General features: G+C 40.8%; 2 protein-coding genes across 2 annotated transcripts; both read left to right on the forward strand.

Annotated features, from left to right (window-relative positions):
- Window positions 1-18286: 18286 nt before the first annotated feature.
- On the forward strand, window positions 18287-23910 carry LOC118855987 (olfactory receptor 56-like; the record flags this gene model as incomplete). Its single annotated transcript, XM_036766037.1, has 2 exons — window positions 18287-19217; window positions 23891-23910. Coding segments are annotated over exons 1-2 (951 nt in total), but the record flags the coding sequence as incomplete, so codon positions are not given.
- A 15686-nt stretch (window positions 23911-39596) lies between these two features.
- Window positions 39597-48107, forward strand: LOC118857951 (olfactory receptor 56-like). The gene is given in 3 exon segments (XM_036768408.1): window positions 39597-39692; window positions 39694-40528; window positions 48046-48107. Coding segments are annotated over 3 exon segments (993 nt in total).
- The last annotated feature ends 12841 nt before the right edge of the window (window positions 48108-60948 follow it).

Here is a 60948-nt window from a genome sequence, read left to right on the forward strand (position 1 = left end):
CACTGACTTTTCCCTTATTCTAATATTCTAGAATTTATTAAAGTTGGCTTATTCCTTAACTTATACATTATTAGTGAAGATGGTATATAAACTCTGTGAAGGACTGGGATAATATGTTTCCCCATCATGAGAGAAGTGGTGAATTTTTCCTTCTACACAATTTCAGAAACTTTAATTGGAACTCTAAAGGTAGGAAGGATCCAAGTATTCAATAAGACTGAATTTAAAATGATTCTTCTGTAATTTCTTACTTTAATCTGAAGTCGTCTATTTTTTGATACAGGAATTTGGTTGGTTCTTTTTTTTTGTAGGTGGAAGGGGGTTGTAGAATTCCAGGCTGTACAAAATGTGGCACCTGCCCCTACTGTGACTTTAGAAATCTTTTAAAAGATAATTTCAAAATGTGAATCATCAGAATATGCCAGTTTCACCTCCCATCTACCAGATGATGAAATTAAAGCTCAAGGAAATTAGAGTTGTCCACAATCTCACAGCTAATAAGTAGAAGAGCTAATGCTCAAACCCAGATCTTCTGACCCATGTTTAGTGTTCATTACATGAAACCACACAGTCTCTCTGATACTTAATCTAGGTCTACATGATTTCTATTGTTGTCCTGATGGTAACTTACAAAATGATTGAACTATGGCCTCATGCCATCTTGGTTTTAAGGACTTAAATAGTTGGACAGCAATTTCCTTCATTAGGATTCTTGGACCCTATTCAATCATGGTTATTGTTAAGAACTTGACCTTAATGATCATCAAAATAAACAGTTTGAAAAGAAGTCAGTCCAAAGGATTCATATAGTCACAGTCTATTGATCCTAGATTTTTCAACTTTTCGTTTTTATTTTTTTTTTCATTTAATCACTTATTTCCTTTCCCTCTCATCTTTCCACAAATTGAAGATTGTGGAAAACTTTGCAACAAATATGCATAGAAACACCTAATAAATTCCCACATTGCCCATGTCTCCCAAAATATGTCTCATTCTTTGCCCTGAATCTTTCACTTCTTTGTCAGGAGGTGGGTAACATGTATCATCATTTGTCTTCTGATATTGTGGCTTTTTATTGTACTGATCAAGGTTCTCAAGACATTCAAAGTTATTTGTAATCACAAAATTGTTCTCCTTGTTCTGCTCATTTCACTTTGAGCCAGTCTTCCCAGGTTTCTGCTTAGTGTCCTAGACTATTAGTTCCCTCATTTTCATCTTATAATGGAGTATTCATGTTTTGTTACTCCTTTCTTTTGTCCGATGCAATAAGAATTGGAGCTCAAATTCAACGTCTGCCAACTGTGTGACTTTGGGCAACTCACTGAACCTCTCTGGGACTCTTTTCTGTAAAATGTAGAGATTGGTCTAGATGGTCTCTGAGGATCCTTTTACCTCTAAATCTGTGTTCCTTCACTTCTTGCTTTGGCTTTCCAGATTTCATCTCTATGTATATTATAAAAACTCATGCTGTAACTTTAGTACCCTTTAATGATTAATTAACCTAGTTTTTGCTATTTGGTTAAGGGAAAAAATACATAGTTTTTTGGACTATGTGGTTATATTCTCTGCTTCATGAAATTTTTTTAAAACTTTGTGTAGCCCTAGAGTGTATGTTACCCTACTGGGAAGAACCATGAAAAGAGCAACTTATGGAGGATGATGGCTAGATGGATAGGGTCCTAGGATCACAGCTTTAGAAATATAAGGTACCTTGGAAGTCACTGAGTGAAATCTCTTCATTTTTCTGATTAGAAAACTAAGGCTCAGAGAAGTTAAGTGATGTACCCAGGGTCATATAGTTAGTAAGTGAATGAGGTAAGATTTGAACTCATGTTTTCCTATATTCAGTTCCAGCACTTTATCTACTCTGCCACCTAGCTGCTAGGATAGATGGATAAGGAGATGGTTAGGAAAATCACAGAACCCCAGAATTCAACTATTTCTTTTCTTGGGCATCTTCTCATATACCTGAGCTGACCTTTTCTCTGCCATCATGGTGGTCTTCATAGTAGCTCTGTCTTGACAAGCCTTTCTCTTCCTGGTCCACAGTAATGCCCAGCTCCATACACAATGTACTCTTTCCTCAGATATCCTTCTGTCATGGTCTTCACTCAATCTGCACCATTGTGCCTACAATGGCTGAAAATTTACTACGTTACTCTCTAAGATGTATTTCTCACACTGGATAACAGTTTATGGCCCACATCAATGGAAAAGCCAAATTCATGTGTGTCTTAGATTGTAACTTCCTAGGGGCAGTCATTGGAAGATCATTTGTCAAGGGTCTTGTAAAAGGATTCATATGTTCAAGAAACAACTGTATGATTCCATGTCTGGCTATTCTGATGTAGACAGAGGGGCCAAATAACTTTTTACTTTTGTAGTAGAAGGAGAGTAGGGGAGTGGAGTAGCTCACAGTGAAGCAGAATAGATATTTCTAGTCTCTTCTCCCTGCTCCTTTTCCCAAGGCAGACTTTCACTCCTGCCAGGAAGTGAAGTAGAAGGACCTATGGAACCTGCCTGAACTCCTTTGAAATGCTCTCTGAGTGAACCCCAAAATTTAGTAGACTGGGGGTATTCTTCTGTTTATGACTGATAAGGACTAGATGCCTTGAACTGGACACTATCTTATTAATGGCATTTCTCTTATCTCGTTGTTTTATGGATGCTATCCTGTTATGACACTCTCTTCTTGTTATGACATCCCCTTGTTTATAGCTGACAGCAACCAGACATCCTTGGGGCACTCTCTTGTTCTATGAGAACTATAATTTTGGCTGACACAGGCATTCTGAGTCAGAAGGGAGGAGGGAGCACTTCCTTATATAATTTCCTTCAACTAACCTTTCTTTGAGCTTATTTCATTGAGCTTCCATACATTTATGATTCTGCTAGCTTATAGAGAATAGACAGCACATATATAACCTAATTTATTTGTCTCTTTTTAGACCAAACTCTGAAGGTTGACAGGCCTTCTCCTCTAAGAGGGGTTGTGGGACTAAGAAGTATATCTATATGCTCCCTTAAATATTGTTCATCCAGGTCATATGATTGGTTTCCATCTAACTTTTGGTTGCTTTGTCATTTTGGGAGGAAGGAGGGCCCCAAGCTCAATATACAAGTCTTGACCCCTTTACCAGCTAATACCTTTTCCACTATGAACATATATAGAGAATAGAGAAGAAACCCATTTATCCAAATTGTAGCTAAACAGAAATACATAGAAGAACATATGGCAGGCAGTACAGAGTGAAAGAGCTGTCCCACAGAGAGAGAGATAACTCAACTTAACCAGGAGAGTCCTTGATCTCACCTAAAGGGAAACTCCTTAAAATCTAGAGTAGCAAACTTAGAATAGGAACAGAACATGGTAGAGACTGCCAGCTCCTCTCATGTCTTCAAAGACTATTTTCCTTCAGTAGCATGAAGTGGTATTGGCCTCTTCCATCTTGTTTCTCCAAGCTGGAAGCCAGGAACACATGAATGATGAGTCCCCCAAGACACTGGTGAAGGCTGGAGTTCTCTCACTTCTTGCCAACTCATTTATCTCCACTATTAAGGAATGTCCCATATTGAAGGGCTTTGGGACAAGGGTTGCACTTGTTTATCTCATTCTGCCAACCGAACTATAGACAAAGATCTTGTCATGTGTCTCTTTGTATTTCATTCATTCATTCAACTATTTGTCTAGTTCATACTTTGTGCAAGGAAATGTAAGATACAAAGTGGAAAAAAAGAATCATCCTCATTCTGAGGATAGAGGTATTAGGAATGTCTTGAGCTGTTGAAAACTCAGGTATCTTGTGAAGTTAATTGACTGACTAGCCTTGGGCAGGTTTCTTATACTGGTAGAGATTTTTTACTGGCAAACCCTACTTCCACCTTCTCCTAGCCCTCCTTCTTAGTGATGTCCCAAGCAATGTTACCAGATCCCAATAGTCCAACTTTCAGAATATCCCAATCCACCCAGTGCATTGCTATTTCCTTCTCTGATGATATCTAAATGGGGCTGGTGACAGTAACAGGATAATCTCTTGGAGAGGGTCCTGGCAGTACAGTGGCAGAATCTCTAAATACCTATCAGAGATACAAACAACTTAAGGATAATACACTATGAACTCTGAATAGAAATTAAGGGGAATCCCCTCCCCAGTGATTACTCAAAAAGAGAAGAGTCAAACTAAAATGGATTGAGCTGCTTCAGGAGGTTCCCCTTCCTTAGGAGTCTTCAAGTGAGAGTGGATGGCCATTTTGGGAGGTATTTAGGTTGTATTGTCCTGGTCATATACGAGTTGAGCCTGAAACCCTCTGTAGTCTGGTCCTGTTGGAATGACACTTCAGAGCACCTGGAATAGCTTCTTTCCATGTTGAAAACCTGGGAGGACCACTTCTAGCGAAATCATGAGGATGTTCAAGGAGGAGCCTTGGAGTGACTTTGGACCATGTAGAGATATTCTGTAATGATTTCAATAAACTAACTATATGTTGAAAAAGAAGCTTTTGGATTATCTGCAAAGACCTTCAAGAAGGCCTGGCAGCTTCAGTGACCTCCTCTTTTATTTCATTCCTTTTTGGCTTCATTTATTGACTAGTTAGCTCATGGGGTCTAGTGAAAGACCAAAGACCTCAATAGGGGCCTCAGTAGCCTTCCCATCCCACTAAACAAAGAAACCCGGGGAAACTCAAACCCCTGATTCAAAGTAAAGTCTGCAAGAAAGGCCGAATACTTTATTTGATGACTACTCAGCTAGCAGGGCCTTTAAGAGACTGTATCCACTTTGGGTGCTTTGAAAGGTGAGGAGAGAGAGCCAGAGGGATCTGGGAGTCAGAGTTCAGGCCAAGTTTTACAATCCACATCGCCCAGAGGAGCAGTGAGGTGCCTTTGGGAGTGACCTACAGGCCCCTAGCCCAGCTCTGGGGCCAAATATACAGAACTTATAATCACTAACCCTGTAGAACCACATCAAATTGATTGATACCTGTTGGAATACAGTAGGAGTCCTCGGTGAATCAACTTCCTCATTTTCAAGGACACGGTTTTTTATTGTTTTCAAATCTCATGGTCAAATGCCTCCAAAAGTTAACCTATTATTACTACCTCAGAAGGGTTGGCCTCTTCCTGGCTTCTCTCCTATGTCCTCCAAACATCTTGGGATGTTGTTGGCTCAGCTTCTCTCATCCTTTCATCCTTATGTTCAGGGTTCTCAGGAAATGCCACCTTGTGTCTAACTGTGATGAAACTCCAGGGGCACCACCAAATGGAAGGCTTCTAGCAACATTTCTGTTGCCACTGGCCAAAGAATGAAAGGGGCTCTACTTTTTATGAAATGTCTTTGCAAACAAACCCTGCCTTCCTGGGTAAGAAATTTATCCCTGTTGGCAAAGAATTGGAAATTGAGGGGATGTCTATTAGTTGGGGAATGGTTGAACAAGTTGTGGTATATGAATGTAATGGAATACAATAGAGCTATAAGAAATGATGAGCAGGGGACTTCATAAAAACCTGGAAAGACTTATATGAACTGGATGAAACTTATATGATGCTGGGTGAAATGAGCAGAACCAGGAGAACATTGTACACGATAACAGCCATATTGTGTGATGACTGACTTTGATAGACTTAACTCTTCTCAGAAATGCAAGGATCTAAGACAACTCCAAAAGACTCATTCATGATGGAAAATGCTACCCACATCCAGAGAAAGAACTTTGGAGTCTGAATGCAGATGGAAGCAGACTATGTGTTCTCCTTTTCTTTTGTTGTTTTGTTTTGTTTCTTCTTTCTCATGATTCCTCCCATTAGTTCTAGTTCTTCTTTACATCACGACTAATGTGAAAATATGTTTAATATGAATGTAGAAGTAGAACCTACATGAGACTGCACACTATCTTGGGGAGGGGGGAGGAGAAAATTCAGAACTCAAAATCTCATGGAAATGAATGTTGAAAACTAAAAATAAATAAATTATATGGACATATATACATGCACACACACACATATGTGTATATATAAGAAATTTATCCCTGCAGTGGAAACTCCATTAAACTTCTGGATCATTAACTATCCATAGGTTGGACCTTTTATGCCCCAGGAGTCAAGGAAGCCAAACCACTGATCAAAAGTTATCTCAAGGATGGCCTCTCTGACACCTTAAAGGGAAATTAGCCCAACTTAAATAAAACAGGCACTGCTCCCAACACATCTTATCATCTCCATCTTATGGGAGGTAGTAGGTAAAAATAGAGCCATGTTCTGCCATCCAGGGGCCATAGGGGACCATGTAGATGACCCAGAGGTCAGGTGTCACAAGGAGACCCGTTCTTATTTACCTGTTCAATTTGCTCCAGTCCCTAGACTCTCATTCCCTTGTGAGTGAAGGAATTTCTTAGATTCAGGCAAGGATGTGGGATGGCAGGTGGAGAGATAACTATGTGCTTTTCCTCCACCCCATTTCCAGGTATCTAGGTATTCTCATGGGGTTTAAAGATTGGGGGACTATCCATTGCAATTATATTTTCACCTCCTTCAGCAGGCAGAATGATGCAATAGAAAGAATTATGTATGTAGAGTCACGGAACCTTAGATGAAATCCTACCTCTGCTACTCACTCCTTGTGTGTTTACTAGGCCTCTGCTTCCTCATCTCTAAAACGAGGGAGGATGGGATGGAAGTCTCTTTGTTGTTGTTCAGTCAGTTCGGTCGTGCCTGACTCTTTGTGGCCCCATTTGGAGTAGTTTGCCTTTTTCTTCTCCAGCTCATTTTAAAGACAAGGATCTGAGACAAACAGGGCTAAGTGACTGGTCCAGGGTCACACAGCTAGTAAATGTCTTAGGCCTTCAGGCCCCACACACTATCCACTGTGCCACTACTGGCCCATCTCTTGTCTTATGACAATGAATGCAGGGGACTGATTACGTATGTTATTTTATGCATTATTTTTATTATATGTCTAAGATATCTTTGTATCAAAAATGCTACAAATTTAAATCCTATTTGAATAAAATACAACTAGGGAATTTTTATGAGAAGTTAGGGGGACATTAAAAATAAAAAAGGGAGACAGTTACAAAAAGTTTGGAAACCATTACTCACAAATTCATTCAGTACTGAGCACTTTGGCAGGCATTGTTACTTACAGTATTAACTAGCTGATAGACACTTTCCATTATTTGTCCTTCCCCTGTGCCTTAGAGGCTGGTGTGAGGTCAACTTTTCCCCAAGTCCTTTGCAAAGAAACACTCATTCCCCAGGCACCTGTCCCTCAGGGAAGGGGTTGTTTGTTGGCACTGGGATGAACTGAGAACTTCTGAAAAAGTTCCTCTCCATGTGAAGATTAATTACTAGAAGCTGGGGATGATGGTGGTGACTTGGAATGGGAGGGGGTGGTCCCCCAGGATGTTCAGGCAGAGGTAAGTTTGAAAACAGTGGGATGAGGCGGGGCTGAGAATTTAAATTCTCCACCTATTCTGAGTTCTCTGCTCTGTCAAGGGAGGTTATCTTTCTTACAGGTGAGGCCAATTTTTTTTGTCTGATGTTTAGTCTGAGCTTCCTTCTTGACCCTAGTCCATTCTCCATAAACTTCCCCTGCTCACAGGAATTGATTGGTTCTTCTCTCTGCTCCCTCAAGCCCTGTTCTTTCTTCTTCTGTGATTTCTTGCTAGAACTTGAAAGGGAAGATTTACTTCTCCCCTTCCTCACCCTTTACATTCATAAAGTCAATTTTCTTCTCTGTTCAAACATCTCCAGTTGATTTCCTTAATTCCATCTAACCCCTGGATGAAGGTCCTTAAAAGGTTGTGTTCCTTCCTCTGCCCCTAGATGGGAGCATGTTTTAACCATCTCAAAAATTAGCATAAAACAAGAAACCCCAGAATCTCTGCTGGGTTTGTAGACCAGGGGAGAAATTGGTACTTCACAGGCCACTGTGAACAACATCCTCACCTACTGGGAAGTTACTTTATCAGTTTAATCTCAGTACCTTTTGCTTCAGTTTCAGACCCATTTCCTTTAAGGAAGTGGAAAAACATTAGTCCATCTCCCTTTGTAAGAGCCTGTCACAGAGCTTTTTATGGACTAGTTTAGATCCCTTTGGACACTGGGATGAGAGGAGAGCAAATGGGGGAGGGGAGAGGTGTGAAACAGGAAAGATATTGAGAATCACCAAATCATCACTCTTAGGTTCAAAGTCCAAGCCAATTTCACCAGCCTGGGTGTCTGTGGGTAAGTAAGTGTCCTCCCTCACTTTCTTCACTTTGCTGATGGATGTTCTTCATGTATATCTTCAATGTCCACTCAGGGTTAATTCTTCCCTTTTCTCTTCCCTGTAGAGAGATCTTCCCAGAAAGTGTTTTGTTCTTTAGAGAAAGTTGAAGGGCTAGTCTGACTCCCAGTGTGGAATGGTGTGATGTTGTAGGAGCCGCTGTTAAGTCTCTATTGTGCCCCTTCCACTTCTCCCCTGCCTCATGGACACATGTGCCAAATTCTTAGCAACTTGGATCTATTGGGGGCACCCACTGATTTCCCTCCAACAGACCATTCCTTCTTCCAGCCTCCAGGGAAGATAGTTAAGGCATCTATAGATAAACGCTCCAACTTTTCTGCCTCTTTTCTCATCAAGATCCATTGACTTGCATCTCAGAAAGCAAATTCTTTCAGACTTTTACCTTCATTCGCTCCTGCTTCAGTGTATTGACTTAATCCCTAGCTGCCCATGGTCAACCAGGCTTGTAGGAAAAATAAATTGCATAAAGCACCTCTTGATATGGACACATTTAAGGAGGCCCAAAAGTTCACCTTCTACAAAATATTTCCTCTCATCTCTCTGCCTATTTCCAATCTCATTTTTGAAATATTCCCTAATAAATGTTTTATCAAGGAGAGCCCTGAATTTCAACTGAATTAAGGTACTTGGGAGTTTTTTTTTCCATATGACAATTATGTATACTCAGGCAAAACAAATTCCACCTTGTCCAAATCCAAAAAATATGTCCCAATTTGCACTCTGAATTCATCCCCTTTCTCTACCAGATTTCATAATAAGTCCTCTGGAATAGGGGTTGATCAGAGTTTTTAAGTCATTCACAGTTTGTTTTTACAATTTTGTTATTGCATAATTGTTTTCCTGGTTCTGTTCACTTCATTCTGCATTAGTTCATAAAAGTCTTTCCAAAATTCTCTGAAACCTTAGTCCTTCATCATGTCTTCCAGAACAATAATATTCCATCACATCATATACCATGACTTGTTCAGCTGTTTCTTTGTTGGGGACCACTCTCAGTTTCCAATTCTTTGGCACCACAAAAGGAGCTATTCTAAGTATTTTCGTACATATAGGTCCTTCTTTCATCTCTTCGGGTTTCAGACCTAGTGTAGTGGTGTCATGGGGTCAAAAGACATACAGAGTTTGATAATTTGGGGGTGGATCGTTCCTAATTGTTTTCCGGAATGGCCAGACACCTACAGTACATTTATAAGGCACCAAGAGTACACTAATAAGCTTTAAAATATTCACTGGACACAATAGCATTATCCAGGATAAGTACAACTGATTAACCAATCAACAATAATTTAATTGAATGCTATGTTAATTTATTTCTTTGCCCTCTCTTTTAATCCCATTGACATAATCCTTATTCAGAACCTTATTGTTTTTCACCTAGATTACTGACTAGGTGATAAACTTCTAAATGGTCTCTCTGTCTGCCATTCTACTATAAAAAGGCTGGTTATTTTAAAGTATTGCTTTGATTGTCATGCCTCTGTTCAAAGTCCTTTAATGGCTCCCATTGCTTGCCAAATAAAGCCCTAAATGTTTAGCCTGGCATTCAAGGTCTTGCATGATCTGACTTTAAACTACTTTTCCAAACATATTCTGTACTCTTCCTCAACACAAATCTTAACACTAGCCAATCTGCAATATTCACTTTCCCCCAAATTGTCCCATGCTTTCCTACCTCCAAGCCTCAGCTTCCACTATTTTCTCTGCCTTGAATGCCCTCCCTCTCCAATTGTCACCTAGCAAAATCCTCTCCAGCATTTAAGGGTAGGTTCCAATGCTACCTCAGTCATGAAGTCTGCCCTGATTACTCCAGCAGGAAGTGGTTTCTGCCTGTTACATATCTCTAGTAATGAATTTGAAGCATTTGTATGTGGCAAATGTGTCATGTAATGCATGTATGTGTTTATACCTTATCTGTTTCAATTGGTCATGAACTACTTGAAGGTAGGTTCTGTGTCCTGAATTGCTCTTTAGTCATACAGTGCCTAGCTCAGTTCTTTGACTTAGAACACAGTGAGTGATTGTATAAATGTTAGCTCCCTGACCTTATGGCACAAGCTAGAAAAGCAAAAATAAGAAAGAAATGAAAAGTTAAATTTGTTATTATGAAAATATAATTAATTTTCCAGCATTTCTTTTCTTCCTTTGGTGGAGGTAGGGGGGTGTCCAGACCTGTAATTTCAATGATGTAGGGAAATTCTGGTGAAGGGATTCTGTTTAGCAGCGCAAATCAGTAGCTGTCTTGCAACTTGGTCATTTTAGATAATTGTCTGGAACACTGAGGCTGACTTGCCCAGAGTCGCATAGTCAATAAGTCAAGTCAGTAAGACCTGAACCCAGGACTTCCTCACCCTAAGACTAGCTCTCTATTGTGCTAGGCTGCCTCTCTACAAGGTAAATAGTAGTTCAATATCACAGAAAAACTGTGCATGCTTAATTGCCAAGTCAATGATAGAGGCAGAAGAATAGCAGAATTTCAGAGTTGGAAGGTTCGTCTGGTTGCACTTATACCTGAACAAAAATCCCTTTTATAACTGCTGACAAATGGTCATCCGGCCTCATTTTGAAGACTTCCAGTTATAGGGATTACATGTTATGTCCTGAGACAGCCTATTCCACTTTTTTACATCTCTGATTGTTGGGGAATGTTTACGTATATTGACCTGAAATCAGATTGTCTTCATTGTTCTGCTTTTCCATATGGCAGCCATTGAAGACAGCTTTCTTGGCTGTTCCAAGAAAGTTCTTTCATTCATTCATTCTACAAGCATTTGCACCTACAATGTGCCAGGTACTATGTTACATCCCGGAAAGAGAAAAACAAAAGCATGATAATTTCTACACTGATGGAGTTTGCATCATGTCAAGGGAAGACTATGTGTACATAGATAAATAAATACTAAAGCTAAAGTAATTTATGGCGGAGGTGGGTAGATGATATTCACAACTAGGATGTTCAGGTTAAGTCTCATGTGGCACTCTAGTTGACACTTGATGGAAGCTAGAGGTTCTATAAGATGGAGATGGGGAAGGAGAGCATTTCAGGAGGAGACAGAATGTTGGGAAGAGGGAATAGTAAGTAGATTATTTGGGCTGCATTGTAGAGGACAGGAAGGAAAGGAAAGTGCAGTAAGATTACCAAGGTGGGCTGGAACCAAACTGTGAAAGGCTGTCATAACGAACAGTGCAATTTATCTTTTATCCTCGAGGCAACCAGCTCTAGAAAGCTAGAGGAGCTTTTTTGGGGCAGTAGGGGGAGGATGGGGAGAGTAGCATGGTCAATGCTTTAGCAATATCAATTTGGCAGCTATGTGGAGGATTGATCAAAGAGAGGAGACAATGGAGGCTGGGAGGCCAATCAGGAGGCTATTGCAGTGGTCCAGGTGAGAAGTGATGAGGTATCAGGCTGGTGATCATGTGAGTGAAGAGAAGGGGAGGGAAGATGTGAGAGAAGTTGTGGAGGTGGAATTGACTAGACTTGGCAACTGATTGGATAAAGGAAAGTTAGAATGAAGAGTTGAGGACGATTCTGAGGTTGTAAACCCGGGTGACTGAAAGAATTGTGGTTCCCCCAGCAAAAACAGGGAAGTTAGAAAGAGCCTTGGTTTATTGTAGAAAGATGACCGGTTCTGTTTTGGACATGTTGAGCCCAAGATAAGGAATTTATCTGGAAATGTCCAAAAGGCAATTTTGGAGATGTGGGACTGGAGCTCAGGAGAGAAACTGGGGCTGGATATATAGATTTTGGAATCATTTGCACAAAAATGGTTAGACCCATAAGAGCAGATGAGCTTCCAAAAAAAATAATTTGCCAGAGAGAAGAAAACCCAGGGCAGAGCTTTAGGGGAAGTAATTTCAATTATGATCCAGCCAAAGGAGCATCCAGACAGGTAAGAAGAGAGCCAGCAAGAAGCAATGTCACAGAACCCAAGGATAAGGGGGTGGTCAACAGTGTTAAATTCTAAAAGCCTTGGGGAGAAGGGAAAAGGCCACTGATGTGGCAATTAAAAGATCAATGGGAAAGTTGAAGAGAGCAGCTCCAGCTGAGTGATGAGGTCAGAAGCCAGAGTCAAGGGGCATGGGAAGTGAAGGCAAGGCATGCAGGCTATTTTTTCCCCTAGGAATTTGGGTGTTAAGAAATGTAAGACAATAGCTTGAGAGGATGATTGAGTCAAATAAAAGTTGGTTTGGTAAGAAAGAAAGTTAAATATCCCTGGTTTCTTTAAGTGATTACAAGTGATAAGAAGCAATCAGACAGTCAGTCAATAAGCATTAATTAAGCACTTGCTGTGTGCCAGGGACTGTACTAAGTTCTAACTGTACTAAGATAACTGTACTAATGATAAGGATACAAAGAAAAGCAGAGACAGTTCCTGCCCTTTTACTTCTTGATGTTATCTTGGTATTTTCCTCAGGTCTATTACTTTATTTTGCTTTATCTCCTTTTTTTGAGTGGCCTATTTTTTCTTCAGTTGTTCTTTTTTACTGGAATACATTTATTTTGTTTTTTGTTTTTACTTTTTGCTTCTTCCACTGATGACTTGAACTCTTCTATGTTGCATTTATTTTTGTTATTTTGGTCCAGGTGAGGGAGAAGGGCTAATGCAGAATCTTTCCTTAATTCTCTAATGTGTCTGTCATGTTGGGCATTGCTTCCGTTGCTTCTGTTGCAGATTCATCTCATAGTCCTGTGTGAGTTTTGTCCCTTAGTTTTTATATTGCATAGTTTCTTTATTGAGTTGGAAAATTTTTCATTTTCTTTTCAAATATTTATTTACATTTGTAAGCATTTATCCTGTCTCCCACTGCTCCCAATTGAACAATTAACAGAAAACAAAAAGACAAATATGCACAATTCAGTTAAACAAATTCCTGTGTGGGCTGTATCCAAAAGTGCAGGTCTCATTCTACATTTTCAGTTCTTCTCCTCTCTGGCTGGAGATGAGTAACCTGTTTCTTCCTCAGTCCTCTATCATTGCACTGATCAGAGGTCCAAAGTTTTTCAAAATTGTTTTTTTCTTTATAATGTTTTCATTATAGAAATTGTTCTCATACCTCTGCTCACTCTCCTCTGCATCTGTTAATAGAGGTTTTCCCAATGTCCTCCAAGACACTGTCATTATGTGGCCTTTTCATTTCACTCCATTTATATAAACAATTATTCCTTTGATCTCTTTGGGATAGAGGCCCTCAATCATCTCAATCATGCACTCCCTCCCACACCACACTGCTTCCCCCTTCTGTGTGCTTCTTGAGACGGAGATAACTTTGGATTTAAGATTTAAGATGAGGCAGTATCTGGGGATGCCAGGGATTTCTGTTCTCTTACCTGTTCCTAGAGAAGGAGCAAAGGAAGAAGCAAAGGAAGTTTAAGGTCAGCTCTCTGTTACTGGGGCTGCTGTTGGGTGAGAATGGGGAGCCGGTTCCTGACTTGACCACATTGCCAGAAATCCAATGAGTTACACTTTTTGACCTCATTTTGTCAATGCATGTATGACTAAAGTCAGAACATTCACATTCTGTGGCACATACGTGATTGTTCTGTGTATGTCATGTTTATTTCAATAAAGGCTGAAACCTTCCAATGAAACAGTTAACTCAGAAGAGCATACATTTGCAAATACAAGGAGCTATCCTTTTTGAGTCTGGACTATTGCATATAAATGTCATATTTCACCTTTGGTCACAAGACGGTTTTGATAGTAGAGGAGGAAGTAAAGAAAGACTGAGAACTTGGGGCACCATCTGAGAAGATGGGGTACCACTTTGGTGGGTGGTGGTGACACTTTCTGGAAACAGGGTCAGAGCACTAGATGTCAGGAGGATACTGAAAAGGGGAACAAATTGCCAAAAGGAGTAGTTGGGATATACCAAATACAGCTTCATAGATTCACTGGAAGCCTCTGTGAGATTATAACCCAGACAGATGAATTTCCTCAAGAGCTGGATAAATTGATGAGAGGGAGGAACGGACCTTAGACCAGTAGAAAGGGGAACTTTAGCTCGGTCCTTTAACACTCTGAAAGATCTATGATTTCACTGGGTACAACTACATCCCTCCATCACTACAGTTCACAGCCCCTCCACATCTCATCCTCTGCTGTGGTTACTCATCATTTCATTTCAAATAATTAGCATCTCTCTCTCTCTCCCTCATACCACCTTCCAGCTTACTAGCTTAATATTTTCAGATGAAGAGGAAGGAGGGAAATTTTGGCTCTGGAGAACATTTCACTTTATGTTTTTCCGAGCTCCAAGGGAAGGTGTCTTGCTTAGTGAATAGAGTTGATGCCTTAGGCAGGAAGACCGAGGTTCAAGTTCTACCTCTGACACATGTAGGTGAAGGACTAGACTTGTGATTTTGCTGACATTGGAGCTCCTACATGAGGAAACTCTCTCTACCTATGCAGGTCATCACCTTATCTGCCAATTATAGTGTTAGAAAGGTGCCCAGAGCAATGAGAGATAAGTGATTTGCTGAAGGTCATGGAGTCAGTTTGTGTCAGAGACAGAGAGACAGACTGAACATTAGCATTCCTGGGTGAGACTGTGTCTGGGAAAATAACTTAACCTCTCAGGTCCCCAGGTGCTGGTACACTGGCAGGAATCCTCCTACTGAGAGTTCCCTACTCAAGTAAAACCATATATCCAGCCCAAAAATAGAAGACCCTAATCCCTTTCCAACATCTCAAATACATACATATGTATGTATATATGTGTGTGTATGTATGTGTATATTTTATATTATTTATTTCTGTCCTAACTTCTTCTACCTTCTGATGTTCTCCACCACAGTGTCTTTCTTTCCTTGTTCCTGTCTCTCATTCTCTCTCTTCCTATGTCTTTCTTCCCTTCTGCTCCTGCTTCACTAACATTTATCACCACCTAACAGAGGGAGAATTACATGGACAGTCCTATAGAAGCTACTTATTTCCCCCTGTTCCTCTGCCTATGGTATCATTAGCTGCTGTTACTTGGCCAGAGATGCCCATAGGCACATAGCCTCAGTAATTAAGATATTCAATGGTAAGGATGAAAGTAATAGTAACTTGATCTCCCATTTACCTTTACTTTGCCATTTAAGGTGAACACATTATCTCATTTCATCCTCAAAAACAACTTTGTGGGGTTGGTTTTATTATTTCCCCCATTTCACAGATGACGACACTGAGGCTAAAGAGATTTCATCGCTTGCTCAGGACCACACAGCATTAAGTGCCTGAGCCGGGATGCAAATGCAGTTTCTTGAGTCTGATTACAATGCTCCATCCACTACAGACCCTCTTATCAGAAACCAAAACAAACCCAACCCCAAAGGTTTAAGTCAATATTGCCTTTTCTATTAAAACTATGGTTTTTAAACTTATTTTTTAACAGTTAGTACCTATGCATTACAATTCTCAGCTGGGGCACTGAGCCCACTCTCTCTCCCTAAGGGGCATGGCATGTGGTTGAACAAAGTTCCGTCCTGCACTCTAATGAGAGGGGTCACAGGGGTAGGCTTCCTTTTCTCACATACTTTGGCTTGTTAAACCCCACCCTAGCACCTAGGGGACAAATTACTTTAAGCTTAGTTTTTTGGCTTCTGTCTAGGTAATCCCAAAGGAATAAAAAAGATATTCAATGTACTTTATGAATCAGGAATAGAACATGTATTTTATTCATACAAAAAAAGAAAAGAAATGCTAAACATAAAATTGGCACAGTGACTTAAAACAGAATTCAACACTGTCTCCCACAAAGTCCATGCTTTTTGACTAGCCAGGCCAGAAGCTTTGGTTGTTTCCTCTTGTCCATGATCATTGCCTCTGATGAAGAAAATCTACTTGTCAAATTCACTCCATGGACCCAGGAACTCCAGACTTCTAACACTCACCTGGTAGCCTCTAGGTCTAGACCTGGTCACCTCAGGGTTGATATTTGATCACCTCTTCAGGATAGGAAACACAAAGCAGAAAAGAGAGCTGGGGGCCCAAGCTCAAATTCTGACTCCTGTGACCTCCCTAAACATTAAATAATTTGTCCCCTAGGATGCCAAGGATGTGGTTTAATGATCCAAGGAAACTAGTTCCCTTCCTATTAGAGGCAGGTCTCCCCAGCACTGAGCCAGTCCCTCCCACATACCAGGGGGCAGACAGTACAGGCAGCAGCATTGTATCCCAGCCTCTGTGGGCCCAGCATCAAAATTAGAATAGAATTATGGACTTGGGAGGCATATTTAAGATCACCCAGTCCAACCCTCTCATTTTTATAAATGGGGAAACTGAGATCAGATAGATTAAGTGACAGTTTTGACAACTAAGTTTGCTAAGTTATTCTACCCAAAGCAACATTTCTGATTTATTCTTTTCCATAACGGTTCAGACATATTCCCAGTTCAATACTGCTCCTGTTGGCTTCTCTTGCTATTTTAGAGTATCCCGAACATGGAGATGGAAGGGAGGGAGGAAGGGAGAGAGGAAGGAAAGAAGGAAAGAAGGAAGGAAGGAAGAGAGGGAGGGAGGGAGAGAAGAAGGAAAGAAGGAAGAAGGCAAGCAAGAAAGAAAGGAGGGAGGGATGAAGAAATGGAGGAAGGAATGGAGGAAGTAAAAAGGAGATGAGGGAGAGAGAAGGAAGGAAGGAAAGAAGGAAAGAAAAGAGGGAAGAAAGGAGGGAAGAGGAAGGGAGGGGGAAAGAAGGTAGAAAGGAAGAGAGAGAAGGAAAGAAGAAGGAATGGAGAGAAAGAGGAAGGGAGGGAAAATGGAAGGAAAGAAGGAAGGAAAGGGAGGTAGAGAGGGGAGGAAGGAGAAAGAGAGCAAGAGAGGGAGGGAGAACAGGACATCTATCACTATCACATACCCTTTAAGAAAACATGAGATAATATTTTCTGAGCAATACCACTTAAACTTTAAGGTGTTTTCTTCTCTCTAGGTCCTCCTAAGGGAAATGGCTCTCTGACTCATTTTCCTTCTATTATAAAAACAGAAAGAACTGAAGAAAAAACACCAAAAAAAAAATAAGAAAGAACTGGTAAAAAATCCTGAGGCGAAGGACATAAATAACTGTATATCCAAAATTTCTGACTAGATTAGATAATATTTAAAAAGAAGACTTCTTTTTAGTTCATTTTTTATTTTTAGTTTACAACACTCAATTCCACATCAAAATAAGTCTTTAAAGGTCTAAAATCCTGGTATTTTCTCTTTGACTTTCTCCTTAATTAAAAAAAAATGTACTGCTTTACCATGATAAACAAAATTTGCCTTTCCATTCTTCCTGAGTCTCTAAGTAGGCTCAGAGATGAAGTTATACATCTAGTAAAGTTTAGAGGTGAAATTGAAACATGGATATTCCTTCTCCAAGTTTAGTGTTTTTCCTAACTGTACCTCAGTGCCTCCAGACCTCATGAATTAGGTACATGGTGGCAGCAGTGTGGCCTCAAATCCAAGAAGTCAGTAGTAGAGGACAAGTCAAAACCAAACAGAATCACGTTCTCTTGATGCTAAAGCAGCTTTGTTGTCCCACAGCAAAGGTAGGCCATTTTCTCATACCCTGACAATCTCTTAGTAGAATTTCTTAAGTAGGGGCAATGATTTTTCCCCTTGTCTCTATTTAACCTTTATGGACACAATTGAACAAGTTTTAAAACTTACCTCACACAGTTGTTGCAAGGAAAGTGCTTTGTAAGTCTAAAATGCTACATAAATATGATCAATTTATAGTAACAATAATAAGGCAGGTGAGTGGTATAGTGTACAGAGTGCTGAACCTGAATCCAGAAGACCTGAGTTCAATTCCAGCCTCAGCTCCTTATTAGATGTGTGACCCTGAGAAGAATAAAGATTGTAATAGCAAGTACTTCCCGGGGTTGTTATTAGGAGATAATGAGATAACATTTGTAAAGTGCTTTGTAAACCTTCAACCTATTTATAAATGCAAGCTGTTAGTATTATGAGCTATTATTCACCTCCCAAATCTCCTTCTTCCAGGTCTCCCCCTCCCTTGCATCCACTCTCTCTTCTGGAATCATGGAATGGATTGGCAACCAGACCCTCATCACTCACTTTGTCCTTCTGGGCCTCTTCACTCAAACTCCTCTCCACTTCTTCCTCTTCTCCATCATCATGATCATGTTCCTGGTGGCATTGACTGGTAATGGCCTCATGATCCTTCTCATCAACATTGATTCCCGGCTCCACAGTCCAATGTACTTCTTCCTCAGCTGGCTCTCATTAATGGACCTCATGCTCATCTCCACCATTGTACCTCGCATGGCTGTGGACTTCCTATCAGGCAAGGGCTACATCACTTTTACAGGGTGTGGGCTACAGATTCTCTTCTTCCTCACACTCCTGGGGGATGAGTGCTTCCTGCTGGCTTTCATGGCCTATGACCGCTATGTGGCCATCAGCAATCCATTGAGGTACTCTTTGGTCATGAATAATCGTGTCTGTTGGCTCATGGTGGCCTTTTCTTGGCTCTTTGGTTTGGTAGATGGGTTAATCCAAGCTGTCTTTACTCTCCACTTTCCCTACTGTGGCTCAAACAAGATTGATCACTTCTTCTGTGAGGTGCCTGCTATCCTCAAGCTGGCTTGTGCTGATACCTCCCTCTATGAATCCATGATCTATGTTTGCTGTGTCCTCATGCTGCTCTTGCCTTTCTCTGTTATTTCTGCCTCCTACTTACAGATCCTAGTGGCAGTTCTCCGAATGCGCTCAGCTGAGGGGAGACAAAAGGCATTTGCCACTTGCTCCTCCCACATGACTGTGGTCACCCTTTTCTATGGGGCAGCCATGGTCACATACATAAGACCCCAGGCATACCACTCTTCCAAGCAAGATAAGGTAGTCTCTGCTTTCTACACCATGATCACACCCATGCTCAATCCTATCATCTATAGCCTAAGGAACAAAGAAGTGACTGGGGCCCTTAAGAAGCTGCTGGGCAGGTGTTCCTGTGGGCAGAGGCAGGACTCACAATAATAACTAATATTTACGCAGTCATTTATAGTACAAAATCCTTTTACATTTGATCATTTTAATGGTCATATATACCAGTATTTTGGCCTGGAATGGGTTTGTGAATTTATTAGAAGGAACTCACTGTGAGAAAATGCCCTCCAGCATTGCAGATCTGAATCTTTCAGTAGTATGCTCAAATTTGATTTCCCCTTTATCAGGATCACAAACTGGATCATCTCCATATGGACCTATCTTTGAAATCAGCTGTCCATCTGTTATTGTTTGATACATCTTTTATGAGCCCTATTCCCTGACTTCTCTGTACTCCCTCCCTCCTATTCACTGATTTCCTTTATAGACAAGAAGTATAGTGATGTGTCCTATAGGGTCCTAGTGCGGCAAAGCCTTTGGAGCTATCTTATCGATTGGTGCAGCCCAGGTATGGCTCTCACTCCTAATTCTCCCCAGACTCCCTCTCTCTGTGTAGCCTGCAGTTGATTCATTCACTCCTCCTGCTGACTTAGAGTTATAGAACACTTTCATCCTCTCTGTGGAAATCTGTGTTGTCTAGTGCATGGGACTTATGGGGTAGGAACATTGTATACATGATGCTTCTTCCTGGCTTAGAGTGTGCAGTGAATCCATTGTTTGTCAAGGAAACTACTTAAATCTTACTGGTGGTATCCAACTTGATGCCTCTTGGAATAGAGGACAGTGGGCTGTTTGAGTGTCTATGTGGCTTTCTGATCTGACAAATATCCAGCAAAACTAATACTTGTCAATTGCCAGCTTTAACCCAGAAGTCTTCAGTTAACCTTATACTTCATCCTTAGGAGGCTCTCCTTACATTCTTTCAATTTCTCCCCAAATGTGATCAGATCATTCAGGTGGACTAATATATGTAAGTAATTCATTTTGTCCTTCTCTTTCCTTGTGAGTTATGGAAAACCAAATTCTTGGGTGGGATTTGTACAAATTCAAAGGATCTTTGTCTTCCTTGAGGACAGAGAATAGGGAAGGGGGAGATAATAGTGTGTGTTATTTAGGTCTAATGTGAACCAATGCCCAACTGATAATCCAGGGCAGACCTGCACAAGTTAGCAGTAGGTAGGGGTCAAAATTAAAATAGGCTGAACTTCTTCAGGGCCACTGACAGGTTAGACTAGGGACAGACTGATGATGATTTCTTGCTGAGTCACATGACAAACAGGAGAGAGTGCGCAGTGGCAACCCTACATTTTTCAAGGGCCACTGGAAATTTTTTGGCAGCTGTAAGCAGCTTGCAGGCCATATGTTGTGCAGGCTTGGTCTGGAGCATCTTGACCTCGCAGGAACCTATATTAGTATTCTACTTTAATTCACTGGTGGTAGGCCTGATCTTCCCAGTTCTCTGTGATAATGGCATTGCCTAACCAATTTTTCAAGTGGTTTTGTAGGTCCTCTGCTTCAGAGTGACCTTTCAGGGCTATTATTCTCAGAAGCAGTGGATGTCACAGAGGAGAATCATTTGCATTGTTCTCTGGGCAAACCTTAAACCCCATTCATGAAGTGACATTATGCTGAGTTTCTTTCTTAAGTGATCTTTCCATTCCTTGAGAGGATCATATATTTCAACCTTGAAGACAGAGATTTGTTTTGTTTTGTTTTTGTAACCACTCCCCACCTCCCCCCTAGCAAGTGCTTTGCACATAGTAGTACTTAATAAATGCTGGTTGGATTAGATTCAGTTGGCACAGGTATGTAATAACAATTAAATGTCTTGGGTGTTAAACCTCTGTACTTTTATGCTGTGGACCAACCACTAGCCCTGGATAGTCTCTCTTCCCTGGATTTTCATGACAATGCTCTCTCCTGGTCTTTCTCCCACTTGTCTGGTCACCCTTCAATTTCTTTTGATGGGTCATTATCTGTGTTCCTCCCCTTATAGTACACACACACACACACACACATTGTATGTTAAGGATCTATCCTAGGCCCCATTCTTTGATCTCTTATACTCTCTTTCTTGGTGATTTTATCAATTTCCACGGGTTTAATTATCCCTTCTATGCAGCTAAGTCCCAAATGTACACCTCAGACCAACATCTCTACCCTGAATTCCAGTTCCATATCACCAAGTACCTGCTGAACATCTTTATCAGCATATCCCATAGTCATCTCAATGCAACCTGTCCACAAAAGAATTATTTTATCTTTTCTCCTAACCACATACTTTCTGAAAAGTTTCTTCTTTTTTGAGCGAAGTACCATCATGCAGGTTTAGAAGGGAACAAACCTCATATTTAGGGCATCTAGGTGGCATAGAGTGCTAAGCCTGAAGTCAGGGACACCTGAGTTCAAATCTGACCATGGACACTCACTAACACTGCGACCCTAGGAAATTCACTTAATCCTATTTGCCTCAGTTTCCTACTTTGTAAAATAAGCTGGAGAAGGAAATGGCAAACCACTCTAGTATCTCTGCCAAGAAAACCCCAAATGAGGTCATGAAGAATTGATTGAACATCAACAAACCTCATGGTCATCCTCAACTTTTCATTCTGTGTATCAGTAAGGCAAGATTTATGACCTTGAAGATGACCAAGAACATGCCTGTACAGTTTGGAATCACAAAGTATAAGAGATTCTCTAGGTAGAAGGACCGGGGAAGTATAACATTTATTTAGACACTAGAGGACCAAATCCCAGAACCAATAACCCCAATTTGATATAGCAGTAATTGTACTCCAAAACCAGTAAATTCACCTCAATGTAACAACAAGGAGATTATAATGCAGTATTACAGCAAGAAACTCAGTCATCCTGTGACCTTCCCCCTGCTGGGGCTTCCCTGTAGACACTCAGAATCCAAACTGTCTGCTTGCCTTTGTTCTCTCCCACCTCAGTTCTCTGGTCTCTGAAGCTTCCTGGTTTTTACTCTCTGCTCTGCACTCTCTACAACTCTGTCATCTTGGAGTTCTTACTTCTCCTCCTTGGGCTGAAGTCTGGATTCTAATCTTACAATGGCTACCTTCTCGGTATATCTATTCTTTTTAGGGCTTGAGGGCTTCATGCCCAATCAGTGAAAGGGTGTAGGCCTGGCACTTAGTAAGTAAGTAAAGGGTGTAGGCCTGGGGCTTAACACCCAGTAAGTAAAGGGTCTAGGCCTGTCTACAAACAAACCTCTAAGCAAGGCTCCCTTGACTGGCCCCACCTGAGGTCTATTGAATGGGCAGGAAAGATCTTTAAGCACTGATTGGCATCACACTCTTCCTAACCAATCCACATATTCCAAGTCCTTTTGATTTTAAATCCACAATGTATCTTGTGTCCATCCCCTTCTCTCTATTCACAGGGCTGCTCCTCTATTCAGGCCCTCATTACCTCTTCCCTGCACTATTGCAAGGAACTCTGATTTATTCTCCCTTCTTCAAGACTCTTCATTCTCTGATCTATCCTCCAAACGGCAGTTGAGTTATAGTTGGAAGGCATAGATCTGACTGTGCCATGTCCCTACTCAAGAAGCTTTAGAGGCTGATTATTGCCTGTGGTATAAGGTGTGAGCTCCTCTCTTGGGCATTTTTGCATTTATAATCTCACCCCAGACAATCTTTCTGCACTGATATCACATCATTACCCTTCTGCACCCTGCATGTTTACTTGCTCTTCCCTGAATGTGACATTACTACCTCTGGGGCTTTGCACAGCCCTTCTGAACTGAAAAGCCCCTTCACTTTACTGCTGCCTCTTAGAATCCCTGCCTCTCTTCAAGGCTCAGATCAAGTGCCACGTCGCACCTTCTAAAATGAGACTTTTTCCCAATCTCTCCAGGTCTTAGTGGTCTCTCCTATTCCAAAATTACTTGGCATTTATTTTATATATGCAGAAGTCATAGAAAGAGAACAGTTTGTGATGTGGGGAAAGTAGGGTAAAGGAGCTTAAAATGCTTAGAGCTCCCATTCTGCATCCTTTTCCTCCAAACCACTCTGCATGCCAGACACAGTAATTGCAAATAATCCCTCAGATTTATGCATCATGGATTGTTGTGAGGGTCCCTGTCCTCCCCCCACCCCCAGTATAGACTCAGCCTGAAGCCCCCTCACCACGAAAGAGGAAGAAAGCACTCATTCTGCCAAGTCACAAGAGGGAGAAACTGGAGGATTATGAGCAGAAGATAAAGACAGTTTAAGTTACAGTGCATGGTAGTGTGTAAAGGAAAGGAGATTCGAAATCCAGGTGGGACTATTACTCTCTATCCATGAAAGTTTACTCTGGACCAGGACCTCTAGTGGGCCCTCAAAGAGGTAAGTGGAGGAATCTGAGGACATCTAGCAGTAATGGAAGGGAGAGGAGCCAAAGAGTGTTTCGACAATCCGGCTAGCATCTTCTGTGGGGGTGTAAGATCCACCCACAGCCAGCACCCAGAAAGCTGCCGACAGCACAGGTTCTTTTGATCTGCTTAACTAAGGAAAGCAAGGTGAAGGGGTTGACAAGCTTACTTTAATTCAGCATACAAATATCATTCACTTAGTTCAGGGAAAAAAGCCAGCACACTGAACTTCAGAACAAATACAAAGTACAAACATCAACAGACAGACCTTGTCTGATTCAAATCCCAATACATAGTTAACAGAGTTCAACAAGGTCTCAGCATCTGGGTTTACAAGCTGGAGGGCTCCTTAGCTACAGCTGCCCAGAGTCTCTGCATCAGCACACCATCACGAGTGAGAGCCCTGCACAAATGGCCCTGTCCTCTCTTTTTATGGGGCTTCAGACGTCATCAAACGTCATCTGAATGATCAGAACTTAGGCTGCTATGATTGGTTCTTGAGTTAGCTCCTCCCCTCAGGACCCTGGGGGGTTCACATCCACATAGGTTAGGTTAACACCTAATAGGGGTTAGCACCTTCCCTTAGCCAGCCCCACCTTGGGCCCCACCCCAGTCATCAATCCACACCCACATAGGTTCCACACCTAATAGGGGTTTGGGCCTGGGGCTTAGCTCCTAGTAAGGCTCAATTAAATACACTGAATTACTCAAAGGAGACAAAGGCCAACTATTCAAGGGCACTTGGTTGAACTAAGTGCTAAGGAGCCCATTTTGCTTATCAACACAGAGTGTCAACGGAAATCAGAGAAAAGTGACTTGGAAATAAGAGAGTCAAGGGAGAAAGCCTGAGTAGTAATCTAACTCACAAATAAATGAACCAACATAAAGACAATAAAGAAAAGTAAAAATTGAAAGAGAAGTCAAAATACTATGAATAAGTATTATGCTAAGAATGACAATGAATTAAGATTCCTTGATCAAAAAGATAATTCTGCAGATAAAGAACATTAATAAGCAACTACAAAATGGTCCAAAAGAGAAAAAAAATTGCTGGAAGAAAATATTAGGTATGAAATTAGATCTGATAACAGATCTCTAAACACAGAATGAAAAAACAATCCTCCAAACACAAAACCTAAAAACCATGATGGATGCATTCTGCAAAGAAATAGATGCTTTGAAAGAGAAAAGAACAGATTTGGAAAAAAACAAAAGTTCAGAAGTGGAAGAAAATTTGCCAGAATGAAAGCAAAAGGCAGTAGCATTAAAAGAACAAGTGAAGTCTATACAAACCAAAACAACTGACTCTGAAGACAGGATGTACAAAGATAGCTTAAAGATCAGAGGTTTCCCCGAAGAACTATATCTATATATTTCATATGTATGTATGTTGTTGAGTCCAACTCTTCATGACCCCATTTGGGGTTTTCTTGGTGAAGACACTGAAGTGGTTTGTCATTTCCTTCTTCATCTCATTTTATAGATGAGGAAACAGGGTTAAGTTACTTGCCCAAAATCACACAATTAGTAAGTGTCTGAGGCCAGATTTGAACTCAGATCTTCCTGATTGCAGGCCTGGAACTCTATCCACTGAATCACCTAGCTGCCCGTATAGCTCATAAATATATGTGTGTAAATAAATATATAATGTATATATACACATATAACATTTTATTTATATATAACATATTACATAAATAGATATCACTATAGATATAGATATATCTATAACTATCTATCTGTAAACTTGAATACTATACTGAAGGAAATAATGGCAGAAAACTGTCCAGAACTTTTGAATAAAGAAAGCAATGATGAATCAAAATCACAGATTGCCACAAGAACACAAATCCACACTTGAAACACCAAGGCATGTGAAAATTAAATTTCTCAATTTCAATAATAAACAATACATTTTGCAAACATTCAAGAGAAAGAGCTTAAAATATGAAGAAAGGCCAACTTGAATGACACAGGACTACTAATCAGTCAGAAAAAATAAAGAGACTGGCATAAGATATTGCAAAAAAACATAGGAGCTCAAATTACAGCCCCATTAAAATGTCCTACGAATCTGAGAATAACAATAAATCAAAATGGATTTTTGACAAAAGAGGCATTCCTGGAAAAAAAAAAAGAAAATAATATTGCTGAACAGAATATCTGACTTGCAAACACCTTGCAATCCTGCAGCAGAAACACAAAAAACTATGTAAGTACACTTATAAAAATACTGATGAAATATACTTTCTTGTTCATGGGCTATTATTTAAAAAGTAAACTGAACTTTGGGTTAACAGAAAGGAAAAGGTATGAACCAAAAAGATGAAAAGGACTAAATTTTAAAGTTAACTGAACTCAGAAGATTCTTAACCTGGGGGTTCACGAATTTCTAATATTTTGGTAACCATATTTCAATATAATTGGGTTTTTTGTAATCCTATTTTAAAAATTTTATACTTTAAAAAACATTATTCTAAGGCTTCACTAGACTTCTTTTTTTTAGTTTTTATTTTGGAGGGGGCATAAAAAACATTATTCTAAGGCTTCACTAGACTTCTTTTTTTTAGTTTTTATTTTGGAGGGGGCAAGGCAGGGCAATTGGGGTTAAGCGACTTGCCCAAGGTCGCACAGCTAGTAAGTGTGAAGGGTCTGAGGCCAGATCTGAACTCAGGTCCTCCTGACTGCAGGGCTGGTGCTCTACTCACTGTGCCACCTAGCTGCCCCCTTTACTAGAATTCTGAAGAGTTCCATAGATTTGGAACTTGGCACTGTGCTATACAGTAACTGAGCTAACTGTAAACCTATGTCAACCTGAAAGTTTGGTTAAAGGAGGCAAACAGGATAAATGATATGTAAATTTATATTGCTTATTTCCTTAAAGCTAGCAGCATAGATACATGTATGAAGCCAGATGAAATCTGACTGTCTGAACAAAAGAATGAGAGGGCTTAAGAATACATTTCAGGACAGTCCTAACTCAGATGTCTGTGTCACTCAAAATTTATGATCCCCATGTATGTTTAATCACTGTATAAGAAAGGAATTTCTTAATTGGATAGGTGGTAAATACAATAAGATAAGAGAGTTGACAAAATGTCAAATTGAAATTACGATCCAGGACATCCGTATTTTCTTTATCATTAACATACCATAACGTAGTATACGTCTACAAAATACTGAGATAAGAAAAAGTCCCGTTATTCAAGATAGTGTCTCAGGTTAAGGGTCTCATCCTTAATGGCCACAGACAGAGGAAAGAATGCTCTTCAGCCAACCCCATCTGGGCTTGTTGACATAAGAAGAGATATTCTCTGAGTTTACTCAGAGAACAAAGAAGCTGTTAGGTCCAGGCTTTTCTTCTGGTTGATTAGTTCAGGCTGGGGCACTTATTGAGGTTATTAAATTGATATTAAATGATTATCACCTAATTCCCCACCAAAATATTAAGTGATAGGGGAGAGAGTTATGTGCCATATGATGAGGAGTGCATATATTTGTTATTACATCTTTGAAGTAAATATTCCTTTGTAGAAGCTAATCCAGCTGTTAAATGGTTAATATGAACTGTGGTACAGGGGAACCACCTGTACAATTTGGGGAACACCATCAGTGGGGCCTGGAGCCAATGACAGAAAGACATCCCTAAGTATCCCTAATCTCCTTAAGGGTACCAGAGAAGCCTGGAGGGGAAGAGTGAAATATAGCATACCTGACTTTTAGGCAGTGAAGGGTAGTCACTGTTACAAATGAATGAATATTAGGGACAGAATGGGCCAGATTGCAACCTTGTGAGCTTCAAAATGTTGAAAGATCCATCAACAGTTACCTAGGTAACAGGAGCCAGTAACTGAGGCAGTAGAGTGCAGAAACAGCCACACCAAGTCTCCCTCAATGACCATTCCCCACTCCTTCCCCACCCCCTTCCCCTGGCCAAAGCAAACCAAAATGACTGGCTTCCTGGTTCACAGAAGGAGGGGCTGGAGAGCCAGTTCCCTGTTTCTACAGTTTCTCCTGGAGTTCCTCTTTCTCTTCTAGGCTTTTTGAGAGGCAGTTGGATTTGGAAGTTTTGTTCTGTTTCCTAAATGTTTTGGTTTCTAAGCCATTGAAAATAAAATGAAACTTACTGGTCAACAAACCTGGGCTCTTTGCTGTGTTAATGACTGAACTGAGAAAGATAACAAAGGAAAGGATGCCATTTGTTTAAAACAAAAATGAAACAAACCAACAAACAAAAACACAGGAGACTTTTTCTTTTGGCTGAGCCAAGCTAGCCTAAGAGTAAGGTCCCCTAGCCTGGGAGAGTGTTGATGTCATCTCCCCTAAGCCTTGCAAGGCATACACGAAACCCAAAGAAGTGTCTGAGATTGATAGAGGGGTACCCCTGAGAGAAAGGCGAGAAAAGTGTCAAACTGGGCCTCCCAGGTCCACTTGAGACCCCAAGTGGGAGGTGAGAGGATGACTGCAGGTGGTGCTGTGGTAGCCCACCTGGAAAGTTCACCTTGCATGTAGTTACCACAGCGACAGTGTCAATGCCTGAGGCCCTCAGTTCTGGAGGCCAGAGAGCCCTGGACTCACTCCTGAGCTCCTGCTAGCCATTAGAACCACCTGATAGACCTTCAACTATCTGAAGACAGATATTATCAACAAGTCCAATTCTGTCTTTTTTTCTGTAAGCTGAACAGCCCTAGTTCCTTCAACTTATTCTCCCATGCCCCCCTTACCATACTGGCTGCATGAATCATTCTAATTCAGTATATTAGTATATCATGTTCCCCTCCCAACCAAGCCTTCTCTTCTTCAGGCTAAATATCGCCAGTTTCTTCAATCAGTCCTCCAATAATTATAGCATGTTGTTTTATTCCCTTAGCCAAAGGGTCCCTTAAAGAAGGATCTGGACACTCCAGCGTGTAAGTACTCCATCTATAACATACCCAGAAGACACAGCATGGCATAATGAGAAAACAGTGCATTACTAGTCAGAGAACCTGGATTTAAATTCTGATTCTGCTACTTATGGTCTATGTGATCCTGGTGAAGACACCAAACCCTTAGCCTCCATAAAATGATGATGTTAGACCAGATTCAAAACTTTCAATCCAATAGAACAAATAAGGGTTGCTGATGAGCTGGGGAGGGGAGACCCAGTACAGAGTATAAGCTGAGGAGGGATTCCCTGTGGATGAAGAGGTTCTTCAGATGTTCCTGTTTGTGGATGACATTGTGTTCATTTCATCAAGCCTGGAACACTGAGGGCATACTGGAATGTATCTGTCTTTATTCAAAACAATTTGGCTTGATACAGGCAAGACCAAGTAGATGAAGAATGTCTATCGTCCAAATTATAACATGCACATGCGTGGACAATTTGTGGTTCCATCTGTCCCTTAGCATGTCTATTTGGGACAGGGAGTACAGCTGGACAATGAGCTGGACCAAGAATTAAACAAGAGAAGGACAGCAAACTAGACTGTGTTTAGAAAATTGCAAAGCTTCTTTAGTGATCCCAAGCTGTTCATGTAGGCAAAGACTCATCCTCTGTATACAAATCGAACAAGTCCGTTGGGTGAAGGAGGGCTGTAGTGCTGCACTCTCTCTCTCACAAGTAAGGGCCCCATCTGCTCAGGATCCAAACATGTGGTCTGGATTGTGTTCATGTCTGAACCATCTCAAGAAGGTTCAAACTCCCTTTCTTACCCCCTCACCCCCAGCTCAGAACCCCAGGGGGAAAATTACTTAAAGCTCAAGTTTTGCTCATGGCTAGGGTTTCCACAAGTTAGAAAGTTAGTTACTCATTGTATGACATGAATCAAATATGGTACCTCTGTCTGTCTTAGTTTTCACATCTGTAAATTGGAGATGATAATACCACCCACCTCCTAGGGTTTTTGTAAGGATAAAATTAGATAATATTTGTAAACCACTTTGTAAACTTTAAAGCACTACATAAATGCTAGCTGCTGCTGCTGCTGCTACCACCACCACCACCACCACCACTACTACTACTACACCCACCACAACCACCATTTATTTCCTACATGCGAAAAGGAATACTTAAAACAAAAAATTGTGCACTTGGGCATTAATAAAAAAAAGGTGACAATAATTACTGTTATACTCACTGAGCTTAGAAAGAAATGTAAATAACTGAAACAAGTGGCAGTAACAACTTATCATTATACCAAGAGGTTAAGATTTTAAAATTGGAATGTAAAACAGTTTGCAGGAATGCTGAATGGCACATTCCACCTCAGCTCTGCAGTGCCCAAATAATCTCCAAATTCATGCCTTGCTGCCAGCCAGGTCAGGGCTTGAAGTGGTTGTCTTCTATAAGGTCCTCCACTTAATGAGGGGGCCCAGGGCAGCCACCTCATCATTTCCCACCTGGCTGCTCTTGGACTTCATCAGTCTCCCCAGAAACTCATCTTCCTAAAAGAGGGAATCAGCTCTGAAGCTCACTCTTCCTCAATACCACCTTGCCCCTGGAACCCTTCCCCCACTTTGATTGGAGAGGGAAGGGAGTGGACATCAATGAACTCTCCCAGGTCTTCCACTTAAGGGTGGCCCAGGGCACCATTCATCAGTGAAACTTCAACAGCCCCCTTCATCCTCCATTGATTTTCAGAAAAATGGTCGTGAAGTGAAGGAGCATGTGAAAGGTGAAGGTACATTATCTTCCCCCATTGGGTTGTGAGCTCCTTGGGGGCAGGGGCTATATTTGGCCTTTTTTTTGTATCCTTAGCACTTAGCACAATGCCTCACACATAGTAGGTGCTTAATAAATGCTTATTGACTGACTTACAAGAATGACTGAATTGCAGTCAGCATCAATGTAGAACCCAGGATGATGAAATCAAACTCACAAGGTTGCTTCCAATACTGGAACTGTGTTCATCTCAAGATTGATCTTCTGTCACCAATGATCAGGCAAAGAAACACAAAGCAGAAAAGGCCCAGGCACAAGCTCAGTGAGCTGATTCCCTCTACTCTAGCTGCCACAGGGAAGCAATAGGCCTTGTACTGGGTGGAGAGGGGCTACCCTAACCCACCTGTCACAGGAAGTCCTAGACTTATTTTTTTGAATGAAGTGCAATCATGATTTCAGATGAATTTTGCTATTATTTTATCCAGCTCTGTAAAATAATTTTTGGTAGTTCGATGGGTATGGCACTGAATAGATAGATTAATTTAGGTAAAATTGTCATTTTTGTTATATTAGCTCGGCCTAACCATGAGCAACTGATATTTTTCCATTTATTTAGATCTGACTTTATTTGTGTGAAAAGTGTTTCATAATTATGTTCATATAGGCCCTGGGTTTGTCTTGGCAGGTAGACTCCCAAATATTTTATAGTATCTACAGTAACTTTGAATGGAATTTCTCTTTCTGTCTCTTGCTGTTGGGCTTTGTTAGTAATGTATAGGAATGCTGAGGATTTATGTGGGTTTATTTTATATCCTGCCACTTTGCTAAAGTTGTTTATTATTTCAAGTAGTTTTTTACTTGATTCTCTAGGATTCTCTAAGTAAATCATCATATCATCTGCAAAAAGTGATAACTTAGCTTCTTCTTTGCCTATTCTAATTCCTTCAATTTCTTTTTTTTTTTCTCTTATTGCTACAGCTAATGTTTCTAGTACCAAATTGAATAATAGGGGTGATAATGGACATCCTTGTTTCACCCCTGATCTTATTGGGAATGCATCTAGCTTATCCCTACTACAAATAATGCTTGTTGATGGTTTTAGGTAGATGATATTTATAATTTTAAGGAAGGCTCCATTTATTCCTATGCTTTCTAGTGTTTTTAATAGGAATGGGTGTTGTATTTTGTCAAAGGCTTTTTCTGCATCTATTGAGATGATTATATGGTTTCTGCTAGTTTTTTTGTTGATATGGTCAATTGTTCTAATCATTTTCCTAATATTGAACCAGCCTTGCATTCCGGGAATAAATCCTACCTGCTCATAGTGTATTATTCTGGTGATACATTGCTGTAATCTATTTGCTAATATTTTATTTAAAATTTTTGCATCAATATTCATTAGGGAAATTGGTCTATAATTTTCTTTCTCTGTTTTGACTCTACCTAGTTTGGTATTAGTACATTAGACATTGTTTGTGTTATTATCATATTTCTACATTCTCTTATATTGTGAAATTTGAGAGACCATTGTACCAGAAATGCTATTAGATGAACCACCTTCTTTTTAATCTTTTGCTTTTAGATTATTGATTGATCTTTTAAAAGGATGTGATAAAATAGATAGTGGAAACTGTTAAATATTTAATAAGGTATATTTTATTATAGAATGAATAATAATAATGTTTAATATAATAATACATTTTCATTTGGGAATTTCTGATTATTACAAGTATTTTTATTACATGTCTCAGATTTCTTTGTACTATAAAAATTGTTAAAAACTTCAAATTATATTTAAATAAAATAAATAGTAAAGTAGGAAAGTTTTTTTATGGAAAGTTGGGGGAGACAAATAAATATTAAAAATAAGCAGTAAAAAAGGGAGACATTGTTAAAAAAGTTTGGAAACCATTACTTACAAATTCACTCAGTACTGAGCACTTTGGCAGGCATTGTTACTTACAGTATTAATTAGCTGATAGACACTTTCCATTATTTGTCCTTCCCCTGTGCCTTAGAGGCTGGTGTGAGGTCAACTTTTCCCCAAGACCTTTGCAAAGAAACACTCATTTTCCAGCCACCTGTTCCTCAGGGAAGGAGTTGTTTGTTGGCACTGGGATGAACTGAAAACTTCTGAAAAGGTTCTTCTCCCTGTGAGGATTGATTACTAGAAGCAGGGGATGATGGTAGTGACTTGGAATGGGAGGGGGTGGTCCCCCAGGATGTTTAGGCAGAGGTAAGTTTGAAAACAGTGGGATGGGGGGGTGGTGCTGAGAATTTAAATCCTCCACCCATTCTGAATTCTCTGCTCTGTCAAGGGAGGTTATCTTTCTTACAGGTGAGAGGCCAATTTTTTTTTGTCTGATGTTTAGTCTGAGCTCCCTTCTTGACCCTAGTCCATTCCCACAAACTTCCCCTGCTGACAGGACTTGATTGGTTCTTCTCTCTGCTCCCTCAAGCCCTGTTCTTTCTTCTTCTGTGATTTCTTGCTAAAATTTGAAAGGGAAGATTTACTTCTCCCCCACCTCACCATGTACATTGATAAAATCCATTTTCTTCTCTGCTCAAACATCTCCAGTTGATTTCCTTAATTTCATCTAAACCCTGGATGAAGGTCCATAAAAGGTTGTGTTCCTTCCTCTGCCTCTTGATGGGAGCATGTTTTAACCATCTCAAAAATTAGAATAAAACAAGAAACCCCAGAATCTCTGCTGAGTTTACAGACCAGGGGAGAAATTGGTACTTCACAGGCCACTCAGGCAACAACCTTACCTACTGGGAAGTTCCTTTATCAGTTTAATCTCAGTACCTTCTGCTTCAGTTTCAGACCCATTTCCTTTAAGGAAATGGAAAAACATTAGTCCATCTCCCTTTGTAAGAGCCTGTCACAGAGCTTTTTATGGACTAGTTTAGATCCCTTTGGACATTGGGATGAGAGGAGAGCAAATGGGGGAGGGGAGAGGTGTGAAACAGGAAAGATATTGAGAATCACCAAATCATCACTCTTAGGTTCAAAGTCCAAGCCAGTTTCACCAGCCTGGGTGTCTGTGGGTAAGTAAGTGTCCTCCCTCACTTTCTTCACTTTGCTGATGGATGTTCTCCATGTATATCTTCCATGTCCACTCAGATCAATTCTTCCCTTTTCTCTTCCCTGCAGAGAGAGCTCTGATCTGATCTTTCCAGACAGTGTTTTGTCCTTTAGGGAAAGTTGAAGGGCTAGTCTGACTCCCAGTGTGGAATGGTTGGTTGTCTGATGTTGCAGGAGCCGCTGTTAAGTCTGCATTGTGCCCCTTCCACTTCTTGCCTGCCTCATGGACACATGTGCCAAATTCTTAGCAACTTGGATCTATTGGGGGCATCTACTGATTTCCCTCCAACAGACCATTCCTTCTTCCAGCCTCCAGGGCAGACAGTTAAGGCATCTATAGATAAATGCTTCAACTTTTCTGCCTCTTTTCTCATGAAGATCCATTGACTCGCATCTCAGAAAGCAAATTCTTTCAGACTTTTACCTTCACTCCCTCCTGCTTCAGTGTTTATTAACTTAATCCCTAGCTGCTCACGGCCAGCCAGGCATGTAGGAAGAATAAATTGCATAAAGCACCTCTTGATATAGAGACGTTTAAGGAGGTCCAAAAATCCGCCTGCTACAAAATATCTCCTCTCATCTATTTGCCTATTTCCAAGCTCATTTTTGAAATATACCTTAATAAATGTTTTAGCAGGGAGATCCCTGAATTTCAACTGAGTTAAGTCCCTTGGGAGTTTTTTCCACCTCGTAACAACTATGTGTAGTCAGGGAAAACAAATTCCATCTTGTCCAAATCCAAAAAATATGTCTCAATTTGCAATGTGAATGAATCCCCTTTCTCTATCAGATTTCTTCATAAGTCCTCTGGAATAGGGGTTCATCAGAGTTTTTAAGTTGTTCACAGTCTGTTTTCACAATATTGTGATTGCATAAATTGTCTTCCTGGTTCTGTTCACTTCATTCTGTATTAGTTCATACAAGTCTTTCCAAAATTCTCTGAAATCTTAATCCTTCATCATGTCTTCCAGAACAGTAATATTCCATCACATCATATACCATAACTTGTTCAGCTGTTCCTCCTTCTTGGGGACCACTCTCAGTTTCCAATTCTTTGGTACCACTAAAAGAGCTGTTTTAAGTATTTTGTGCATATGGGTCCTTCTTTGATCTCATTGGGCTATAGACCTAGTGTAATGGTATCATTGGGTCAAAAGGCATGCACAGTCTGATAATTTGGGGGGGATAGTTCCAAATTGTTTTCCAGAATGGCCAGACACCAACACTACATTTATAAGACACCAACAGTACACTAATAAGCTTTAAAATATTCGCTGGACACAACAGTATTATCTAGAAAATGTATAACTGATTAATCAATCACCAATAATTTAATTGAATGCTATGTTAATTTATTTCTTTGCCCTCTCTTTTAATCCCATTGACATAATCCTAATTCAGAACCTTATTGTTTTTCACCTAGACTACTGACTAAGCGATAAGCTTCTTTTTTTTGGTTTTAATAAAAGTTTTATTCAGAATTTAGTAATTTGATTTAGTATTAATTACTGAAAATTCTCTAGGGTTAAGTTGGGGTCTCTGAGTCCAAAGTTGCTTTGAACCACAGGTTCCAAATGTTGGAGCTGAAAGAAACCTTAAGGATCAATTATATGCAGTACCCCCATTCTACAGAAAAATAGGGGCGGGAGGGAAGCAAATAGTGTCTAGTGAGGAGAAGGTACTTGCTGAAGGGCATACAGCTAGTTAGTGGCAGAGCCTGGGTTCTATGTCTCTTGACTCCCACTCAATACACTTTCAGCCTTCTATACGTAAGTTTGGTCTTATATCCTAAAGGCTACTGTATGATGGGTTATGACATAGCAGATCATAGGATTATCGATGCTAAATTTGAAGGTACCTTAGAGGCCATTTAGCCTAACTTCATTTTATAGATGAAGAATCTTAGGCACAGAGAGGTTAAGGGATTATCCTATGGCCACATACATGGTGGTGATTGTCCTTCACTCTTTTTCTAAAAATTTATTTAATATATTAAGTTTTCAGCATTGATTTTCACAAGAGTTTGAATTACAAATTTTCTCCTCACTTCTACCCTCTCCCCCTCCAAGATGGCATATATTCTGGTTGCCTTGTTCCCCAGTCAGCCCTCCCTTCTGTTACCCCACTTCCCTCCCATCCTGTTTTCCCTTACTCTCTTGTAGGGCAAGATAAATTTCTATGCCCCATTGCCTGTGTATCTTATTTCCTAGTTGTGTATAAAACCTTTTTTTTTTGTTTTTGAATGTCTGTTTTTAAAAATTTGAGTTCCAAATTCTCTCCCCTCTTCCCTTCCCACCCACCCTCCCTAAGAAGGCAAGCAATTCAACATAGGCCACATGCGTATCATTATGTAAAACCCTTCCACAATACTCACGTTGTGAAAGACTAACTATATTTTGCTCCTTCCTAACTTATCCCCCTTTACTGAATTTTCTCCCTCGACCCCGTCCCTTTTTGAAAGTCTTTGTTTTTGATTATCTCCTCCCCTTATCTGCCCTCCCTTCTATCATCCTCCCTTTTTTGTCTTCTTCCTCCTTCTTTCCTGTGGGGTAAGAAACCCAATTGACTATGTATGTTATTCCTTCCTCAGGTCAAATCCGATGAGGGCAAGATTCACTCATTTCCCCCCACCTGCCCCTCTTCCCTTCCTACAGAACTGCATTTTCTTGCCACTTTTATGCGAGATAATTTACCCCTTTCTCCCTCTCTCAATATATTTCTCTCTCATCCCTTAATTTGATTTTTTAGATATCATCCCTTCATATTCAACTCACCCTGTGCCCTCTGTCTATATATGTATATACATACACACACACACACACACACACACATATATACACACACATATATATACATATATACATACCTACACACATATAGACATATATACATACATACACACATATAGACATATATAGACATATATACATACACTCACACATATATATACATACACACATATATGTATCTATCTATCTATCTATATATATACACATACACATATATGTATATTCCCTTCAGCTACCCTAATACTGAGATCTCATGAATCATACACATCATCTTTCCATGTAGGAATGTAAACAAAACAGTTCAACTTTAGTAAATCCCTTGTGATTTCTCTTTCTTGTTTACCTTCTCATGCTTCTCTTGATTCTTATGTTTGAAAGTCAAATTTTCTATTCAGCTCTGGTCTTTTCACTGTGAAAGCTTGGGAAAGTCCTCTATTTTATTGAAAATCCATGTTTTGCCTTGGAGCATGATACTTAGTTTTGCTGGGTAGGTGATTCTTGGTTTTAATCCTAGCTCCATTGACCTCCGGAATATTGTATTCCAAGCCCTTCGATCCCTTAATGTAGAAGCTGCTAGATCTTGTGTTATTCTGATTGTGTTTCCACAATACTCAAATTGTTTCCTTCTGGCTACTTGCAGTATTTTCTCCTTGCCCTGGAAACTCTGGAATTTGGGGACAATATTCCTAGGAGTTTTCTTTTTGGGATCTTTTTCAGGAGGCGATTGGTGGATTCTTTCAATTTCTATTTTACCCTCCAGCTCTAGAATATCAGAGCAGTTCTCCTTGATAATTTGTTGAAAGATGATATCTAGGCTCTTTTTTTGATCATGGCTTTCAGGTAGTTCAATAATTTTAAAATTATCTCTCCTGGATCTATTTTCCAGGTCAGTGGTTTTTCCAATGATATATTTCACATTGTCTTCCACTTTTTCATTCCTTTGGTTCTGTTTTATAATATTTTGATTTCTCCTAAAGTCACTAGCTTCCACTTGCTCCAATCTAATTTTAAGGTAGTATTTTCTTCAGTGGTCTTTTGGACTTCCTTTTCCATTTGGCTCATTCTGCCTCTCAAGGCATTCTTCTCCTCATTGGCTTTTTGGAGCTCTTTTGACATTTGAGTTTATTTTTTAAGGTGTTGTTTTCTTAAGTATTTTTTTGAGTCTCCTTTAGCAAGTCATTGACTTGTTTTTCATGGTCTTCTTGCATCACTCTCATTTCTCTTCCCAATTTTTCCTCTACTTCTCTAATTTGCTTTTCCAAATCCTTCTTGAGCTCTTCCATGGCCTGAGACCAGTTCATGTTTTTCTTGGAGGCTTTTGATGTAGGCTCTTTGACTTTGTTGACTTCTTCTGGCTGTATGTTTTGGTCTTCTTTGTCACCAAAGAAAGATTCCAAAGTCTGGGTCTGAATCTGAGTTCATTTTTGCTGCCTGGCCATGTTCCCAGACAACTACTTGACTCTTGAGTTTTTTTGTCGGGGTATGACTGCTTGTAGAGTACAGAGTACTTTGTTCCAAGCTTGAGGGGATGCACTGTTGTTTTCAGAGCTATTTCTATACAGCCAGCTCTGCCACACCAGCGCTCCTCCCCACCTCAAGAACCACCAACCCAGACTGGACTCAGATCTTAAGCAGGCTCTGCACTCCTGCTCTGATCTGACACTTAATTCCTCCCATCAGGTGGGACTGAGGCAGGAAGCAACTGCAGCTGTAGCTCTGTAGGTGCCACTCCCCCACTGCCCTGCGGTGGTGACCAAACCGTGAACTCCTTAACTCTGTCCATGCAGCTTTTCCCACTAACCTTCTCTGTTGTCTTTGGTTTTTGTGGGTTGAGAAGTCTGGAAACTGCCACAGCTCACTGATTCAGGGCACTAGGGCCTGTTCCGCCTGGCTCCCTGTCTGGTTGGTCTGGGTGCAGCCCACCCTGGGCTCTGCTCCCTCTGCTCCCAGCTCTGTGTGATAGACCTTACCCAGCACCCATCCAGGCTGTCCTGGGCTGGAGCCCTTCTTCTCTCTGCTATTTCATGGGTTCTGCAGTTCTTCTCTGTTGTTTTTGGTGTTTGTGAGTTGAGAAGTCTGGTAACTGCTACAGATCACTGATTCAGGGTGCTAGGGCCTGTTCTGCCTGGCTCCTGGTCTGGTTGGTACAGGCATGGCTCATACTGGGCTCTGCTCCGCTCCGCTCCCAGCTCTGTGCGATAGACGTTACCCAGCTACCATCCAAGCTGTCCTGGGCTGGAACCCTGCTTCTCTCTGCTATTTTTTGGGTTCTTCAGTTCTAGAATTTGTTCAGAGCCATTTTTATAGGTGTTTGGAGGGTCCAAGTGGAGAGCTTTAGGCAACTCCTTGCTTTCCAGATGCTATCTGGGCTCCGCCCCCGAGATAATATTTTTCTGAGTAATACCACTTAAACATGAAGGTGCTTTCTTCTCTCTAGGTCCTCCTAAGGGAAATGGCTCTCTGACTCATTTTCCTTCCATTATCAAAATAGAAAGAAATGAAAAAAAACCAAAAAAATTAGAAAGAAATGGTAAAAAATTATAAAGTGAAGGACATAAAGAATTGTGTCCAAAATTTCTGACTAGATTAAGCTTTAAAAATAAACATTTTTTAAAATTTATTTTTCATTTTTAGTTTACAACACTCACTGCCACATAAAAATAAGTCTTTAAAGCTCTAAAATCTTGGTATTTTCTCTTTGATTTTCTTCTTAATTAAAGAAAATGTACTGCTTTACCAGGATAAACAAAGTTTGCCCTTCCATTCTTAGTTCCCCCTTCCTGAGTCTCTGAGGAGACTCAGAGATGGAGTTATACATCTAGTAAAGTTTTGAGGTGAAATTGAAACATGGATCTTCCTTCTCCAAGTTTAGTGTTTTTCCTAACTGTACCTCAGTGCCTCCAGACCTCATGAATTAGGTAGTCAAGGTGGCAGCAGTGTGGTCTCAAATCCAAGAAGTCAATAAACTAGCAGAGGACAAGCCAAAACCAAACAGAATCATGTCCTCTTGATGCTAAAGCAGCTTTGTTGTCCCACAGCAAAGGCAGGCCATTTTCTCCTGCCCTGGCAATCTCTTACTAGAATTTTTTAAATAGGGGTAATGATTTTTCCCCTTGTCTCCATTTAACCTTTATGGACACAATTGAACAAGTTTTAAAACTTACCTCACACAGTTTTTGCAAGGAAAGTGCTTTGTAAGTCTAAAATGCTACATAAATATGATCAATTTATAATAATAACAATAATAAGGCAGGTGAGTGGTACAGCGTACAGAGGGCTGGACCTGGAATCCGGAAGACCTGAGTTCAATTCCAGCCTCAGCTCCTTATTAGATGTGTGACCCTGAGAAGAATAAAGATTGTAATAGCAAGTACTTCCCGGGGTTGTTATTAGGAGATAATGAGATAACATTTGTAAAGTGCTTGTAAACCTTCAAGCTCTCTATAAATGCAAGCTGTTAGTATTATGAGCTATTATTCACCTCCGAAATCTCCTTCTTCCAGGTCTCCCCCTCCTTTGCATCCACTCTCTGTTCTAGAATCATGGAATGGAGTGGCAACCAGACCCTCATCACTCACTTTGTCCTTCTGGGCCTCTTCACTCAAACTCCTCTCCACTTCTTCCTCTTCTCCATCATCAGTAATCATGTTCCTGGTGGCATTGACTGGTAATGGCCTCATGATCCTTCTCATCAACATTGATTCCCGGCTCCACAGTCCAATGTACTTCTTCCTCAGCTGGCTCTCATTAATGGACCTCATGCTCATCTCCACCATTGTACCTCGCATGGCTGTGGACTTCCTATCAGGCAAGGGCTACATCACCTTTACAGGGTGTGGGCTACAGATTCTCTTCTTCCTCACACTCTCAGGGGATGAGTGCTTCCTGCTGGCTTTCATGGCCTATGACCGCTATGTGGCCATCAGCAATCCATTGAGATACTCTTTGGTCATGAACAACCGGGTCTGTTGGCTCATGGTGGCCTTTTCTTGGCTCTTTGGTTTGGTAGATGGGTTAATCCAAGCTGTCATTACTCTCCACTTTCCCTACTGTGGCTCAAACAAGATTGATCACTTCTTCTGTGAGGTGCCTGCTATCCTCAAGCTGGCTTGTGCTGATACCTCCCTCTATGAATCCATGAACTATATTTGCTGTGTCCTCATGCTGCTCTTGCCTTTCTCTGTTATTTCTGCCTCCTACTTACAGATCCTAGTGGCAGTTCTCCGAATGCGCTCAGCTGAGGGGAGACAAAAGGCATTTGCCACTTGCTCCTCCCACATGACTGTGGTCACCCTTTTCTATGGGGCAGCCATGGTCACATACATAAGACCCCAGGCATACCACTCTTCCAAGCAAGATAAGGTAGTCTCTGCTTTCTACACCATGATCACACCCATGCTCAATCCTATCATCTATGGCCTAAGGAACAAGGAAGTAACTGGGGCCCTTAAGAAGCTGCTGGGCAGGTGTTCCTGTGGGCAGAGGCAGGACTCACAATAATAACTAATATTTATACAGCCATTTATAGTACAAAATCCTTTTACATTTGATCAATTTAATTGTCATATATACCAGTATTTTGGCCTGGAATGGGTTTGTGAATTTATTAGAGGAAGGAACTTAGTGTGAGAAAATTCCCTCCTCCATTGTAGATCTATATCTTTCAATAGTATGCTCAAATTTGATTTCCCCTTTATCAGTATCGCAGACTGGATCATCTCCATATGGACCCATCTTTGAAATCAGCTGTCCATCTGTAATTGTTTGATACATCTTTTGTGAGCCCTATTCCCTGACTTCTCTGTACTCTCTCCCTCCTATTCACTGATTTCCCTTATAGACAAGAAGTATAGTGATGTGTCCTATAGGGTCCTAGTGCTCCAAAGCCTTTGGAGCTATCTTATTGATTGGTGCAGCCCAGGTATGGCTCCCACTCCCAATTCCCACCAAACTCCCTCTCTCTCCATAGCCTGCAGTTGATTCATTTACCCCTCCTGCTGAGTTATAGAACACTTTCATCCTCTCTGTGGAAATCTGTGCTGTCTAGTGCATGGGACTTATGGGGTAGTAAGACAGTATACGTGGTGCTTCTTCCTTGCTTATAGTGTGCAGTGAATCCATTGTTTGTCAAGGAAACTACTTAAATCTTACTGGTGGTATCCAACTTGATGCCTCTTGGAATAGAGGACAGTGGGCTGTTTGAGTGTCTATGTGGCTTTCTGATCTGACAAATATCCAGCAAAACTAGTACTTGTCAATTGCCAGCTTTAACCCAGAAGTCTTCAGTTAACCTTATACTTCATCCTTAGGAGGCTCTCCTTACATTCTTTCAATTTCTCCCCAAATGTGATCAGATCATTCAGGTGGACTAATATATGTAAGTAATTCATTTTGTCCTTCTCTTTCCTTGTGAGTTATGGAAAACCAAATTCTTGGGTGGGATTTGTACAAATTCAAAGGATCTTTGTCTTCCTTGAGGACAGAGAATAGGGAAGGGGGAGATAATAGTGTGTGTCATTTAGGTCTAATGTGAACCAATGCCCAACTGATAATCCAGGGCAGACCTGCACAAGTTAGCAGTAGGTAGGGGTCAAAATTAAAATACACTAAACTTCTTCAGGGCCACAGACAGGTTAGACTAGAGACAGACTGATGATGATTTCTTGCTGAGTCACATGACAAACAGGAGAGAGTGCGCAGTGGCAACCCTACATTTTTCAAGGACCACTGGAAATTTTTTGGCAGCTGTAAGCAGCTTGCAGGCCGTATGTTGTGCAGGCCTGATCTGGAGCATCTTAACCTCGCAGGAACCTATATTAATATTCTACTTTACTTCACTAGTGGTAAGCCTGATCTTCCCAGTTCTCTGTGATAATGGCATTGCCTAATCTATTTTTCAAGTGGTTTTGTAGGTCCTCTGCTTCAGAGTGATTTTTCAGGGCTATTATTCTCAGAAGCAGTGGATGTCACAGAGGAGAATCATTTGCATTGTTCCCTGGGCAAACCTTAAACCCCATTCATGAAGTGACAACATTACAACTTTCATGCTGAGTTTCTTTCTTAGGTGATCTCTCCATTCCTTGAGAGGATCATATATTTCAACCTTGAAGACAGAGATTTGTTTTGTTTTGTTTTTGTAACCACTCCCCACCTCCCACCCAGAAGGGTGCTTTGCACATAGTAGTACTTAAGAAATGCTGGTCGGATTGGATTCAGTTGGCACAGGTAGGTAACAACAGTTAAATGTCTTGGGAATTAAACCTCTATACTTTGATGCTATGGACCAACCACTAGCCCTGGATAGTCTCTCTTCCCTGGATTTTCATGACAATGCTCTCTCCTGGTCTTTCTCCAACTCGTCTGGTCACCCTTCAATTTCCTCCCCTTATAGTACACACACACACACACACACACACACACGCACGCACGCACGCACGCACGCACGCACGCATGCACGCATGCACACACATACCACACACAGAAACACACACACACACATTGTATGTTAAGGATCTATCCTAGGCCCCATTCTTTGCTCTCTTATACTCTCTTTCTTGGTGATTTTATCAATTCCCATGGGTTTAGTTATCCCTTCTATGCAGCTAAGTCCCAAATGTACACATTAGACCAGCATCTCTACCTTGAATTCCAGTTCCCTATCACCAACTACCTGCTGATCATCTTTATCAGCATATCCCATAGTCATCTTAATGCAACCTATCCACAAAAGAATCATTTTATCTTTTTTCTTAACCACATCCTTTCTGAGAAGTTTCTTTTTTTTTGAATGAAGTGCAATCATGCAGGTTTGGAAGGGAACAAATCTCATATTTGGGGCATCTAGGTGGCACAGAGTGCTAAGCCTGAAGTCAGGGACACCTGAGTTCAAATGTAACACTGTGACCCTAGGAAATCCACTTAATCCTATTTGCCTCAGTTTCCTACTTTGTAAAATAAGCTAGAGAAGGAAATGGCAAACTATTTAGTATCTCTGCCAAGAAAACCCCAAATGAGGTCATGAAGAATTGATTGAACATCAACAAACCTCATGGTCATCCCCAACTTTTCACTCTCTGTATTAGTAAAGCAAGATTCATGACCTTGAAGATGACCAAGAACATGCCTGTATAGTTTGGAATCACAAAGTATAAGAGATTCTCTAGGTAGAAGGACCGGGGAAGTATAACATTTATTTAGACACTAGAGGACCAAATCCCAGAACCAATAACCCCAATTTGATATAGCAGTAATTGTACTCCAAAACCAGTAAATCCACCTCAATGTAACAACAAGGAGATTATAACACAGTATTACTGCAAGAAACCCAGTCATCCTGTGACCTTCCCCCCTGCTGAGTGTAAACACTCAGAATCCAAACTGTCTGCTTGCCTTTGTTCTCTCCCCCCTCAGTTCTCTGGTCTCTGAAGCTCCCTAGTTTTCACTGTCTGCTCTGCACTCTCTACAGCTCTGTCATCTTGGAGTTCTTACTTCTCCTCTTTGGGCTGAAGTCTGGATTCTAACCTTACAATGGCTACCTTCTCGGTATATCTATTCTTTTTAGGGCCTGAGGGCTTCATGCCCAATCAGTGAAAGGGTGTAGGCCTGGTGCTTAGTAGTAAGTAAAGAGTGTAGGCCTGGGGCTTAGCACCTAGTAAGTAAAGGGTGTAGGCCTGCCTACAAACAAACCTCTAAATAAGATTCCCTTAACTGGCCCCACCTGAGGCCTATTGAATGGGCAGGAAAGATCTTTAAGCACTGATTGGCATCACACTCTCCCTAACCAATCCACATATTCAACCAGTCTTCAAAATATCTTAAATCCACAATGTATCTTGTATCCATGCTCTTCTCTCTATTCACAGGGCTGTTTCTGTGTCCATACCCTCATGACCTCTTCCCTGTACTATTGCAAGGACCTCTGATTTATTCTCCCTGCTTCAAGACTCTTCATTCTCTGATCCATCCTCCAAACAGCAGTCGAATTATAATTGTAAGGCATAGATCTGACTGTGCCATGTCCCTACTCAAGAAGCTTTAGAGGCTGACTATTGCCTGTGGTATAAGGTGTGAGCTCCTCTCTTGGGCATTTTTGCATTTATAATCTCACCCCAGACAATCTTTCTGCACTGATTCACATCATTACCCTTCTGCACCCTGCATGTTTACTTGCTCTTCCCTGAATATGACATTACTACCTCTGGGGTTTTGCACAGCCCTCCCTTCAGAACTGAAAGGTCCCTTCACTTTACTGCCGCCTCTTAAAATCCCTGCCTCACTTCAAGGCTCAGATCAAGTGCCACGTCGCACCTTCTAACATGAGGCTTTTTCCAATCTCTCCAGGTCTTAGTGGTCTCTCCTATTCCAAAATTACTTGGCATTTATTTTATATATGCAGAAGTCATAGAAAGAGAACAGTTTGTGATGTGTCATGGGGGAAAGTAGGGTAAAGGAACTTAAAATGCTTAGAGCTCCCATTCTGCATCCTTTTCCTCCAAACCACTCTGCATGCCAGACACAGTAATTGCAAATAATCCCTCAGATTTATGCATCATGGATTGTTGTGAGGGTCCCTGTCCTCCTCCCACCCCCAGTATAGACTCAGCCTGAAGCCCCCTCACCACGAAAGAGGAAGAAAGCACTCATTCTGCCAAGTTACAAGAGGGAGAAACTGGAGGATTATGAGCAGAAGATAAAGACAGTTTAAGTTACAGTGCATGGTAGTGTGTAAAGGAAAGGAGATTCGAAATCCAGGTGGGACTATTACTCTCTATCCATGAAAGTTTACTTTGGACCAGTACCTCTGGTGGGCCCTCAAAGAGGTAAGTGGAGGAATTCGAGGACATCTAGCAGTAATGGAAGGGAAATTAACCAAAGAGTGTCAAGGGAAATCAGAGAAAAGTGATTTGGAAATAAGAGAGTCAAGGGAGAAAACCTGAGTAGTAACCTAACTCACAAGCAAATGGACAAACTTAAAGGTTCATAAAGACAATCAAGAAAAGTAAAAATTGAAAGAGAAGTCAAAATATTCTGAATAAGTATTATGCTAAGAATGACAATGAATTAAGATTCCTTTGTCGAAAAGAGAATTTTGCAGATAAATAACATTAATAAGCAACTACAAAATGGTCCAAAAGAGAAAAAAAATTGCTAGAAGAAAATATTAGGAATGAAATTAGATCTGATAACAGATCTCTAAACACAGAATGAAAAAACAATCCTCCAAACACAAAACCTAAAAGCCATGATGGATGCATTCTGCAAAGAAATAGATGCTTTGAAAGAGAAAAGAACAGATTTGGAAAAAAACAAAAATTCAGGAGTGGAAGAAAACTTGCCAGAAGAAAAGCAAAAGGCAGTAGTAAATGAACAAGTGAAGTCTATACAAACCAAAACAAGTGACTTTGAAGACAGCATGTACAAAGATAGCTTAAAGATCACAGGTTTCCCAGAAGAACCATATATATATATATATATATATATATATATATATATATATATATATATATACACAACACACACACACATATATATACACACGTACATATGTATATACATATATACGTATATATATACACATACATATGTATATACATACACATATATACACATATATACACACATATATATGTATATGTATATCTATATATCTATATATATATATACACACACACACATAATATGAATGTATGTTGTTGTTGAGTCCAGCTCTTCATGACCCCATTTGGGGTTTTCTTGGTGAAGACACTGAAGTGGTTTGTCATTTCCTTCTTCATCTCATTTTATAGATGAGGAAACAGGGTTCAGTGACTTGCCCAGAGTCACACAATTAGTAAGTGTCTGAGGCCAAATTTGAATTCAGATCTTCCTAATTGCAGGCCTGGAGCTCTCTCCACTGAATCACTAGCTGCCCCTATAGCTCATAAATATATGTATATATACATGTATCATATATTATATTTATACATGACATATTACATAAATAGATATCACTATGGATATATCTATAACTATAACTATCTGTAAATTTACTATACTGAAGGAAATAATGGCAGAAAACTGTCCAGAACTTTTGAATAAAGAAAGCAATGATGAATCAAAATCACAGATTGCCACAAGAACACAAATCCACACTTGAAACACCAAGGCATGTGAAAATTAAATTTCTCAATTTCAATAATAAACAATACATTTTTCAAACATTCAAGAGAAAGAGCTTAAAATATGAAGAAAGGCCAGCTCGAATGACACAGGACTACTAATCAGTCAGAAAAAATAAAGAGACTGGTATAAGATATTGCAAACAACATAGGAGCTCAAATTATAACCCCATTAAAATATCCTACAGATCTGAGAATAACAAGGAATCAAAATGAATTTTTGACAAAAGAGGCATTCCTGAAAAAAAAAGAAAATTATAATAGAGCTGAACACAACATCTGACTTGCAAACATCTTGCAAACTTGCAACAGGAAACACAAAAAAGCTAAATAAGTACACTTATAAAAATACTGATGAAATATACTTTCTTGTTTGTGGGCTATTATTTAAAAAGTAAACTGAACTTTGGGGTAACAGAAAGGAAAAGGTAAAATCTTCTGTGAACCAAAAAGATGAAAATGACTACAGTTTAAAGTTAATTGAACTCAGAAGGTTCTTAACCTGGGGGTCCGTGAATTTCTAATATTTCGGTAACTATACTTCAATATAATGGGGTTTTTTGTAATCCTATTTTTAAAATTTTATGCCTTTAAAACATTACTCTAAGGAATTCCTAGGCTTCACTAGACTTCTGAAGAGTTCCATAGATTTGGAGCTTGGTACTGTGCTATACAGTAACTGAGCTAACTGTAAACCTATGTTGACTTGAAAGTTTGGTGAAAGGAGGCAAACAGGCTAGGTGATATGTAAATTCCTATTGTTTATTCCCTTAAAACTAGCAGCATACATACATGCATGGAGCCAGATGAAATCTGACTGTCTGAACAAAAGAATGAGAAGGCTCCAATGCATTTCACGACAGTCCTAACTCAGCATGTCTGTGTCACTCAAAATTTATGATGCCCATGTATGTTTAATCACAGTATAAGAAAGGAATTTCTTGATTGGATAGGTTGTAAATACAATAAGATAGGAGAGTTGACAAAATGTCAATTGAAATTATGATCCAGGACATCTATATTTTCTTTATCATACCACACCACAACATAGTATATGTCTATAAAATACTGAGATAAGAAAAAGTCCCAGTATTAAAGAGTGTCTCAGGTTAAGGGTCTCATCCTTAATGTCCATAGACAGAGGACAGAATGCTCTTAAGTCAGCCCTGTCTGGGCTTGTTGACATAAGAAGAGATATTCTCTGAGTTTACTCAGAGAACAAAGAAGCTGTTAGGTCCAGGCTTTTCTTCTGGTTGATTAGTTCAGGCTCTGGCCCAGTTCGTTTAAACTAAGTTAGGTTCGGATTCGGATTCGCACTGGCAATAAAGCACAGTCCCGACAGAACATGGCTTTTATTGAAAGACAGGGGAAATACTCTAAGAAACAGAGTTAACACAACAAAGACAAAGACACAAACAACACAGATTCATCACCTCTCAGAGGAACTCCAGCACTTGATCCTCTCAAAGCTGAGGGGGGTCCTGGTTTGCACAGCCCAGGTCGATCAAGGCCTGAGAGGGAGACTGATCCCAGGAAGCATCCTCCCCATGGGTGAGATCCCCAGTGAGCCTCTCCCACGTGGAGACTTTTATAAGGAGCTGAACTAAGAAAATTCCCCCCTCCGCCCGCCCAGAGGGTAGCCACTCGCCTCGGGAGGGGAAGATCTTGCCAATCACTTTGTTTTTGAGAACTGGCTAGGTCCTGAAGAAGCAGTTTCAGAATTTCCTGTCTTTTGTTCAAGACCTATCTGTCTCCTAGTGGAAGTGTATTCAACTCTTTGTTTGGGCCTATCAGCCAGAGAGGAATGTCTGAGAGGTTCATTCTTTATTCCAAGCTGGTAAGTCTAAAGATCTTGTAGGAGCTGGGGGATGGGGGAAGGAAGAAAAGCCAGGCTAACACTATAATACGGAAGATCTTCTATAATGATTTATCATTCAGGCCCTTATTGAAGTTATTATATTGATATTAAATGATTATCACCTAATTCCCCACCAAAGTATTAAGTGATATAGGGGGAGGGGGAGAGAGTCATGCGCCATATGATGAGGAGTGCATATATTTGTTATTATATATTTGAAGTAAATATTCCTTTGTAGAAGTTAATCCAGCTGTTAAATGGTTAATATGAACTGTGGTACAGGGGAACCACCTGTACAATTTGGGGAACACCATCAGTGGGGCCTGGAGCCAATGACAGAAAGACATCCCTAAGTATCCCTAATCTCCTTAAGGGTACCAGAGAAGCCTGGAGGGGAAGAGTGAAATATAGCATACCTGACTTTTAGGCAGTGAAGGGTAGTCACTGTTACAAATGAATGAATATTAGGGACAGAATGGGCCAGATTGCAACCTTGTGAGCTTCAAAATGTTGAAAGATCCATCAACAGTTACCTAGGTAACAGGAGCCAGTAACTGAGGCAGTAGAGTGCAGAAACAGCCACACCAGGTCTCCCTCAATGACCATTCCCCACTCCTTTCCCACCCCCTTCCCCTGGCCAAAGCAAACCAAAATGACTGGCTTCCTGGTTCACAGAAGGAGGGGCTAGAGAGCCAGTTCCCTGTTTCTACAGTTTCTCCTGGAGTTCCTCTTTCTCTTCTAGGCTTTTTGAGAGGCAGTTGGATTTGGAAGTTTTGTTCTGTTTCCTAAATGTTTTGGTTTCTAAGCCATTGAAAATAAAATGAAACTTACTGGTCAACAAACCTGGGCTCTTTGCTGTGTTAATGACTGAACTGAGAAAGATAACAAAGGAAAGGATGCCATTTGTTTAAAACAAAAATGAAAACAAACCAACAAACAAAAACACAGGAGACTTTTTCTTTTGGCTGAGCCAAGCTAGCCTAAGAGTAAGGTCCCCTAGCCTGGGAGAGTGTTGATGTTATCTCCTCTAAGCCTTGCAAGGCATACATGAAACCCAAAGAAGTGTCTGAGATTGATAGAGGGGTACCCCTGAGAGAAAGGCGAGAAAAGTGTCAAACTGGGCCTCCCAGGTCCACTTGAGACCCCAAGTGGGAGGTGAGAGGATGACTGCAGGTGGTGCTGTGGTAGCCCACCTGGAAAGTTCACCTTGCATGTAGTTACCACAGCGACAGTGTCAATGCCTGAGGCCCTCAGTTCTGGAGGCCAGAGAGCCCTGGACTCACTCCTGAGCTCCTGCTAGCCTTATAGAACCACCTGACAGACCTTCAACTATCTGAAGACAGATATTATCAACAAATCCAATTCTGTGTCTTGTTTTCTGAAAGTTGAACAGCCCTAGTTCCTTCAACTGATTCTCCCACAGCCCCCTTACTATACTGGCTGCATGAAATCATTCTAATTCAATATATTAGTATATCATGCTCCCCTCCCAAACAAGCCTTCTCTTCTTCAGGCTAAATATAGCCAGTTTCTTCACCTAGTCCTCCAATAACTATAGCATGGTGTTTTATTCCCTTAGCCAAAGGGTCCCTTAGAGAAGGATCAGCGTTCTCTGGACACTCCAGTTGAAGAGGTGAAAGGTTGAGAGGTGCTCGACACCCCAAAATATTGACGCACCAGGTCCTGCCGAAAGAATTCGACTCAAGCCTTCTTAGCCAAAGAAAAAGACAAAGTATATTAGGGACCAGCTATACTGGCCAGATCCTCCAGCAGCCCCACCATGGGCTAGACTCCTAAAGAATCTGAGCGCCTTGTGAAGGATGGATGGGATTTAAATACATAAAAGATTGTGGGAAAGATTGAGGGGTTGTCTGGGGTGACTGGTGGGGGGCTTTTGGGATGGTCCTGAGGGGAAGTCTAAGGAAGATAAGGTGGAGCCAGAGTCCAGGATCCAAGAGAATGGGCTCAAGTGCAGGAAGTTCCTGAAGGAATATCAAGGTTGGGAAGTAACTGAAGGCATGCACATCTAAAGTAACAATAGAGGGAGAGATTTGGGCCTAATAAGAATGCGAGGCTATAGCCTCAGGCTAAAACCGAATCAAGCAGGGAAGAGTCAAGGAGAATTCCTAAAGAAAAATGGGCTTTTTTGGGGGTTAGGAAGAAAAGGTCTCTGGGCCTGTACCCCATCACAGTGTGTAAGTACTCCATCTATAACGTACCCAGAAGACACAGCATGGCATAATAAGAAAACAGTGCATTACTAGTCAGAGAACCTGGATTTAAATTCTGATTCTGCTACTTATGGTCTATGTGATCCTGGTGAAGACACCAAACCCTTAGCCTCCATAAAATGATGATGTTAGACCAGATTCAAAACTTTCAATCCAATAGAACAAATAAGGGTTGCTGATGAGCTCGGAGGGGAGACCCAGTACAGAGTATAAGCTGAGGAGGGATTCCCTGTGGATGAAGAGGTTCTTCAGATGTTCCTGTTTGTAGATGACATTGTGTTCATTTCATCAAGCCTGGAACACTGAGGGCATACTGGAATGTATCTGTCTTTATTCAAAACAATTTGGCTTGATACAGGCAAGACCAAGTAGATGAAGAATGTCTATCGTCCAAATTATAACATGCACATGCGTGGACAATTTGTGGTTCCATCTGTCCCTTAGCATGTCTATTTGGGACAGGGAGTACAGCTGGACAATGAGCTGGACCAAGAATTAAACAAGAGAAGGACAGCAAACTAGACTATGTTTAGAAAATTGCAAAGCTTCTTTAGTGTGTGATACCTGAGTAGCCAGCTATTGCTAGAAAAACCCTGCCCCCAGCCCCTAACTGCAAACCCCAGTCTGCATAAAAAAAAACCAGACTGAGTTCCTGCCATTTGGCGAGTGTCCTGGGCCCCTAAGACATTTCCAAGGAATGTAAGCTAATTACCAGGATGAAAGCCTTGGCCCTAGACATTATCTTGAATTATATGACTTTTACCATATCTTGAGCCTTCCTAGCTTCAAGAGTTCTGGCAAAAGTTGGACACAGAGATCCTGGGTTGTAATTCCAATTGACACTTTGTCAGCTATCTGATATGTTGTATTTACAATCTATTCAGGAGGTTCCTCTAACGTATCATGGTCATAAAAAGTGAAATAACACAGGCTTGCTGAGTCTGCAAAGTAACATATGTAAACTTCAAGAGAGAATTAAGCACTGAATCCTGTGTTGTCCATATAAACTACCCTCTCCCTTTAAACGTTGCCATTGATTTGGGAAGAACCCAATGGCCGCCGGCTAATAAACTTCTCCATTCAAAACTTATACTCTGTGGTGTGTCTCACTCGCTTCTGGTATAACAAGTGATCCCAAGCTGTCCATGTAGGCAAAGACTCATCCTCTGTATACAAATCGAACAAGTCCGTTGGGTGAAGGAGGGCTGTAGTGCTGCACTCTCTCCCTCACAAGTAAGGGCCCCATCTGCTCAGGATCCAAACATGTGGTCTGGATTGTGTTCATGTCTGAACCATCTCAAGAAGGTTCAAACTCCCTTTCTTACCCCCTCACCCCCAGCTCAGAACCCCAGGGGGAAAATTACTTAAAGCTCAAGTTTTGCTCATGGCTAGGGTTTCCACAAGTTAGAAAGTTAGTTACTCATTGTATGACATGAATCAAATATGGTACCTCTGTCTGTCTTAGTTTTCACATCTGTAAATTGGAGATGATAATATCACCCACCTCCTAGGGTTGTTGTAAGGATAAAATGAGATAATATTTGTAAACTTTGTAAACTTTAAAGCACTACATAAATGCTAATTATTACTACTACTGCAACTACTACTACTACTCTTTTCTACATACAAAAGGAATGCTCAACAAAAAAGCTTTGTGCACTTGAGCATTAACAAAAGGTTGAGTAAGTGACAATAATTACTGTTGCATAACTGAGCTTAGAAAGAAATGTAAATAATTGAAACAAATGGCAGTAACAACTTATCATTATACCAAGAGGTTAAGATTTTAAAATTGGAATGTAAAACAGTTTGCAGGAATGCTGAATGGCACATTCCACCTCAGCTCTGCAGTGCCCAAATAATCTCCAAATTCATGCCTTGCTGCCAGCCAGGTCAGGGCTTGAAGTGGTTGTCTTCTATAAGGTCCTCCACTTAATGAGGGGGCCCAGGGCAGCCACCTCATCATTTCCCACCTGGCTGCTCTTGGACTTCATCAGTCTCCTCAGAAACTCATTTTCTTGAAAGAGGGAATCAGCTCTGAAGCTCACTCTTCCTCAATACCACCTTGCCCCTAGAACCCTTCCCCAACTTTGATGGGAGAGGGAAGGGAGTGGACATTGTTAAACCTGAAAATTTGGTTGAAGAAAACAACAGAGCTAGGTGATAGAAAAATCCATGTTGTTTATTATTTTCCCTTAAAGCATAGCGGAGCTAGCTTACTTGTACGTGCAAGGAGTCAGAGTATAAACTCTGGCTACCTGAACAAAGCAATGAGAAAACTTATATACGTTATTTTTAGCAGAGCTAGCAAGCCTGTTTGACCTCATTTTTATGACCTCCATGTATGTTTAACCATGATACAAGAAGAGGATTTTCCTTAATGGAATAGATTGTAAATACAACAAATTAGATAGTTGACAAAGTCTCAATTGGAATTACAACCCCAGGATCTCTATGTTTAATTTGCCATTAACATTCCACAACATAGTATATACCCATAAAATATTAAGATAAGGAAAAGTCACATAATTCAAGATAGTGTCTAGGGTCAAGGTTTTCACCCTTAATGGCCATGGACAGAGCAAGGAATGCTCCATCTGGATTTGTTGACATAAGATAGAGATATCTCTGAGCTTACTCAGAGAACAAAGAGACTGTTAGGATCAGGCTTTTCTTCTGGTTAAGTAGTTCAGGCCCTGAGTCTTATTGAAATTACAAAAATGATATAAAATAGTATAATATTTTCCACAACATCAATGAACTCTCGCAGGTCTTCCACTTAAGGGTGGCCCAGGGCACCATTCATCAGTGGAACTTCAACATCCCCCTTCATCCATCTCTGATTTTCAGAAAAATGATTGTGAAGTGAAGGAGCAAGTGAAAGGTGAAGGTACATTATCTTCCCCCATTGGGTTTTGAGCTCCTTGGGGGCAGGGGCTATATTTGGCCTTTCTTTGTATCCTTAGCACTTAGCACAATGCCTCACACATAGTAGGTGCTTAATAAATGCTTATTTACTGACTTACAAGAATGACTGAATTGCAGTCAGTGTCAATGCAGAATCCAGGATTATGAAATCAAACTCATAAGGTTGCTTCCAATACTGGAACTGTGTTCATCTCAAGATTGATCTTCTGTCACCAATGATCAGGCAAAGAAACACAAAGCAGAAGAGGCCCAGGCACAAGCTCAGTGAGCTGATTCCCTCTACTCTAGCTGCCACAGGGAAGCAATAGCCCTGCTACTGGGTGGAGAGGGGCTACCTCTACCCCACCTGTCAAAGGAAGTCCTAGACTTTCATGATGCTCTCTGAGGGTCAAAAAGAGGAGGGACAGGGGTGCAGCCATCCTTTTTAAAGGACCACTGAGTCACAGGCTCTTCCTTTTTGGTGGCCAATAAGGAGATTGCTTCATTATCCCCAAAGCACCAGAGTCCTTCAGTGCTCGGCCACACATAGTAGGCCATAAGTAGCCAGTGGCTTTGCCATCCCCAAAGTGCCAGGCTGCTAAGCCAGCACATACAGTCAGACAGAAGCAACCAGGGCAGCTCTGTGCATGCCATGCTATAGAAACACTGGACCCAGTGTCCCTATGTGTCAGCAAAACAGGAAATATAACAATCTCCAGAGGACTCAAAATGAATACCTTGTAAAAGGCAATGGAAAGGTAAACACTATGTGTGTGTGTATGTGTATGTGTGTGTATGTGTGTGTGTGTGTGTGTGCATGTGTACCTCTGTGTGTGTGTGTGTGTGCGTGCGCATGCAAGTTTCAAGGAACTTTGAAAAAGGACAGACACAAAAGATAAAATCAAGGAATTGCACGATAGAAGGAAAAGATGGTCCGGTGTCATGATGAGGGATGAAGGGTGGAGAGCCAGAGTCCTCCACTGGTATACTCCTCGTGTCAGGAGAAAGTTAGGAAGTTCTCCACCATGTTGGGTAGACACTGCCCCGCTTTGGCAATTTATGGAAGGACGTGAAGAAGAGTTGCACAGGATGGGTTGTGATCTGTATTATTGGAAGGAACTTCCAAATTGAGACTACAAATGCGTTTGAGTGTCCCCAGCACATAGCACGGTTCTTGGCACATAGTGGTACTTAAAATATCCTTGTTGCTTGGTTGATTTATAATTCATCTTAAAGAGCAAAAGAGTCACTGGATTTTTGAGTTGGTGAGTTGCACAGCCAGACATGTGTTTTAGTAATGTTAATTTGGCAACTGAATGGATAATGGGCTGGAGAGAGATTGGAAGCAGAGAGTCCATTTGGGAAGATATTGCAATAATCTAGACAGAGCTGATGAGGGCTTGAACTAGGGTAATGGAGAAATGTTTTAGAGATAGAACTAAATAGATTTCGCAACTGTTTTAATGTGATGGGGGAGGTGAGGGTGAGGGACAGGGCAAGTCACAGATGATTCTGAGATTACAATCTTGGTGACGTGGAAGGATGGCAGTGCCCTCAACACAAATAGAGAAGTTTGGAGGAGTGGGAGGGGGGCTTAAGAAGGGAAGATGATGAGTTTCATTCTGGACAGATTAAGTTTGATATGCCAATGGGATACTGAAGTAGAGATGTTTGGCTGGCAGTGATGCAGAGAAATAAATATAGAACTTCTGGTAACTGTTATCTACTGACTTCCCAGATACTCTCCTTTCTTTCCTCAATATGAGCCTGTGCCTTTCCCTTCAACTCTTGCCTTCATATTGAGGACTTCAACTTACACAGTGATATTCCCTCAAACAACCTACTTCCTAGTTCCTCAACTTATTCATTTCCCATGTCCTTGTCTCCAAAGCACTTCAGCTACAGAGAGATCTTGCCATTACCCACAAGTCCACCACCATGTTCATGAACTGTGAAATTGTCTTTGCAACTCTGAACCCCATTTTTCATCCTCACCATGACCCTCTAACCCTCAGTTCTTTAACAGGTCATGATCCCAGCACTGGCTACACCCTTTTCTCTTCCCCAACTTGCCCTCCTTTGTGAACCAGTTCAGCTTCGTACTGTCCTCATCTCCAGAGTCTCTTATCCTCTTACATATCAAAGATTTTGCCCTACCAAACCTCAGCTTTGGATTGCTCTCACCCAGGTGCTGCTGGACAAAGCTGGAAAAAACAATCTCACCCTGCTAGCTGGGTCAACTACAAATTTATGTTACATCATCTCAACTGGGTCCTCACTGCAGCAAATGATTCACTATCCCAGTTGCTAGAGTAATTTTTCCAAGCTTTTCCAACCCTCCTCAAACTTCCCCTGACTCCTCCCCATCAGTTCTTATTTCATTAAAAATAATTGTGGCCATTTGCTAAGAGCTCCTTCTTTTCATCTCCTTTTCACCTCATATCATGCAGGTGCCTTTCCCCACCCTATCCTCTTCCATCCCTATCTCACAGAATGAAGTAGCCCTTCTCCCTGACATGCATGGCAAACCTTTCCACATACCGGAATGATTCCATTCCATCCCATCTCCTCCATCAGATTGTCCCCTCTATCATCCTCATTCTCTCACTAGTCTTCAATCTCTCCTTGTTTACTGGCTGCTTCCTTCTTTATAAGCAGGTCCGTATCTCCTTCAACCACAAAAAATCCTCACTGGATCTGTCCTATATCTCTCTTCCCTTTTGCGGTTAAACTTCTTGAGAAGACCATCTTCAAACTGGTCTCTGCTTCCTTCCTCTCACTCTCTTCAGGCTGGCTTCAAACCTCATCATTCAACTGAAATTGCTTTTGTTAGGAATAAAATTTCTAGAGAAAAGACAAAGACTCCTGAGGTAGATGAGGCAAGCTCTTTTATTTTTAGTTCTTGCAAGAAGCAGGTGTGCCACTGAGACAGACACACACCTACAGAAGTGAGAAGAAGTGTTTTTATCCCTCATTTCCTCATTGGCTGAATACTCTGAGGTGTACAACTTCCCCACATGCCTACTTCATGTTTCCCCTTGATATGTTCTCCCTCCCTTCACATACATCACATGTGCTCTCAGGAGGAGAAGTTAATATTTATAAAGCTATTGAGCATGTGTATTCCAAGCGGGTTTAAGACCTTTGTCCTATATTCTACATTCTCAACCACAATGTCTATCTTAGCTGGTTTCTTCTGGTTTGTATAGATATATCCCGTTGCTGGCTAACTTCAGCTAAATTAACGTCTCCCTTCCTGTTCTATGTGGGGACCACGCTTCTTCTATTTTATCACATCTCTGTGGAAACATAATTTTTACATCTTACACTTTCTCCAAAGTCACCAGTGATCACCTAAAAGCTAAGGGCTTTTTTCAACCCTCATCCTTCTTGATTTCTCTGTATGTCTGGCCCCTTTTGACCATCCTCTTCTCTTTAATACTCTCTTCCCTCTAGACTCTTATGGCGCTGCTCTCTCCTGGTTCTCCTACCTGTCTGACCACTTCTTCTCAGTCTCCTTTGCTGGATCTTCATCCAGGTTATGTGTAACATTAGATGTCCCTCAAAACTCTGTTCTGGGCTCTCTTTTCTTCTCTGTCTTTATATTTGACTTCACTTGATGATTTCATCAGCTCCCATGGATTCAATGATCATCTCTATGCTGATGATTCTCAGATGTATTTATCCAGCCCAAAACCTCTCTCCTTTCACTATCACATCTCCATTTGCCTATTTTATAATTCCAATTAGATGATTTTAGACATCTTAAACTAAACATGTCCAAAACTGAACTTCCTATCTTTCATTCCAAACCCTCCTTTCTTCCTAAATTTTTCATTCCTGTAATGGGCCCCACATTTTCCCAGTCATTATTCATTCCTCAGTTATTCTCACCTACCATACTATCTTTATATCTCTCACAATTTCTAAACATTATCCACTTCTAGATAGAGAACTGAATGTTCTTAGTGCAGACTGAAGAATATTTTCTTCTTTTTCTTTCTCTCCTCCTCCACTCCCCCTCTTTTTTTTGACGTGGCTAATGTGGAAATTTGTTTTACATGATAGTAGGTGGTGCAGTGGATAAAGTGCCAGGCCTGGAGTCAGGAGTCCTTATCCTCATCTTCCTGAGCTCAAATTCAGCCTCAGACATTTACTCACTATGTGACTCTGGTCAGGTCACTTACCCCTGTTTGCCTCATTTTCTTCATCTGTAAAATGAATTGGAGAAGGAAATGGAAACCACTCCGGTATCTTTGCCATGAAAACCCAAAATGGGGTCACAAAGAGTTAGACATGACTGAAATGACTTAACAACAAAACCTATTTGTAACAGGTTTATTTTCTTGTCTTCTCAGTGGGTGGGGGAAGGGGGAAGAGAATTTGGAATTGAAAATATTTAAAATGACTCTCCTCCTCTGACACTGCCAGCACCCAGGTGCAGGCCTTCATCACTTCTCATTGGGTTTATTTCCATGCCTTTTTGATTAGTCTCCCTCCCTCATTTCTCCCCATCCCAGTCAATTCTCCACTCAGCTGTCAAAGCGATCATCTTAAATTACAGGTCTAAGCATGTCAGCCTCCTATCCAATCAGCTCCAGTGGCTCTCTGTTACCTACAGGACAAATATAAAATGCTCTGTTTGGCTTTTTAAAGTCTTTCATAACCTGGTCCCTTCTAACCATCCAGTCTTCTTACATCTTACTGCCTTCCACATACTCTTCAATCTGTTCCTTACACCAGACACTCATTTCCTTATTCTGAGTATTTTCACTGACTGTCCCCCATGCCTGGAATGCTCTCCCTCCTCATCTCAGCCTCCTGGCTGGGGACATCTTGTCTCTTACCAGGAACCTTTACCAATCATCCTTAATGTTAGCGCCTTCCCTCTGGCGATCATTTGGAAGTTACCACGTGCAGAGCTTGTTTATACAGAGTTGTTTGCATGTTGTCTTCCCCTTTAGACTATGAGTGTTTTTCTGCTTTCTTTGTATCCCCAGTGCCTGGCACACAGTAGATGCTAAATAAATGCTTGTTTACATGACTGGAGATTGGAGATTGGAGATCTGTCTGCATAAGAAGATAACTCACACATATATATCACTTTAAAGTTTGCTTGGTGCTCTCTTCATAAATCCTCGGGAACATAATAAATCAGTACTGTCATTCCCATCTTACAGCTGAAACTCTGAGAGCGAAAACAACTTTCTCGTGATCACAGAACTGGTGCTTTGGACAGTAAGGTCTTCTGACTGCCAATCCAGCACTCTCTCCACTGTGAGAAATAATGCATTTGGACCCTATTCCATTCCAATTGGGATTAATTAGCTTGCCATGATTCCAAAGGGCTAGTGATTAGAAATTCTGTATATTAGGCCCCAGAGCTGGGAACTGCAGGTTGTAAGTTCACTTGCTTAGCAATGGAAAGCTAACTAGAGGCCCTTTGCCCTTGTTTTTCCTTGTTATAGCAACCAAGCCCAGAGTAGTAGAGGTGACTCAATGACATAGAAACCCCCCCAGCTTATTTTATGTACCTCCAGATCATTATGCAGTGAAATATGGTATATAAATGTCAATATCAAGATGAAAAATAATTGGTTTATAAACGTTAGTCAGAATAACAGTGTAAATGGTTAATTAAACGATAGTTAAAAGATGCATAATAATAACAATCATGACCCTTGTAAGAAAAGTGATTTATTACATTGTTTGGAAACACTGTTAAAATCCAACCTTATATAATTAAACGTTGTCCACACTCAGAATATCCGCTGCCCCCAGTACTCTCTAGGAAACAAGCTGTTGCGGGTTCCCCAGGTCCTGGATCTACTCAAAGTATTCTCGTTTTGGGCTACCACCCCCAGGACTTGGGATGGGTCCACCCAAACCAGTGTTCTGGAATCCCTTGGGTTTTGGCTTACTTATGGTTCCTGTGCTGGCACTCTTGTCTAAATCCTGTATAATGTGAACCTTTCAGAGCCTGGACAGAAGGGAGCCACATCTCCCTTCCTGCTTGCTCTCCTCTATTAGATGACCTAATAAATTTCTTTCTAAAACTATTGCAGATTTGGGGGTCTGTTCTCATGAACAAGACCCTGGTGAAGAGATGAGGGAATAGACCACTTTCTTTCCACCATAGAAGTGGATATGGAGTATTGCATATGTCACCCACCCCTGTACGTTGTGCCCATTGCTTCTGATGGGGATATAGCATATGGTGCCCTAAGGGTTAAAAAGAATATTTAGGGTTACTTTTCTAGTACTCTGTGAAGACCCTCCTGAGGGGGAGGGGTTTGAGGCTCATTCTGGAACTTGAGAATGTAATGTCCTAAAGTCCTTTTCCCCTCATCCTGCGCCACAAATTCTTCCTTACCCTTAATCTTCAACCACCATAAAACCTTAAAACTACATCATCCTGAACGTCTTCAGGCTTTCTGTCTATATAAGCCTGGTCCTTCTAAATATCAGCCTTTTTTTTCCTCCTTCTCGCTAATCTTAGGCCCATGCAGCTTTCATGTAATAAAACTCCCATTGGTTAAGAGAAAATCATCTAAGTGAATTCTTTCACACCTGAACTGGTCTCCCAAATCTGACCACAACAGTTCTGCCCAGTGTTATTGTTATTTGTTATAAGGGGATACTCCCAGTTGAAAAAGGGTATCTAGAACTGATGATAATGAAAAGGAAAATAAAAGGTATCAATAAACTAAAAACAAACAAAAGAAAAACACTGTCAGAAATTCTTCCTTGTTTGAGAGAAGATGATTAAAGATCAGCTATAGTGTTTTCTGCAGCTAGGTTGGTCCCAGTTTTAAAAAATGAGATGATGTAGCAGCTTCCTTTTTTCTCCCTCCAAGGCCTCATCCTCATCTCAGGGCTATTAATCCTTCCAATACACTAAGCATTTATCAAGCAAATCATTGTGCCAGGAATTCAAAGTCAAAAGGGAAAGCACTTCCTGCCCTCAAGGAACTTATTTCTAGATAAAGAAGAGTCAGATTCCAAACCACTTTGGGCCCAGTTTCCCCCTCTATTTAAAATAAGAGCAAAAAAGGCAATAATCATGGAAAAGGGCTTTGCAAGCCTTAAAGTGGCTACATAAATGTTGTTGTTGTTATTTGGTTGTGTCAGCCCAGTCTGACTCTTCTTGATCCCATTTGGAGTTTTCTTGACAAAGATACTGGAGTGGTTCACCATTTCCTTCTCCAGCTTGTTTTGCAGATGAGGAAAGTGAGGTAAACAGGATTAAGTGACTTGCCCAGGGTCACACAGCTAATAAATGTCTAAGGCCAGATTTGAACTCACGTCTGTCCTGATTCGAGGTGCTCAACCCACCGTGCCATCTAGCTGCCTAGATGTACCGCCCTTATCTGTAAGTTTTGCAGTCAAGCCCTTTTGGAAGAGGTAGTTAAGACCTAAGGGCTTAAGACTCATAACTCTAGTCCACTTTTGAAAGATTTCTTCCCTTTTTTTTTCAGTTCCATATTTTCTACCGGTTCAGGTCAGCTAGAAACAGAAGAGGCTTTCTTCCCTGAAGGATGCTGATTTCCTTGCAGAAAGAGACTAGCTGTTCTACTCTACTAAAAGCTATCTATGGATAGGAGTGTAGGGTGTGTTCAGGGAGGAGTGGTACCTCTGATGTGATGGCTGTCAAACCCTTTTCAGGGCTGCTTTCCAACTTTGGTATCCACCTGTTCCACCCAACTCTCACCTGTGGCTCCAAGAAGCCGTGGCATGTGCA

Source organism: Trichosurus vulpecula, chromosome 7 (assembly GCF_011100635.1).
Source record: "Trichosurus vulpecula isolate mTriVul1 chromosome 7, mTriVul1.pri, whole genome shotgun sequence".
NCBI lineage: Eukaryota > Metazoa > Chordata > Mammalia > Diprotodontia > Phalangeridae > Trichosurus > Trichosurus vulpecula.